Consider the following 72,089-nt stretch of genomic DNA (forward strand, 5'->3'; position numbering starts at 1 on the left):
TCCAGTGAGTCAGCTCTTTGCATCAGGTGGCCAAATATTGGAGTTTCAGCTTCAACATAAGTCCCTCCAATGAACACCCAGGACTGATCTTTAGGATGGACTGGTTGGATCTCCTTGCAGTCCAAGGGACTCTCAAGAGTCTTCTTCAACACCACAGTTCAAAAGCATCAATTCTCCAGTGCTCAACTTTCTTATAGTCCAACTCTTACATCCATACATGACCACTGGAAAAACCATAGCCTTGACTAGACGGACCTTTGTTGGAAAAGTAAAGGCTCTGCTTTTTAATACGCTGTCTACGTTGGTCATAACTTTCCTTCCAAGGAGTAAGCGTCTTTTAATTTCATGGCTGCAATCACCATCTGCAGTAATTTTGGAGCCCAAAAAAATAGAGTCTGCTACTGTTTCCACTGTTTCCCCATCTATTTGCCATGAAGTGATGGGACCGGATGCCATGATCTTCGTTTTCTGAATGTTGAGCTTTAAGCCAACTTTTTCACTCTCCTCTTTCACTTTCACCAAGAGGCTCTTTAGTTCTTCTACACTTTCTGCCACAAGGGTGGTGTCATCTGCATATCTGAGGTTATTGATATTTCTCCCAGCAATCTTGATTCCAGCTTGTGCTTCTTTCAACCCAGCATTTCTCATGATGTACTCTGTTAAGTCGCTTCAGTCATGTCCAACTCTGTGCGACCCCATAGACGGCAGCCCATCAGGCTCCCCCATCCCTGGGATTCTCCAGGCAAGAACACTGGAGTGGGTTGCCATTTCCTTCTCCAGTGCATGAAAGTGAAAAATGAAAGTGAAGTCGCTCAATCGTGTCTGACTCTTTGCGACCCCATGGACTGCAGCCTACCAGGCTCCTCCATCCATGGGATTTTCCAGGCAAGAGTACTGGAGTGGGGTGCCATCGCCTTCTCCGCATAGAAGTGAAATAAGCAGGGTGACAATATACAGCCTTAACGTACTCCTTTTCCTATTTGGAACCAGTCTGTTGTTCCATGTCCAGTTCTAACTGTTGCTTCCTGATCTGCATATAGGTTTCTCAAGAGGCAGGCCAGGGGATTTGGTATTCCCATCTCCTTCAGAATTTTCCATAGTTTATTGTGATCCACACAGTCAAAGCTTTGGCATAGTCAATAAAGCAGAAATAGATGTTTTTATGGAACTCTCTTGCTTTTTTGATGATCCAGCAGATGTTGGAAATTTCATCTCTGGTTCCTCTGCCCTTTCTAAAGCCAGCTTGAACATCTGGAAGTTCCTGGTTCACATATTGCTGAAGCCTGGCTTGGAGAATTTTGAGCATTACTTTACTAGCGTGTGAGATGAATGTGCAATTGTGCAGTAGTTTGAATATTTTTTGGCACTGCCTTTCTTTAGGATTGGAATGAAAACTGACCTTTTCCAGTCCTGTGGCTTGTGCTGAGTTTTCCAAATTTGCTGACATGTTGAGTGCAGCACTTTCACAACATCATCTTTTAGGATTTGAAATAGCTCAACTGGAATTCCATCACCTCCACTAGCTTCGTTCATAATGATGCTTCCTAAGGCCCACTTGACTTCACATTCCAGGATGTCTGGTTCTAGGTGAGTGGGAGTGTTTCTTATAAACAATGTGTATATTTAATGTTTGGAGTCTTATCTTTTTTTTCCTAAAAAGATTTGAGGATGAAAAAAGAAAAGAAAAAATTGAGGATGATCACTTCAAATGATCACTTTGAATCAAGGAAACAGAATATATCAGGTTCGACTAATTTGGGTTGCTTTTGCTTGGAAACTGTATTTGACCTGAGATGTATCTAAACTTATACACATGTTAATAAGCAGTATTAAACTATGGTTCAACTGAATAATTAAGGAGGCAACTTTTGACCCATACATGTGTGCTCAGTCATGTCTGACTCTTTGCAATCCCATGGACTGTAGCCCACCAGATTCCTCCATCCATGGAATTTTCCAGCAAGAATACTGGAGTGGGTTGCTGTTTCCTACTCCAGGGGATCTTCCCTCTGACTCAGGGATGGGACCTTTATTACCTGCATCTCCTAAAGTAGCAGGTGGATTCTTTACCACTGCACCACCTGGGAAGTCCTGATTTTTCAGCTAAGTTTCAATAAACATGACTAAAGAAATCTGATCAACATGCTAAAAGATGTTTTAACTGCCAAAGATTGCTTGGCAGGGGATGTGAGATGTATAACTACAAAATTATTGTTCATATCATTGATGTATATTGTGGTATATTTCATATTTTATGAGTCTGCATAGAACATATGTTATCCTTGTACATATGTGCTCAGTTGCTTCAGTCATGTCCAATTCTTTGTGACCCATGGACTGTAGCCCGCCAGGCACCTCTGTCCATGGGATTCTCCAGGCAAGAGTACTGGAGTGGGTTGCATTCCCTCCTGCATGGGATCTTCCCAGCCCAAGGATCAAACCTGTGTCAACTGCATTTCTTGCATTGTAGGCAAATTCTTTACCACTGAACCACCAGGGAACCTCCACATTATCCTTAAAGTGAGCCAATAAATATTCTGCATGTGAGGATAACTGTAATATATGTTGGTAGTGTAGGGGGCAGTGCTAAGGTATCTATATCATGTGTGTGATTCCAATGTGGACCAGTAATCTTTGTCCTGTTAACTGGCTGTACCCTGACATTCATCACCGTCTCTCAACTTTGCACTGTTATTTTTAATGGGTTCCTAGTAAAAGAGTGTGGATAAATTGGTATAAGTGAATCCCCGCAATGGGAAAATGAAAGATATTCTCCAAAAACATTTCATAAGCAAATTCTACCTGATGTGAAACTAAGAATAGCAAATTGGTTCTTATTCTTCAAATTGCAGAGTGATAAAGATGGACTGTTCTCATAGTTCCTCATCAGCCTCAACGTCTTTGCCACCTACCTCTTCAGTCAGATTCTTTTTGGTCAACAGTACTCACCTTTCCCTAACCTGGAGCCCATGATGATGAAGGATGTGTACTGAACCATACTGATGATGCTTCTGATTTGTTGATTATCGAACACAGTATCCAGCTGTACTCCTGCAGATGTCATTGACAGAGGACACAATGATAGTGTATTCTCTGAAGATTTATAACGTGGTTCTGGCAGCACTGAACTCCTTCTGTGCCAGATGTTACCCAGAAACTCTGCTGCCCATACCACATCCAGTCTAAACTCTTCCATCTTGATTTTTCTAGCTAATTACAGACCTCCCCAAATTGCCAGTTCTCCTTCTAATTTGTCGTAAGTTCCCAAGAGCACCAATTTTTCTACTTTCAACTTTTTATCACATCAGGTCACCTTAGTCTTTGAAAAATCTGTATTGTTAAGTGTAGTGATTACTAAATAATAGTTCCTGGAGCAGCTGCATCAAAACCAACTGGGACACTGGTTCAAAATATAGATGCCTATCTCAGTTCCCTTCCCCAGGACTTACTCAATCCAAATATCCAGAGAGAGAGTGCTCACCCAAAAGCAGCCCTGTTTAGGAACTTCTGCTTTAGGGAGACATCCAGCAATACACTTTATAGCCGTAATTGAGCAGGATAGCAATTTACTCATGCCTCTAACAATAGTAAATAGAAGTACAAGCTGTTTTCCTTGGGTAATCTAGAGACACTCACATGGACTCACTTCACAGTCACTCTTATTCTCTACTTCCAACTTAAAGCAACATTTGTTTCATGGGGGCAAATAAGATTCCAACACAAATAGGACCTTACAGGTAAAACTTCACTAAAAACAGACAGATGTCAAAGACCCATCATTCAGAAGCCAGCCTTGTCTGGGAAAAACCACCATAAAGACCATCTGATGTTTTATTAGCAGCACTTTGCTCAGGCTCTAGTTAAAAAACAGTTCTTTGCAGCAACTCAGGTTTAGCTATCCCCAGGGCTCTGGCTCAAAACAAAGTTTGACATTATTTTTTTTTTAAGCCAAAGGGGCCCTCCTAGCGTAGAAGTATCAGACAAGACACCTGGTCAGGAGCACTGGAACTCATTTATTTTTCACTGAACAAGTTATTACCTTCTTCCTTTTGTGCCCAAATTGCTGTCCCCAGATGCCATTCCCAAGGGCAGCCTCTACCATCATAAGCCTCCACTCCTGGAATCAATAGGTTCATGTGCCAAGAAGCCTGAGGAGAAACATGGTTTGATATCCTGGGGGGCAATTTCTCTCCTTGGGGAAGGGTGGGCTTCCTTTGCCCTGCCTTGTCTCTCATTAGTGTGCCCAGCTAGGTCTCTTTACTGTTCTGTTTAACTGCATCCTCTCCATTATTGATCGTGTTGTGTGTAATGTTACACTTGCTGAGGAAAATGATGATTATGCTGCAAAGAGAGGGAAGTAGATGGGATCTGGTGTCTATACAGTAGAGCAATGCTCTGCAGGCTGCCTGAAATAAATGAATCAGAGATGTATTCTAGATAAATGCGATAGGAACAAAACAAGTTCCATTGTAAGCCAGGACCATTCCAAAGTAGTTGCTTTATGTTTTGGCCCAAAGGATTTAACATGAGAGTACTTTTGTAATCTCCAGGTTGATACTCTGTAATTTTGACATGGAACCATGTGCCTGCATCACCTTTTGCATTTTCAGTCCTTCTAATTACTACTTTACTTGGTAAAGGCTAAAGTTAAGGTTTTGGTACATTCTTGCTTTGTTCTTTATACTGAAAAGTACATGGGATTGTAATCTTTTGTAATTCATGACTGTTTCTTCTAAAAGCTGATAATTGTTCCAATTATCTTTTACTATATTCTACTACTTCTACTGTGCTTCCTAGGTGGCGCTAGTGGTAAAGAACCCATTCCAGGGGACATAAGAGATGCAGGCTTGATCCCTGGGTTGGGAAGATCTTCTGGAGGAGGGCATGGCAACACACTCCAGTATTCTTCTCTGGAGAATGTGACAGAGAGAGAAGCCTGGCAAGCTACAGCCCATAGGGTTACAAAGAGTCAGACATGACCAAAGCAACTTAGCACGCATACACTACTCCTACTATTACCAACACCTCCTTGCTCAGCATTCTTTTCATATTTGACTCAATTAGTCATGTTAACAAAGGAATTCATTTACTTCTTAGGTAAGTTGTTGGGTTGAAGATGGGAGAATTATTGAATCAGTTGGATTCCAATAAGAAGACAGAAACCACATAATCATTTGAATAAGGAAAGCTTAATGAAAAAGATAATTAACTGTAAGAGGAGACTATCTACTAGCAATAAGGTAAGATTTACCAAAAAAGCAGGTATGAGGAGCAGCTGCTACCTCTAGGGCTAAGCCAAGATACCCAATGAAGCCCTTCCTTCTTCACAGACTTAGAGTCGGTCCCCCTTGGAGAATGTGTCATCCCCACCCACTGCCTGGTGGAGAAGTTTTGCTGCACTAGTGGGACTCAATGCAAAGCTGCCCTCTTGGGTGCTGGGAGAAGCTAGTTACACAAGAGCAACACTGATGAAACTTGCTGGTACTGAGCACCTATAGAGCCCTGTGAGCGCCTGTCCATCTTACAATGCAGGAATAAGTAGAGAACACACAGACCAGGAAGCCCTTTCAAGTGTCCCTGCAGCGCCCTCTGCTATTCTAACATTATGCAAGCTTGCAAAGGAGAAATGTTCTATTATCAAAGGCAGGAAAATGAAGGGTGGATTCGAAGCTGAGAGACAATAATCTAATAACTTTCAGTCTTTCCCTTTGGCTACTCAGCTTCTATATGTACCCTTCTGCATGCAACTAAACTTCTTTACAGCAATAAAGCAAACCTGTGTTTCTACCTAACAATATACAGGAATCCTTTATACCAGTGAAATTATTACCCTTTCCCCCAAATGAAGCAACACGTAGTTTCCACAGTCATTTTGCCCATCACTACTTATATTAATTACTCCTCAAATCCAGTCATAGTTCTTCTGAATATTCTGTTACATCAGGGCCAAATTATTGACAAGTGACATAATCATCAAGAACAGGGAGCCCTAATGTGTTGTAAAGATATCTCTTCCAACCTGTACATCTTTGCTACATAATATTTTCATGCCATCAGTCTTCTTCCTCCCAAGCACTAATCTTGTTTCTCTGACCAGTCTGAGGTGACTTGATGCAGAGATGTCCACCTCCTCCTATGCTTCTTCTGCCCCTTCCTATCCTCATTATTGCTGGGTCTGAGTGGCCAACCGCTCCTAGATACTGTCTCAGGATGCCCATGTGGTGGGACATGGATATTCTGGGACATGGACAACAGAGAAAATCATAGAAGTAATTGTTATGTTTCATTTGGGTCAATAAGTTCCATCTCCTTTCCAAATAGGGGACTGGTCAAATTGTATATAACTCATGTCCCTCCCATCTCAGCCTTGTTAATAAATCCTAAGACATCCTGGAATGTGAAGTCAAGTAGGCCTTAGAAAGCATCACTATGAACAAAGCTAGTGGAGATGATGGAATTCCAGTTGAGCTATTCCAAATCCTGAAAGATGATGCTGTGAAAGTGCAGCACTCAATACGCCACCAAATTTGGAAAACTCAGCAGTGGCCACAGGACTGGGAAAGGGCAGTTTTCATTCCAATCCCAAAGAAAGGCAATGCCAAAGAATGCTCAAACTACTGCACAATTGCACTCATCTCACACGCTAGTAAAGTAATGCTCAAAATTCTCCAAGCCAGGCTTCAGCAATACGTGAACCATGAACTTCCAAATGTTCAAGCTGGTTTTAGAAAAGGCAGAGGAACCAGAGATCAAATTTCCAACATCTGCTTGATCATCAAAAAAGCAAGAGAGTTTCAGAAAAACATCTATTTCTGCTTTATTGACTATGCCAAAGCCTTTGACTGTGTGGATCACAATAAACTGTGGAAAATTCTGAAAGAGATGGGAATACCACACCACCTGATCTGCCTTTTGAGAAATTTGTATGCAGGTCAGGAAGCAACAGTTAGAACTGGACATGGAACAACAGACTGGTTCCAAATAGGAAAAGGAGTACGTCAAGGCTGTATATTGTCACCCTGCTTATTTAACTTATATGCAGAGTACAACATGAGAAACGCTGGGCTGGAAGAAGCACAAGCTGCAATCAAGATTGCCGGGAGAAAAATCAATAACCTCAGATATGCAGATGACACCACCCTTATGGCAGAAAGTGAAGAGGAACTAAAAAACCTCCTGATGAAAGTGAAAGTGGAGAGTGAAAAAGTTGGCTTAAAGCTCAACATTCAGAAAACGAAGATCATGGCATCTGGTCCCATCACTTCATGGGAAATAGATAGGGAAACAGTGGAAATAGTGTCAGACTTTACTTTTTTGGGCTCCAAAATCACTGCAGATGGTGATTGCAGCCATGAAATTAAAAGACGCTTACTCCTTGGAAGGAAAGTTATGACCAACCTAGATAGCATATTCAAAAGCAGAGACATTACTTTGCCAACAAAGGTCCATCTAGTCAAGGCTATGGTTTTTCCTGTGGTCATGTATGGATGTGAAATTTGGACTGTGAAGAAGGCTGAACGCCGAAAAATTGATGCTTTTGAACTGTGGTGTTGGAGAAGACTCTTGAGAGTCCCTTGGACTGCAAGGAGATCCAACCAGTCCATCCTAAAGGAGATCAGCCCTGGGATTTCTTTGGAAGGAATGATGCTAAAGCTGAAACTCCAGTACTTTGGCCACCTTATGCGAAGAGTTGACTCATTGGAAAAGACTCTGATGCTGGGAGGGATTGGGGGCAGGAGGAGAAGGGGACGACAGAGGATGAGATGGCTGGATGGCATCACTGACTTGATGGATGTGAGTCTGGGTGAACTCCAGGAGTTGGTGATGGACAGGGAGGCCTGGCATGCTGTGATTCATGAGGTCGCAAAGAGTCGGACACGACTGAGCGACTGAACTGAACTGAAGTGACCTGAATTCAGTGAGGATAAATTTAAATTCAATTTAAAGATAAGCAGGCTCAATATTAGCCCATGAAAAGGTAAAACTTAACTATACAATATGCCCTTTCTTTATTCTAGTGTTTTTCTGCAATTGTTGCAAATCTGTGATTTGTTATACTTGACCGAGTGGGAGTCCAGCAAGTGACACTGACCTATTAATAGAAACTCAGCTCCTAACAACCAAAAACCAAAGCTCAGGCCTACTTTATTTCTCTACTTGTACCTCAATATCAGTAGTGACCTTTGTCTATCAGACACCCACACTGTGAAAAGCGTCATATTTCTACTGAGATCCCTGTTTGGAGTGTAAAGTTATTTCCAAAAAGTTCATTTATTTAATCCTTCAGCTGTCTAAAAATCTTTATGGGCAACCATTTTTAGCTTGGCCTTTACCCTTTGCTTTCTGCACTCAGCCAGGTCCTTGTTGGAGGCTCCCAAAGGTCTAAGATCAGTAGCAGAAGAAAGTGGAAACTGAATGGCTAATGATATAGAAGTCAGCTGATACAGTTCCATAAAATTACTCTGGGGAGATGCTGGTAGGAGAGATGCCACCGTGTTTTTATTTCTACTATCACAACACAAAATAATTAATGGGTAAAAAATACTTTTTGTTTAATAATTGCTGTTCTTCATTAGTGTGAACCAAGGGCACAGTCTATCTAAGACAATAACATCTGTACCCTGGATTTCATTATCACCAAACTTCACATTTCACACAAAAGCATTGCTAGCACAGCCTTGCAGCTTTAATTAGTTTCTGCCATAGCTGTGAAGGTCAGCCAATTATTGCGTGTGAAATTTCAATATGAAGTGGCTGAATTGAAGACAGCATTGCAACACTGTGGGTTTCTGCAGTGTTATAAATCTAGGATTTGGGAACCATTCTTTAAAACACAAGATAACATAAAATCATCATCAGGTATGTACGGTTTCAAAGCTTACTCGTTAATTTAACATGTACTTTGTGAGAAAAAAGAAAGCACATAAATTCTGATTGCTTTTTAAATTCCCTCTTATGGCATTGTCATTATTCATGACACAGTAGTTAAGGCTGAACCTATGTTTTATGATTAACTTCTTTTAACTCACTTAGAACTCTGCTGGAACATTTGATCTAGGAATAAAACCTGGGTTTACTGAATTTTGCATGATGGAAAGTTAAAAATACACACACACACACACACACACACACATCTATTTCTTATAAATATATACATACATATGTGCAAACACCATGTTTGATCCATAAAATTATAGATGCATGTTTATGAACTAGGTCAACTCAACAATGTCATTTTGTTTAAAAACTGTTGAATTTAAAATTGTCTTCTTAGGAATTCAGTTTTATGCTTTTCCTACTAGGATAATAAAAATTTGAGTTGGAAAGAATCTTGATACTTATTCACTCTAGTGTCTCTTATTTCACAGTTGAGGAAATTTGCCCAAGATGGATACAAGATTTACTGAGGACACACAGCTCCTTTACCATAGTTTCAGCAACTAAGCTCCAGCTCCTATACCCTCTCCATGATGCTCCCCACATGTCTGTTTAATCATCATAGAACAATTTAGAAAAGATATGCCATGTGATATGACAATAGTTTGGCCACCTGACATGAAGAGCTAACTCATTGGAAAAGACCCTGATGCTGGGAAAGATTGACAGCAAGAGGAGAAGGGAACAACAGAGGATGAGACGGCTGGATGGCATCACCACATCAATGACATAAGTTTGAGCAAGCTCTGGGAGTTGGTGATGGACAGGAAAACCTGGCATGCTGTAGTCCAATGGGGGTCACAAAGAGTCAGACACAATTGAGTGACTGAGCTGAACTGATGTCTTGTGACATAGAAAAGCTCCAAATTTTGCTTAAAGATTTGTGCTGTTTGTTTTGTTTTGCTTTATACATAGACATACATATGATTTAATCTGAATTTAAGCAAGGGAATATTCATTGAGCCATCCTCCAAACAAAACACCCTGTAAGATATTCCAGGTGGATAGGATGATTAAAATACTCTTGGTTAGTTTACAAACTAACAGGGTAGATGAGATAAAGAGAAGGAGGAAGAGGAGAATGCAGAATTCATGGAAATAGATCAGTCAGATTGCAGGAGGATAAAGACAAGTCAGAGCCAAGGAAGGAGTCCAAAGAATGAGAGAGAAGGCAGAAGTCTGCAGGATACTTCTACCCATTAGATACCAGTAGCAATACCATCCTGTCCCAATCAAAATAAAAATTGTCTCTGAACATTGCCAAGTTGCCCCAGGTGGGAATGAATATTAGCAAATTCCTTTGAAAGCCACTGATCTAGATTCTAGACCATAGTGTATTGTAGATCTTAGAAAACTTCTCAATTCCAAATAGAAAATCTCTTTAAGCCTCACTGAGATGCTGACCCCTTGATCCTTTCCTCACTTTCAAGCTACAAACTGAGATGGCAGTGATGCTGAAAATTTGGCTTCTTTGCACCAAATCAAATCTCAAAGAGAGTTGTGAATGAAGTAGAAAAGTATAGCTCTACTGCTTTACCAGGCAAAGGGGGACACAGTGGGCTTATGTCCTCAAAAACTGTGTGTCCAACACAGGGAAAATTTGATGAGGAGTTTTATAGCAATAGTTCAAGCGTAGGGTTGTTGATAGGATCAGGCATATATGCAGGGATTTCATTCCTTTAATGTGGCCTCAGATGGTCTCCTGATGAGCTGTGATTCTTGACATTATCAACTGTGACATTCTCTGTGGAATGAAAAATACTTCATTGAGTAGTTCATCTTCCATTTGTTGGGGTTTTAGTTTTGCAGAAGTGCTCAAAAAATATTGCTAAGTGTATCTCTTGTGGCAAAACCAGAAGCCTACACCAAGACTGCAGTATTGATTCTTGACTACTCCTCCCTTCTCTCTGCATCCCCTCCCTTCCTTGATTAGGAACCATTTGAATCTGCCCTTTGGAACTCAGGGAAGGACATGGGGGCTGGAACTTCTTCCCTAAAAACAAGAAATGGGGGACCCAGAAAGGCTTTCCAGGATCCCCACAAGGTCCTGCTCAATTTCAGTAGCATCATTCTCAGCAGAAAGGCTTCGGAAGCTAACTGCTGGACTGGGGTCATTTGGTTTAATGACTTGATGACTAATGGGAGGTAGTTAGATTTCAGTGGATTAAGAAATAAGTGAGTGTGATTGAGCAGTGAGCAGGCATAGCAACAAATGTGTATTAATCTTCTAAGAAGCTACAAAGTAAAAGAGCAGAAGTGATGTAGTATCTCTGGGAGTTGTCTGGTTAGGCTCCCTTAAGCTCAGGAACTGTTGACATCTGGAGCAAGACAGGTCTTGCTGGTGGGGATAGAGAGGGATGGGAGGTGATGGGAGAGTCTCCTATAATTTCTTTTAGGATGTTTTACAGCATCCTTGGTTTCTACCCACTACATACTAGTGGCACTTATCTCCTCATTTGTGACAACAAAAAGTGTATCAAGGCATTGACAAATGTTCATCGGGGGTTAGGTTTCTCCTGAGGGAGAACTTTTGGTTTTTTGTTTGTTTGTTTTGTTTTTAATTTAAAGTGGAAATATCTAGCCAGTTTTCAGGAACAGAAAAAAATAGAATGGGAAAAACTGAAGATGCGAGTGAAGACAAGGAAACAGAGAGAAGGCCAAAATGTAAAAGAGTAACAAGAAAGAAGACCAAGAGCATTCTAGGGTGGAGAATGGACTTTCCTTCTGAGAAAATAAAGAAAGAGAAGGTCCCTGATGAAGAGACAGCTGATAAGAGCAGTCAAACCAGAGAGTCTTAAGCTTTTAATTAAAGTTATAGGTAGCTTCACATGATGAAAGGATCTGAGAGTGGAGAACTCATTAGAAAGCTTAGAAACAAGCTGCAAGTCACTGTGTAGCTGACATGGGGAGCATACTTTTAAGCAGAACCAGGGGAAATTATATCTAAGATGTCATATTTGCATTTTATTCAATTGACCTTTACCTAATTGGGAACAGGAGCAGAGAGTAGGCATTTCTTAGGACTACAGATTATCAAGAGAGAACAAAAGAAGGGCAAGTGGTCAAGGGAAGTGGGGTGGTGTAGAAAATTATGTGAGTGAACATGAGTCACAGATAAAGGTAAAAGAAGTAAAGTCAAGAAAAAGGCCACAGATTGGGAAAACAGGAAAGACTCAAGGGATCGTGCATCTCAATGAGGTTAAAGTAGATTTCTCTGTTTTAGAATAGAAAGCTTTTCTAAAATTCCTATCACTCTACAGTCTAGAACCTAGATCAATGGTTCTCAAGAACACTCTTTGTGATCCCGTGGACTAAATGTAGCCTACCAGGCTCCTCTGTCCATGGGATTCTCCAGGCAAGAATACTGGAGTGGGTTGCCATTTCCTTCTCCAGGGGAACTTCCCGACCCAGGGATTGAACCCGGGTCTCCTGAATTGCAGACAGATGCTAACCTATGAGCCACCAGGGAAGCCACAGTCTAGAATCTAGATCAATGGTTCTCAAGTGAACTTGCCACCCCCACCTGGGGGTAACTGGCAATGCCTAGAGACTTTTTATTGTCATGATTAGGACAAGAGGACAGTGATGGCAACTCGTGGGTAAAGGGCAAGGATGCTGCTAAACATTTAAAAAACACTGAGTAGACCCCACAATAAAGAAGTGTCTGGTCCATGATGTTCATAGTGTCTCTGTTGAGAAACTCTGTTCTAGATTAAAACTAAATATCTAGTAAGTTATTTCGTGGAAACTCTTGGGAGATTTTTAAATAAATTTAAACTGCTGAAAGTTTTTTAAAGCCCTATTATACTTAAAGCTTCTTGGAAAGAAAGGCCCTCCAATTGCTTTTATTCATTCATTCATTTTCTATTTAATCCAAAATAAGCCATTGCATTTTATTATGGGGACCATATTAAATACTGGGAAAGAAAATAAGGTAGACAGAGACAGCATTAAGTCAGATAAAAATATCGCTATGGACTGAATTGTGCCCCCTTCGAATTCATATGTTGAAGCCCCAAAGTTAAATGAGGTTATAAGGATGGGACCCCGATCCTATAGGATTAGTGTCCTTATAAGAAAATGCACCAAGGAGCTTGCTCTTTCTCTCACTGTCACTCTCCCTCTCTCCATATTACACACAATTCAGATGAGCACACAGAGAGAAGGCAGCCATCTGCAAGCATCTCTTCTCTACAGTAAGAGAAGCCACACCAGAAACCAATCTTGCCATCACCCTGATCTTCGATTTCCAGCCTCCAGAACTGTAAAAAAATAAATATCTGTTGTGGAAGTCACCAGTCTTGGTATTTTGCTATGGCAGCCAAAGCAGACTGAAAATAAGCATATTCTTTTGTTTATTTCTGTTTTATGCCAAAACTTGATCTAAGCAAATGCCAATTTTGCCTTTTGAGCCTTCCTACTCCAACCTAACCCCTTTTCTTACTCTCTAATCTTTCCCTTACCTGTGACAGTTCAGAAAAGAAATTGAACTTTGAAATTATGTTAACCTGATTCTAAATTCTAGCCCCTAACCATAAAAACACTAAAGATTAAGACTTGAGATCTATAAGTTATAATATCTTCATTTATTAAAATGGACATAATTATATTTATTTGCAGGGATGTTATATGACTTAAATGCAAGATCAAGTGAGAATGCCTAATATGGCTTTCACATATGGCAGTCTCTCAGTAGAAAACAGTCTCCATTTTCCTTCTTGGGGTCACAGTTGTATTCAAAGTCTGTTTTCAGTAATTATTCAGTTTGTTCTTTGCAACTATTTCATTAGGCATTTGTCTGAAAAAAGTTTAGAAGTTTTCCCTCTGCAAAGAATCCCCCAAACAAAAAAAAAAATTGAAAATAGGAAAATTTCCATTCTCTAACAATCAAAACTCCAGTGCTGAATTTCTGGCTTCATAACAAGTGGAGGAAGCAACAGTATTCTGAAATAAGAGTACTTGACTAGTATCAAAAATAATAGAAATATGTAGTTTTAATTAAAATATAAAGCCTGTTTATTTCCAGCATATTACATCACTTGGACATTTTTTTGTAGTATCAGATGATACAGGAGTGTATCTACAACCTATATATCTATCAGTTCATACAATTCACACTCATTATGTACCAAGAATTGTGCTAAACTTGTACACTGATCACTTATTTAATCCTCACAGAAGGCTTTGCTTCACTAGCATGTCTGGCTGAATTATGAAATGAGGGACATGAATATCCCTATCAAATATCCATTTAATATTTATGATGATCCCTTTGTTTGTGTGACAAGTGAAACCGTAGCATGCTGACTCTTCTCACGAGGATAAGCAGAGTTGCAATGACTCCTGAAGGTGCTGCCTAGCATCTGAATGAAAGAATCAGGGCCAGTTTCAGTTGGCAGAAGATTTCCATGAGTTTCACATGAGGAGATTTCTCCAAACCGTGTCTAGAACCATTTTACCCTCACCCTCTTCTGAATATCAACAAAGTAGACAAAGGCTCCTTTCATAAGGAGTTTTTCATACTCAAGTTGTTTAAAAGTCATCTCTCCAGCTCATCAACCATTACCATGGAGAATCCTGCAGTTGGGGAGAGTTGGGGGAGGTGTTTAATGCCTTCCCCTAACAAACAGGAAATATGTCTCTTAGTGCTACATGATCCAGTTGGAAGGACACCTGATCTCTCAATCTGTCCCTCTAGTAGAGATTAAAAAAGAGATCATCGGACTGGAGAATTGAATGACAGGTACCTGTTAGAGCATGCCCTACCTTCTGCCTTCCAGGCTCCAGTTTAGAAACATAAACTTTTCTCCTGTTAGAGGACACAAATTAGAAGTTAAGCTCCACCATAAATGACCCGGCAAGGACCTATCTTGGCTTTCACTAAGACAGTCTATCACCTTCAGCTTTCCAAGGTGTCAGGTCCCATCCTGGCAGAGATTCACAGAATCTTCACCGACTTTGCTGGGCTCATCATTTATTTTCTGAATTCCCTGATACAAGCTGCATGAGGGTAGGGAGCTTGTCTGTCTTTGTCACTGCCATATTACCTCCCCTAGCAACGTGCAAGCACATCATAACCACTCAGGAGATTATTGTTAAAAGGAGGAAGTGTGGGAAAGAAGAAGGGTAGAAAGGAGTGAGGAGAGAAAAAGTCATCCTAGACCCTAAGCAACATGGAGAAGCCTAACCAATGTAGTTCTCTAGAATTGCTCTTGGTATCAACTTTCCACACTCAAGTTGGAAGGAATCTCATAAATATTACTGAGCTCAGCCCTCCTTTACTGAGGTTCAGAGTGCTAACTGGTTTACCATGGTCGCACACAAGTTTGTAGCAAAGGTCTCCAGGCCTTCAGTTCAAGAGCCTTTCCCTTATACTGTATGTCCTTTCTGATAAGTGCTTCTGGCCTCTATGTCAACATTCTCTATGTTTTTAAAAGGCAGAGTGTATTTCATTTATAGCCGAGAAATATGTGATATACTTATTTAGCTATCTAATATACTAGTTTGACCTAATCAGTTTTAGTTAATAACGAAGCATTTCCTGTTTCCAATGTGTATATGCATGGATTTCCATGTGTATGTGTGTATTTTCCTTTTAGTTCAAAGAACAGAGTAAGAGGTCATGTCATAGGGGTCTTTATGCATCAAAGGAGAATGATTTTAAAGGAATTCAAGGATTCTATTTCTCAAGGGTACTCTCTTGTTAAAGAAAATGCTTCTAATGTTTTGGAATTCATACAGCAATGATATTTGATGAAATGTTTTTGAGATTGCAAATCCTGAAATGTGCTGTGTGCACACTGAATATTGTGACTTTGAAGAAATAATCTTTTAATTCTCAAGTTTAATGTCATGCCTGTGAATTAAGAAGTTAGAACAATTGGATTTTCTACAGAGCCAACAAGTAGACAACTGCCATCCTGGGAAAGGAGAGCTGTGAGGCCAAATAAGAAGAAAGACTTCAGTGGTGATGGGGATGCACCTTCAAACATGGACCCAAAGAGCCCACAGGCAGCCCTCTACAACCTGACCTCATCCCTCAGGCATAATGGAGAGCTGCTTCAGGAGTAATTTCTAAAGAGTACAACATTAAGAGTTTCAAGGGTAAAATGATGTTACATTTACATCTGCTTTTAACTTCTCTAAAGTATACCCCTTCTGGCTGATTAGCATAACACACTTCTCTCCACCACAAAAACTAGAATGAAATATTTTGTGTCTATATTTTTAGAGAAGCAAACTAAGAATGTAGAAGTTAGATTATCTTGGAGCCAAGAGTAGAAGTCTGTTTCCTGGTGACCAGTCCTGTAGTTTTCTACTTTGCCTCCCTGAGAACTTTTTTGGAGGGAAAACACTTTGACGAGAGGGGAGTGTTATGTTAAAAGAAACAAGCAAAACTAATGGAGAAATGAAAAACTGTACTCTGGTTACCTATTCTTGATTATCTATCGCTGTAAATATGGACAAGGATAGTGGGGAAAATACAGTCCACAAGATCACCATATTAGAAAGATAGAAGGCACTCTCTCTGAAAGCAATTTTAAAAAGCAGCTTAGTTAATATGCCCAGTAATTTTTTAGATGGTAACCCTAAAGGACTGTGGTGTGGTGAAATGGACACAAGCACCAAAGCAGCACAGATCTGGAATAATTGGCCCCCAGGTAATTGAAAGCTGGCTGTCTTGTGATCTGACTAATGAGTTCCTTCTACCAAGCAATAAACTATTTTCTGGAAATCATTTTTCCATCACTTGGAAAAACATCTTTCAAGGATCTCTCTAATACAGTGTTTTAGCCCCTGGGATTCAGTATTTCAAGAAATACCTTAAAGTCAACTAAACCTCTAGAGATTTTTCTGTTTTCACTCAACTCTTGTTTCAGTTCCAATATTTCTAGGAAAACATTGATTGATTTACTGTGGTAAATTATGAGATGTTTTTAACGTTGGATGCAATATATCTGATTTGTGATCTCCAGGCCTCAGATGTTTTATAGCAGAAGCTAAAAATGTGCACCGTAGCCTGGAACAAATAGGCTCACCTGTAAGCCCATAAAAGCCTCCACCTGATATGTTACTTCTTTTCTCACACCTTCTGACTCCAGTTTCCCTGATTCAGTCATGATCCACATCAATAACTGTGATGCATAATTTCAAATGACTGATTTCAGACTAGTCATGAAGCAATCTAAGCATCATGCTGAAAGATACATATGCCCAGGGCTCGATGGAGGCTGATTATACACGATGGCATGCATCGTAAAGACAAAAAGGTATGCTTGATGTGCCTAATAAAAGCAAAAAGTCTAAGTGTCAGAGTTTAATAGTTGCCTATTGGGTTGTCTTTCCTGCCAAACTGTAAGATCTATGAGGTCTGTGTCTGCTCTACTCACCACTGACTCTCTGGTACCCAGCCCTGTGCCCAGCAGATGGAAGGTACATAATACATATTTGTGGAGAGATTAATAAAAGGATGACCAAATGAGTCCTGAAGAGGGAGGAGTACAAGTTCAATTGGAATTATCAAAGTCAAAATCTTATTTCTCAACTGCTTTCCTCTTTCCTTTTTAGTCTTATTTGCAAATTTGTTAAATTCAGTGCCAGTTTTCATACAGTTGAGCTGAACTGCACCATTATCAACTGTTGCCTGTTGACTCTTTTTCTGAAGACAGTTAAGTCCCAGGCTTAAGTTCCATATGGATCAGTTATCACCCTTCTGCTCTATGGCCAGAGACCCAAATTATAACTGGTAAGCCAACGCCTCACAGTCTGCAAAGGAAAAGCACTTTTTACTACCCAATCTTAAACATCCCTGTCACAATTTGAATCCACTTCTATTCTGCCCTGAATGCATTTAGAAGACAACTGTCCAATAACTTTCATACCCCATTCTTCATTTCTCTCTGAAGAATCAGTTAGCATTTGCTATATAATAACAAACCACCATCCTTCTTGGCTTAAAAAAAAATCATTCTAAATAAATGATTCTCATGATGGCTTAAAAACCAATCATTCTAAATAGGTGATTCTCATGATTCTGTGTATTATCAGTTTAGGCTGAGCTCAGCTAGGTGGTTCTTCTGAACTGATTTGGGCTTACTTATTCTTGATAGGGCTTGTGTACATATCTGGGGAACTCAGAGGGATGTCCGGTATCTCTCTTTGCAAAGTCTCTCATTCTTTGGGAGGCTAAGCTAGCCTTGTACATATGGTAGCAGAGGAAAACAGGAGCTGTGAAGCCTCTGAATGTTGGTTCAGAACCCTTATATATTTCTCCACATTCTATTGGTCAAAGCAAGTCATCAGGCCAGCCCAGATGTAAAAAGTAAGGAAATAGATTTCCCTTCTTGATGGGAGGTAATTTAACCACTTATGCGATCTACTAATGGAGAAGGCAATGGCAACCCACTCTAGTACTCTTGCCTGGAAAATCCCATGGACGGAGGAGCCTGGTAGGCTGCAGTCCATGGGGTCACTAAGAGTCAGAGACGACTGAGTGTCTTCACTTTCACTTTTCACTTTCATGCATTGGAGAAGGAAATGGCAACCCACTCCAGTGTTCTTGCCTGGAGAATCCCAGGGACGGGGGAGCCTGGTGGGCTGCCGTCTATGGGGTCACACAGAGTCGGACATGGCTGAAGCAACTTAGCAGCATGTGATCTACTAAACCATTCTAGACTCATTTCCATTTCTTTAGCCTCATTTTTCTCCCAAAATAAGTCCTTTTTCTGTTTATCTTGGAGCCAATCTACACACTCCATGTGCATCTTACCTATTCTCTCATTCATTTATTCAATATGTTTAAAATATATACTTATTGAGCATCTACTACACATCAAGATCTATACTAGGCTCAGGGTTCTCCAAAGTATGGCTCTTGCCTTTAAGGAGCTTAAATCTAGAGGATCAAGCAAATAACAAAGAACTTAGGTAGTGAAGAACAGAATACCATATCTTAGGAACCCCAGGAGCAGGAGGCAGAGTCATTAAATTCAAGTCCTGAATGGTGAGCTAGAAAAGATTCCTGGGAAACGGGGTTCCTGAATGAGCAATAGTCTTTTTACATCAGTGCTACTCAAAGTATGGCCTGTGGACTAGTGGCAGTCTTCAAACTTCAAACTGCTTACGGCATGAAAAAAGATATAAGAGTATGATAAGATATAAGAGGTAAGATTTGAGATAAGAATAAGAGTTTGGGAATTTTTATGGTAATTTAATATTGCTGTGAAGTCCAAGTATGTGATTTTGAAAATACACCAGTATTCTACATATTAGAATTTATTTTTAAAATAAAATAAAAGAAGATACTTTATATCAGACAGTCTAAGAAGGGGAAAAAAGAGTGGAAGATTGTCCCAGGAGTATGTATGGTAGACTGAATAATGCCCTCACAAAAGAGAGCTAGGTCCTAAACCCAACAACCTGTCAATGTTACATAGAAACAGGGCTGTTGCAGGTATGATTAAGTTAAGGATCTTGAGATGGGATGATTACCCTGGATTATCTGGGTGGGTGCTAAAAGCTAAATGTACTAAATCACAAATGTCCTTTTAAAAGGGAACCAGGGGAAGAGGAGAAGGCAATGTGACCACAGAGGCAGAGACTGGAGGGATGTTGTCACAAGCCAAGGAATACCGGCAATCACCAAAATTTGGAGGAGGCCTGGAACAGATTCTCCCCTAGAGCCTCAAGAAAGAGTGTAAACCTGCTGACCCTTGATTTCAGATGTCTGGCCTCCAGACTTGTGAGAGAATACATTTCTGCTGTTTAAGCCACCAAGTGTGTGGTCATTTGTTACAACATCTATAGGAAATGAATACATGCTTGAAGGCAAAGAGGCATGAAGCAACAGAAGAGATTCAGAGATCTATAAGGAGCTAGAAAATAACTGCAGGAAAAGGCATATGTAGGGAGAAGTCATAGAGAAAGAGAAAGAGGAAGGCAGAGACTGTGGAGACCAAGGACCCCAACTTCATCCCATATTGATGTTCAAAGAATTAACAAGAAAGACTTGAGAAACCACTTCCCATTTGGCAAAGTGTGGTTGTTTTCTAAATGGATTAAATACAGAGGAATATTGTTCTTTGAACTTAATGCAGGGGAAAAAAAAAGAGTAGACCTTGCATAAGTCTATAAATTCAAAATTTGTTGCAGTAATTTATGTGTACCCTAAGCTCAGCTTTCTCAGGAGAGAAGAGCTAGCCAAATTTGGTGAGAAAAGTAAGGAATTCAGATTATTTATCTGGTTCATTAGGAGTGGATGCTATAAACAAGCTACTGAGCTAGTAAAAACAAATCTTCCAGTGTGTTTAGCCTGAAACACACATGCATACATGTTCGCACACAGACACATCACCAAAGCAGCCTACCACACTAACCCAAAGGAAAAGGAAAAATCATTAAGCAAAGAGCAGGGAGAGACTAAGGACTGACAATTGCTAGTGACATGTTTACTAAATATGCTTTTAAACATTAAACATAACATTGGAAAGCAGAGGAGCCAAATGGTTGGAGAAGCCCACTGATTACAATTCAGGTTAAGTCTGATCTGCTTTCTCGGTGCTTGACTTCACAATCGGAGCTCAGCCAAACAAATCTGCATCTCCGGAGTCTCCAGGCAACTCCCAACTTGGCATTTCTGACTCAGGCGAGCTAGCCAGAAAACCCCTCCAAAGAGAGGAAACCATTGGCCAGACTCACTCCATCAACATCCAGACATCGTAGTTAATTACAAACACACAGGACCAACCTGACAGCCAGCTCTACGAGTAGCAGACACCAGCCTTCCCCCGGGAACTGGCTTGGCTCCAGCGAGTACTCCTAATGACAAGAACCCTTTTAAGCAAGACACTCCAAAGGCTCACAAGATTGCAACAGGTTTTGTATTGCCATGTAAAGACATTCCCCATCACTACTGCTTCATCTGAAATTATGGCTTCTATTCAGGGATAGTGAATGGAAATGCCTGGCAATAAGATTACCTCCAACATTAAAAAAATACAAATGAGTTCCGAACCACATCTCTACTTTCCATCCTGTCTGCCACTAAACTCTTAGACGGGAGCCTAGGAAAAACCCCAGAAAGGAAATTGGTAAAACCCTTGACCCATGACTCAGGTGTGTGGGAGGAAATAGTTTGACTCTGAACTCTATGTCTCCCTGCCCCCCCACCCCCCGCTTTCTTTTGATATTTTCCAACAAGAAGCTATTCAACAGGAAGACTGGAAATTTGGCCACAAATGTCAAGATCTAGGCAATGACATAGTCAAATGCTTTTATAGAGAACCCATTTGTACTTGACATTAATTGGGGTTGTCTGCTGGAAGGCCAGACTTCTTGGAAAAGTTGGGACCAGAAGTACAGCGTGCTATGGAACCGGATACCGATTGACTAAAGCAACTTGAGAAATGCACCCTACTTCACCTCTATCCATTGATGTGATGCTGGCACTTGTACTTGTGACAGGAAAGTCATTTTGACTGATAAGTGGCGGGGTTAATCACATTACTCCAAGAGTCTACTGGAGAGTGAGTGACACACCAACAGCTAGAACTTGGCCAAACTCACTTAACGCAGCTGAGTCAAAGCATTAAGCCAACAGCCTATGTGAAGTTTTTACATCCTTAAGACAATTCTACTAGTGTGTGGCTACCAACACAACATGCAGCTTGGCTCTTAGGAAGAGTTTATTAAAGCCGATTTTTTTTCCCTCACTTTAGTACATTTGCTTTGCGTCACTCCGGCAACTTATTGTGCATTCAACTAGGTAAGCGCTAAATACTTTAATCCTGGTGAAATGGTGGAGAAGTTTTCTAAATCTTTCTTCATCAGACAGAACCACATGCAGATTTCTAAGTTCCCTTTTCAGATGAAGAAATGTGTGTTTCTGTATAAAAGAAAGATGCTTTATCCAGAAACCACGACACCATCACATTCCAGTAATACTTGGTGTGTCTGACTTGGAAAGATTTCTCAAGTAACATTTTCCCTTTTGTATTCCATTGTCCTTTTACATGCTGCCTCTGTGAAGCTTAGATCCTTAAACTGTGTGCACATTTGTCATGCATAACCCTTTCCCCTAAGCATTCCAAAGGTTTGTGGCAGAATATCAAGTCCTCCTTCCCAGGTCTTCACTAGTCCAGGAGGAAATCTGTGCCCAGAAAGAGAATAGTCCTAATAGAATGACCTTTACTGAGGCTTGACATCTGCTACCTTGTAAGCTTCTTACACACTCAGCCTAATCCACCTGGAGGCTTTTCTGCTTGATGGAAGGTGATAAAAAAGCTGTTAGGCTGGAAGCCTTGTCTTAGATTCAAAGCATGTAGGCTGCTTGAGATTCTGAGGCTTAGGACAGACAGAGGGGAAAATATTTCTTAGTTCAGGTGCAATTCTCAAGATGCTTATTAGGATGAACTCTAGTCTAAGAACAACTTTATTGGTATGAAAGTCAAGGCAAGGCTTCCTAATAGGAAGGAGGCTCCCAGCTTCCCAGCATTTCACAGGAGCTAATGTAATGGTGATCATAAAACTTGCCTCGCCGACAAGAACCGTGAAGCCCAACTCTAGAAATTTACAATCCACAGAGGATCAACAGCTTGTATTCTGGATATCTGAAAGGTGAATGCTCTCAAACACCTAACCGTCCGTGGTGATGAAAACCTGGACACCCAGGGTTGTAAATAATCCAGTCTGTTTCTTACAGCAACTAAAGCTAAGGCCTACATTCCAAATTGAACTGGCTCCTTGATTTATACCCTCGGCCAAGAGAAGAAAACTAAGAGACAGAGCTTCTGAGAATAACAGAGGCGCGTCTCCCAGGAGAGAGGGAGACTTTGAGATAACTTACTGATGAGAGGCTCCCCTGAGTAATATGGTCATTGTTTCTCAGAATCTCAAAGTGAAATGAAAATTTGAACTATTTTGAAAGAATTTTTAAAAGGTGAAAATATTATTGTATTAAGAAAGGATTCTTTTCCCCCAAAGTAAGAGGTAAGATTCCTAATGTTCAGCAAACTCATTCTGAAGGGGTATTATTTATAACCTTTGTGAAAGAAAAGCCTGTTTCATTTTAATAAACTTTTGGTTTTGAAGAATTTAGTACATTGGAAAGTATTTGTCCTTTGACAAACTATTTCCATTTTTAATTACTTATATATTCTTGATTCGATAACAGAAATATTTTATGTGTATAAATATATATATATTTATATACATAATTATACATAATTATATACATAATACATATATTTATACACATAAAATCTCACCAGTGACTTTACAGCTGGTATAAGTGGGTCACATCATTGTTGACATCATCAATTCAGTGCCTTTTGATATTTACACATATGTGAATCTTAGAACACTTGAGAAAACTTGTCCTTCATGGACAGGATTGAGCAGTCTACATAATTTCCTCACAATAATAATAAAATCTCCATTAGTTGTCACTGCAGATAGAGAATTATTTCAGCCTCATTTCATAGAAGAATAAAATGTGAGAAGAAGACTTACACAAGGTCACACAGCTAGTAAAGACTGAAACTGGTACTCCAGATTCCTAATCTTGTGCTGTCTCTGGCACAACACTATCTTTTCTCTGAACCTTAAAAGGACCACATTTTTAAAAAGCTAATAATATCTATAAATGTCATTATGGGTAAGTGATTTACATCATCCAATTTCTATCCTTCCTGAAAGAGATGTCTGTAGTTGCCAGGAGCTGAAACAGTTGTCTTGCTACCCACCTAGCAGTAACATCACTCCCCTGAGTTGCTAAGTTCAGACATATTAGAGAAAGTGAAGGAAGGCAGAATTACACTGATTTTACATCTCCCAGTTGAGATGATGCTACCGAGAACCACTTGAGGAGTTGAACAAATTGAACAAGCATAGTTTCAATTAATTTCAAAGAATGAAAATGTATATTTCTTTTTAAAAAAAGATAAAATCAAATGGCACAAAATAAAGATCCTATTCTAAGATGTGCTCAGCTTGATATTTATCTGATGAATTTTAATATTCAATATACAAAATAATTTGAGAGATCTAAGCATGTGCAGCCATGAAATTAAAAGATGCTTGCTCCTTGGAAGAAAAGCCATGACAAACCTAGACAGCATATTAAAAAGCAGAGACATTACTTTGCCAACAAAGGTCCATCTAGTCAAAGCTTTGGTTTTTCCAGTAGTCATTTATGTGTATGAGAGATGGACTACAAAGAAAGCTGAGTGCCGAAGAATTGACGCTTTTGAACTGTGGTGTTGGAGAAGGCTCTTGAGAGTCCCTTGGACTGCACGGAGATCAAACTAGTCAATCCTAAAGGAAATCAACCCTGAATATTCATTGGAAGGACTGATGCCAAAGCTCCAATACTTTGGCCACCTGATGCAAAGAGCCGACTTATTAGAAAAGACCCTGATGCTGGGAAAGATTGAAGGTAGGAAAAGGGGATGACAGAGGATGAGATGATTGAATGGCATCACTGACTCAATGGACATGAGTTTGAGCCAGTTCCGGGAGATGGTGAAGGACAGGAAAGCCTGGCGTGCTGCAGCCCATGAGGTCACAAAGAGTTGGACAAAACTGAGTGACTAAACAACAAGCAAGGAAACAATCCTTGTCCTGGCAAAATCCACAGGTAAGACACCTAAGCAAATGGAACTATTTAAAACATACACATAATGCATATAATGTTTGGTAATTTGCATGTAGTACAAAATGATGGTGGTGCCGGTTTAGTCGCTAACTCATGTTCAACTCTCTTCTACGGTATGGACTGTAGCCCACCAGACTCCTCTGTCCATGAGATTTCCCAGGTAAGAATAGTGGAGTGGGTATCCTAATAGCTTTGGCTAACCTCCTTCCAGGCTTACCACATGCTCAGCCTTGTGTGAAGTGGGCATGATCTCATTTCATTTTCACAACATCCTTATCAGGAAAGAGCTAGCATCATCTCCAGTTATAAAGAAACTGAGGTTCCCTGAAGTTCAGTGTTTGTTCAAGATCCCTAAGGTATGAAGAAGCAAGGCTGGGAATTGAAAACTCCATATTTTCTCACTGCCTTCTCTTTGCATTTTGACTAATACCCTATCCATATATACCAATTTGAGGAAGAAAATAAATTGAGTTTATTTTTTAAAGTTATTTTTCAAACAATTGGCTAGCAGTGGGTTATGTACCTAGTTTTAACCTTGCTGACAAAAAAGGGATGCTTACCCATGATCAGAAAAGCCAACCCCGATAATAGGGTATGACATGCCTCTCTCCCCCCTTCCCCTAGACCTTGCCTCTCAGCTCTAACTCCACTTGCCTCCCCTTGGAACCAGACCAAAGGTGTCATGGGTGTGGTCTGAGGTATTAGATGCTGAGGTGGAGTGGACCCAGCAGAAAAAGAGGGTGACGATACTGTGAAGAAGCAGACAAGGTGTCAAACATCTACATAACTATCCCATCTCCAGCACCCAGGACAAATTTTGCTGCCTTTCCCAAAATGAGCTTTCTCCTCTCACCTTACTTTTCTGATCTGTACCTTATCTAAATGCAGATAACATTCACCTTAATCCTTTCCTCTTTCAATCATTCATTTGTGTCCATTGAGTTTCTAGCACCATGCTAGGTGTGAAGGATATGAAAGTGAATGAGATGATGATCCCAGTTGTCAGAGACTTTGCAGCCCAGGGAGAGTGATAGATGACAAGAGAGAGTCCACTATAGGGAGCAATGGAGAAGGAATGAAGCAGAGAGGACCCAGGAAACCTGGAGGAAAGGCAGCAACCCAGCCTGGGTGGGGTGGGTGGGTTGGAGAAGACCCAGAGCAAGTGGTTCATGAGTTGATTTGAGTTCTGCGTTAGTGGAGAAAAGGAGGTAAGTGGGAAGACTGAGTTGGGGGCAGAGTGAATCTCAAGATCTAGAAATAGCTCTTGTGGCCTAGAGGTGTGTGTAAGTCTAGTGATTCATCATATGCAGTCTAAGTAAAAGGGCCAACATGAAGTAGCTATTTTAATCCCCCAGACACTGATAAAATAAAGAGGTTAGAGATTAAATGAGAGAAGCTTCATGCCAACCTTCCCTTCCACACTTGGACTTGGATTAAGTCCATCCATTCTCTACTGTGGATATGGCCACTCAGCTGTGAGCAGCACTGGATTAAGAAAGCAATGCTTTGGGGTCCAAGTTCCAAACTTTGAAACGGAGCAGAGGTGCCAGTTGATCAGGTTTGATATGCCTCTGCTTCCTTTTCCAAGTCTTTGCCTTCACAGGGGACACATTTTCTCATGAAAGAGCAAAGAAGCCACATAAATCCAAAAGAAGTTTATGCTTTCCAACCAACACAAGCTTGTCCTCTACCACATGGAACAGCAATAAAACAGCTCTAGCAAATATGATATACTAAAGGCTTCCTCTGGGCCAGGACACCATCAGCTCCCACCTGGACCATTCAGTGGCCTCCTAACAGAACTATCTGTCTTCTCTCTCTGGCCCACTTTGATGTTTTCTCCATACAGGAGCTGGGGTGACCTTTGTTAAATTGATTTACACAATTGATTCTCTCTCTATCCCCATCCCCCAACTTCACACATACAAGCCTGCATGTACTGTGTTTCAGTGGCTTTCCATTGTACTTGGGATGAAATAAAAACTCCTTCATTTGACCCACAGTGTCCTTGCATGGCCTGCTTCCCCTCTCTCTCCTTTTCTCACACTACACACCTTCAAATTCTACTCAAAAATAGGAGCCTTCTTTCATTTCCTTGAGCTTACAATGCTCACTTAAGCTTTTACCTCTGCTGGACCATTGTTCTCATTCTTCTCCATCTAGTTAACTTCTTAAGATTCTTCAACTGGTAACTCATTTATCGCCTCCTCAAGGAAACCTTCTGAGTCACCTGAACAAGGTCAAAGTCTCATACTATAACCTTTCCAAACAGTGTGCATCTTCATCCACTAACAAAAAAACAGGGTTTTTGCATTTATTGGATGAGCATCTGATCAGTGCTTGTCATTATCCAGTAAAAGAGATGTGACAATGGGCACACAGAACCTCGGAGCAGAGGGTCCACTGGGGCTGCCAGCAGAAGCAGCTGAACTGATACAACATCAGAATGTCCTATTAAAGTTTCTACTAAAGTGCTGGGTCAGGGTTCACAAGCTGCAGGGTCAGGGTACTCTTCTCCAGGATGAAGTGAATGCAAAAAACTGCACATGATAAATAGTGCTGTGGCCCAATAGCTGAAATAAACAGGTCCATGATCTCCCAGGGACTCACCTGTTGAATTTGTATGTTCCATTGAGATCACGTAAGGTTCTGTTGAATAAGAGGCACTGGGTCTCAGCAGGGGTGAAGTGGTAATTTGAGAAATGTTTTCATGTAGGGACACAGTAAGGAGTTTTTCAAACTTAAGTTGGATTACTGCTTGGTCATATTGGGCTCCTCAGACCAGTGATCCAGAGAGCAACAAAAGGGCAAAGGTCATTGATCAGATTCCTTGTGAGGAGCTGGAGTGCTGCTCCATAATGTGGGCAGTAAGGAGTGTGTATGGAGTTTGCAAGATACCCAGGACACCTCTAGCTGCCATCACGACTGGGACAGGAATGAAAGGGCAATTGTAGCAACCACAACCTGACAAAGATAAAGTGACCAAAGACTGGACCCCTCAAAGAGGAAGGCACGACACCTCCAACAAGCTAACTAACCTCCTGACTGAGAGCAGAGAAAACCTAGAGTGAGCAGGGGAGGAGGGGGCTAATGAGTATCATTCATGAGCTGGGACCAGCAGCAGAGGGGACTATCTTCTAAAGTTTTCTAAAACGTCAGGCACAGAGTGGACTTCCTCAGTAGAACTGTCCCTGAGCGGGATCAACTCACCTCTGGTTTTAGCTGCAGCTGTGATGAGCCCTTACCTCCATGCACATGGGCAGTGTTCCACCTCAAGTCTCCATCAGAATCCTCTCACTTTTCTGCCTCTAGAAGTTTTTCTAAGTCAAAGTACCTCCATCAATCTGAATTTTGATAGAGTTTACTTACAAGCTGCTTTGTTTGTTTTTTAAAATGGTATGCTTTTAAATGATATGGCTTCCCTGATGGCTCAGCAGGTAAAGAGCCCGCCTGCAGTGCAGGAGACTCAGGAGATGTGGATTCAATCCTTGGGTCAGGAAGATCCCCTGGAGGAGGAAATGGCAACCCACTCCAGTATTCTTGCCTAGTGAATCCCATGGACAAAGGAGCCTGGTAGGCTACTGTCCATGGGGTCACAAGAGTCAGACATGACTTAGCGACTAAACTACTACCACTATGCTTTTATATGATCCTACAATCCCACTCCTGGGCATCCATCGAGAGAAAACCATAATTTGAAAAGATGCATGCACTCCAATGTTCACTGCAGCACTATTTATAATAACCAAGGCATATAAACAGCCTAAGTGTCCATAGACAGATGAATGGATAAAGAGGTGGTATATACAATGGAATATTACTCAGTCCTAAAAAAAGAATGAAATAATGTCATTTGCAGCAACATAGATGGACCTAGAAATTATCATACAAAGTGAAGTAAGTCAGAGTAAGTCATGAAGTAAGTCATGTGATATCAGTTTTATGTGGAATCTAAAAAAAAAAAAGGATACAAATGAACTTATTTACAAAACAGAAATAGACTCAGGAATATGAAACAAACTTAGGGTTAGCATAGCTCAGACAGTAAACTTATGGTTAGTAATAGCTCAGATGGTAAAGCATCCGCCTGCAGTGCAAGAGACCCAAGTTTGATCCCTAGGTCAGGAAGATCCCCTGGAGAAGGAAATGGCAACCCACTCCAGTATCCTTGACTGGAAAATTCCATGGACAGAGGAGTGTGGCAGGCTCTAGTCCATGGGGTTGCAAAGAGTTGGACACGACTGAGCAACTAACACACACACATGGTTACCAAAGGGAAGGGGCACATGCAATAAGTAGAAGTGAAGTTCAGGGGTAAAACATATATCTACTATATATAGAATAGATAACTAACAGGGACCTACCATAGAGCATAGGAAACTATACCCAGTATCTTGTAATAACTTAGAAAGGAAGAGAACATTAAAAAAGAGGACACACACACACACATATATATAGAACTGAATCACTTTACACCTGAAATGAACAAAAACATTTTAAGTCAACTATATTTCAATAAATTTTTTAAATGATATGCTTTTAACTGAAATAATAATAAGCATGTTTCACAATTGTAATTTTTTCCTTCTTCTTTTGTACACATTTCTGTCATGTCATTGAAGGGAGGAATAATGGTCAAAGATTTATAGCTTAACTATGGGTTACTGACATCCCTGTTTTAAAAATTTGACTAAAAAGAGGTCCTGCTGGCAACCAGCTTTATACACATTTATTTGCATCTTGACAAACAAATATGTTGAGATAAAATATAAAGTGTCTGCAGGCTAGGTTGTTTCTGAATACTCCAAAATCTTAGAGATGTATATTAGTATTGTAAATACACTTTGAAAACAACTGGGGTAATCATGTTTGGTCTAGATCTGTGCTGACTAGTATGATGGCCACTAGCTAGTCTAAACTGAGGTGTATTGTATACATTGGATTTCAAAGAAATAACAGGAAAAAAAGAATGTAAAATATTTCAGTAATTGTATGATTACATGTTGAAGCTGTATTCTGGATATATCAGGTGAAATAAAATGTATTATTAAAATCATTTTCACTGTCTTCTTACTTTTTTAATGTGGCTACTAGAAAATTTTTAGTTATCTATATGGCTCATATCACATTTCACTTGGACAATGCTGGTCTGGAGCTTTGCAAGCCAACTCCATCCTAGTAAAGAAAATTAAAAAAAAAATTCTATCTGAAAGGAAGCACAATCAGATAAGAAAAATTGTTATAAACTTACAGAAAGTGTACCATTATCCCAGACTTCTGATGACATTCCACTGATGTCATACCTTAAGTACCAAAGAAAGGATATCCCAATAAGTCAGCATCTGCTTATTAAACATTAGGACTAAACATTCACTACTCTTCCTTTCAAAATAGTCCAACAAAGTTAGTACAGTCCCTCCCTGACCTCATATACTTACATCTCCAAAGGGAACATGACTTTAAAAATATCTGTTGATCTAGCAAAAATATCGAGACTACCTTGCAAATAGTTGAGTTCACCAAGAATTTACTTCAAGTAATACCACATGACATAATTTGATCTCTTTTATCTAGCAAGGATGAAAAGATCAGTCAAAGGAGACATGACAAAACCATGGAGCACAGCAGAGAAAGCCAGGAGCGGCCCAGGGAAGAGCAGTTCATTCATATCAACACACCAAGCCAGGGGGAAAGGAGTGAGGATGGTCCCTGAGGCATGAAGTCCTCCTCCTGATGCCCTGATCTAGGTTCAAAGTACCTCTATCCAGACCTCGTCCTGAGCATAACAACTTGGGAGACCAGTTGTCTTGTCTGTGAAATTGCCATTAAACCATGAGTAATTTGGCACTATTTTCTGCATGATTCGTCTTCTCTGAAAATGAGCAGACTCAGGCTTGTGAAAATGGAAATTGATTTACTTTCTATTCTTCTTGAGCTCATCTATTTCAGGTCTGATTCTTCTGGGATGTGCTAGGGCACCAACTGCTTTCAGGTTGTGGAAATATCTTTTAATAAAACAAATGAAGGAGACTTGGAATGAGAATGTGCTTGGCTGATTGGATTCCCAACTGGCTACACATCTCTCACTAAGTAGGAAGAATCAAGCCATTATCCCCTTGGCTGAGCTGGATCCACTCCACTCCATATTTCTTGCCTGTTTAAGATAGGGTATAAAATTTTTAATATTTCTGTAAACAATATTAAGCAGAAATGGCACAATTAGATGCTAAATCTCAACGATGATTGTTCAAAGGTGAATTAGAGTTCTGGCCCACTTTTAGGGAAATGCAATTAATAGTACATTTCTACTGGCAAGCCAGCACCACAGGCTAACCATTGGATTTCACAATAAAGTACCATTGTGATCCACCAAAGCAATACTATCCTTTTAGGTGCTGGATTAGAATCCAGGCGAGTCCACAATATAGTCTTTACACATCATCAACTTCCACACAGGACATAAATTGCACTAATATAGTAATACACTGAAATCTCAGACCAACTGTTTGTCATCGGATTAGAATGTGATGACACAAAATAAAGATGTGAGATGGGATCTGTGCTGAGGTCTAAATTCACATTGGAAGCCTGGAAAGAAAAGACTGTTTATAAAATTATAGCCCGGGAATTGCTGCCAAAGTCAGCCTTTGGTGCAGCTGTAAGTCGGATGGAATCCACCTCCCTGACATCAGACCCACCCACTGAAATGCTGCTTCTCGGCCTAGAGCTTCCCCCAGTGGAAACTCCATGTCATGTTACAAAGCAGGTGCTGTCGTGCCAGGGCTGTTGGCTTCTTTGGATCTTTATGGCAGGTTGGTTACTTACCCTTCTTCCCCCCAGCAAAAGGAAGGCCATCAGTGCGCTTGTGGGTTTAGAATCCATATTTGTTACACCTGGCTTTTGAGTTTGGTTCAAAACTGCAAAGTCTTGAGTCCTACTCTCTAAGACTTCCACTTCTGATGATGAGGTACCTGTTCTGTTTTTTCTTTTCTCCTTCTTTAAAATTCTTCTTCAACTGCCTCCTTCTACATCTTCTATGCCCAAGAAATGATGACACCCCTAATACAGATTCCACTTCCGCAGGCATCTTGCTATATATTTTACCAAACCCAGGAAAACATTTTTGTTTCCTATCATTGAGAAACATTTGGGCTATCTATAAAGATGACACAGATTAAGTGTCATTGTAGGTTTGTCAAAACTAGAAACAAAACAAAATTTCATATAATCAGAAGTCTCCAGATGAGTATTTAAAGGTTTTAAAGATATAATGTTTGGAGTTATGATCACCATATAAAAATATTTAAATACGTTTCAACTCGTTTGAGGGCAGCAGTCTGGTGGGTCTGGTACACATAGGGTTAAGCTAAGCTTGGGCTTACTCCTTTAATATATGTCATATAAATTGCTCCTCATAAACCAAAGTTAAGCAGGAGGGCTAGAGAATAATTAAATTCTATAAGTAAGAAAATTGATGTTTAGAGATGTAAAGTGACTTGCCCAAAGTTATTAACACCTCCTAAGCAACAGAGTTTAAATGACTAGAATTCAAGCCTGCTGATTCTTAATCCAAAGTTCTATCTCCAAAATGTCATTTGAAGAGTTAGGTTTGGTAACTGAGTTGCAATGAAAGAAATCCATGGATTCAGGGCCACGGATTAAAATCAACTTATCTTTCTGCCTCTCAGCTATGACTGAACTATATATGAAATTGCCTTTCTTATCTCAACTACATCTTTGCTGCTACTGCTGCTAAGTCGCTTCAGTCGTGTCCGACTCTGTGCGACCCCATAGACGGCAGCCCACAAGGCTCCCCCATCCCTGGGATTCTCCAGGCAAGAACACTGGAGTGGGTTGTCATTTCCTTCTCCAATGCATGAAAGTGAAAAGTCAAAGTGAAGTCGCTCAGTCGTATCTGACTCAGCGACCCCATGGACTGCAGCCTACCAGGCTCTTCCGTCCAAGGGATTTTCTAGGCAAGAGTACTGGACTACATCTTTAGAAGTTGATAAGTATGCTTTTTCCATATTCTGTAAACTCTCCTACCTGCAATAGGCAGTAAACAGTGGATAATTATGAACCAGTTTGCTAATATTTATTTGCAATTATTTCTTGAGCACTTGCTAAGTGCCAGGTCCTCTGCTAGCTTAAGAACTATTAGATAATATTGCATACTTTATACTGAAGCATCACCTAGATGCTTTAAAATGAACTGATCATCTAGCTGCCAAAGCTTATTTTTGTAATTAACTCTTGGTTTTCAGGCTCAGTGGAAGGACATAATGAACGTTTAGAGGTACCAGTATTTATGTGAAGAGTGGGGTATTCAGACGAGGGCTCTTTTATGATATGTTATGGGGTAGAAAAACCCGAATCAGAAGGGGGACAAAACATGGTAGATGCTAAGGAGATGGCTTCAGATGACAAGATAGAGTATAGGAATATGGGCATCAGGAGATACTGACTCTGAGCAGGCATGTAAATTTGCAGGACAATTTGAAATTAAGGACAGTAGGAATTCTTAAAAAGATAAGGTCAGTGCAGACCATTCAGTCAAGATCACAGCAACAGTATTCAGCTACAGTAGCCTCTTTTTAAGACTCTTCAGGCAAGTAATTATTACTGATTTCAAAGATATTGTATCATGAGCCCAAAGTCTAAACTTTTAAAAGCTTTCTTTGAAGGTTATTCTCAAGGAAGGGAAAAGTTCTGTTGTGTAAATTATTACAATAAAAAATACCAGCATGATCTTTACTTTGTTTCTTTCCCTAGAGTTAACCATGGGCTCAAGACCTTTCTCAAAAAGTGATTGTCCCTTATAATTCTACTCTTTTTCCCAAGCTTCGGATGTTCTTCTACTGGAATAAATTACCCATGATTTGTGGATTTGGAAAATCCCAGTTATCACATGCCCCTGTGTATTTGTAATATGTACCTTTATAGAACTTCTCTTTAAACAAATAGCGGTTGCCTCATATCACACAGTTGTCACAATTCTATCCAAAGTTATTATTCAGAAATCTAAATGGTTGAAATTTTCACATCTCACCTTCACTGTTTTAGTTATTCATTACTATATAACAAGCTACCCCCAAATTTAATGACTACAGTCATTTTATTTGCTCACAATTCTGTGGGTCAGAAACATGAGTGGTTCTCAGTAGGGCAGTTCTGTTCTACATGGCATTCTTATAGCTAGGGTTAGAATATACAGGATGCCTACTACATGGCTACATCCAACTGGTTGCTGAGGTGGGCTGAAGAACCCAAGAACTTTTCATTCATATTCTTGGTGCCTGAGTGCATTTCTGTGCAATTTCTTCTCCATGTAGCTAGCTGGTTTGTACTTCTTAACAGCATAGAGAACTGACATCTTACATGGTAGCTAGCTTTCACACAGAGTGAAAATAAAGCATGCAGATCTCTTAGCCCCAGCCTCTGAAGTTACACAGTGTCACTTCTGCTACATTCTATTGGTCAAAACCAGTGATGGGCTTGTGCAACCCAGATTCAGGGAGGTGAAGAAGTAGACTCCTCCTCCAGATTGGAAGAGGGATGAAAGGAATCCAGAGCCATGTTTTGTGGTCAGCCATAGCACCAACCTAGAGTGTCATCATTCATCAGGACAACCCTATAGCACCAAGTTTAACCCCCCCTTCTTAAATATGCACCATCTTCTCTGTCTTCCAAGATGCCTGAAACCTGAAATCCAAACAGTTTAATGATACCAAATGGTTCAAATTAGTGTTTGTCTGGTTGTTGCTAGTAGTTGGGGAGGGGATCAATATTAATGAAGAGAGAAGCAGTAAACATCACTAATGACGCTGAAGCAGGAGGGACCCGGCTATCATGGGATGTGTTTCAGCATGCAGTGAGTGAAAGGACACTGGGTAGGAAAGCCTGCATCTCTAAAGAGCCCACAATAACACCACCACCAAATTTAGCACTATGGATACATTTTAATAGATGATGTCTTACAAAAAGCTCTTTGCTTGAAATGCAGCCCAAAGACTAAATTAGAGTCAAAGCCCCAGTCAGTTAACTGTTCTCTAACATGTGAAGAATTGATTTTCTTATTTTCAGCTGTCAGACCTGCTACAAAGAATGAGTTTTAATTCTGGGGATGTTATTAAACTCCTTGCTTAACTGGCAGAAAAATGGAACTGCTAGCCGAGTGACGGTGGAGCTGCTGTCTGATTGAATGACACCTGTCAGAGTATGATGAATGACCCTCTCTTCCCCACAATCCCCTGTTCTGTCACTCAGGTGAGGCCCATTAATCTTCATCCTGGGCCTGTCAGGCTAGGCACCCATGATGACAAAACGTCGTGGAGCATTTACCCCAAAGATGCACAGAACAATACGATCTTCTCATTGTCGGAGCCACATTGAATTAGCATAATTTATTATGACTCCCCTCCCCCTTGCTCCCTACCTCTATCACCACCCCCCAAAAAAGCAATTGGGGGCTAGATGGGATAAGACAGATGGAGTGTAGAACCAGACTGCCAACTACCAAACCCCCTGCAGTGCCTGATGGTGGGGGGGGGAGCATCTCTACAAACCAATCAAAAAGCTGGCAGTTCAATTACAGAGTAATAAAGGGACATTCATCATTCAATTAGGCACCTGTCATGGTTTCACAAAAGGGAAAACTTCGAACCTGAGACTCCGGGGAGAAGATGCTCCAACCAGGAGACAGGAAAATAAATGAAAAAAGGGACAAAGTCAATTACTGGCCACCCAGACCAAAGGATATGTTAAAAAAAAATTAGGGGAAAGTTTTCCCCAGGCAAAAATCAGAAAAGTTCGATGACCCCCAGATTAAAAGGGCTAATATTAAAAGTAGTGCGATCCCTTTTCTATGGTACATCTCATGATTGAATTCTCCCTCTAGGAAGTGCCCAGGAAACTGAATTTTGTAAGAAAAAAACATCAAGAGGAAAGAGTAACTCTGTTACTCAAAATTGTTCTTTAAATGACTAAGATGTGAGGGCTAACAAAAGAAAGCCTGGCCAGACATTCAACTTGATGCTTCACCATATTGAGGGGGAAGAATTACAAATGGCATTTTGAAAATATGATGCTCTACTAGCAATTGGAAATAAAAGTTGACAAATTTGATTTCTTAGCAAGTATATGTGCTGGTAATGGAGACCAGGATAGGCATTGCAATGGAAATAAATTTCATATTCTTTTTTTTTTTTAACTCACATTTGTTCCTATGATCTAATGGTTCTTCCCTAACTTCATTCATAATAAATATTCCAGAAAGATTCTATTGTGCAAGATAAGCAAATGAACCACAGAATGTTAAAGCTGGAAGAAATGATAGCAGTGAGCTTAGCCCCTCTTCCACACACACAACACAGTTTAAGGCCCACAAACCCAGGACTGCCCACCATGGACAATGATTCTGTAAGTTACCCTATAAATCCATGTTAGGGACTGAAAGTCACCCTTCACTTCTATTCCCCTGTTCATCCCACTGCTCAGCACCACTTCCCATATGCTTTAAATTATTTTCCAAGATATTTTTTAAGGAAAAAATGACAAAGCTTCTTATATAGAAGTTGAGAAGTTATGGAGTTGAGTAAAATAAGATATTTCTCTTTTGAATGGAAGTTTGCATGTAATCATTTTTAAAGAACTGATTGATTATACTTTCTAATAACCTTTCTCAGTGGCTTAATGGTGAAGAATCGCCTGCCAATGCAGGAGACAGAAGAGACACAAGTTTAATCCCTGGGTCAGGAAGATCCCCTGGAGAAGGGAATAGCAACCTGCTCCAATATTCTTGCCTGGGAAATCCCATGGACAGAGGAGCTTGGAGGGCTAAAGTCCATGGGGTCACAAAGAGTCAGACACAACTGAGAATGCACACACACACATAGATTGTTCAGAGGAAGATTTGTGATAGTTGGATAGACAGATAGATGCTGATTATAGTGATTATATTATAATGATTCAGGCTGTGGGTTTCAGTGCCATATCCACCATGTGTCATGTCCAGGCACCAGGCTTTCAGGTGTGGTTTGGAAAGGCCACTATACCATACCCCCTTTATTTGATCCCAGTAAAGCAGGTTTCTTTCCTCCCCCCCCCTTTGTGTTTTTCTTCTCAAATTCTTTTTTACTTTCATTTTTATCTAAAAAAAAAAACCTTAACATTTGCCCTAGATAAGCTACACAACCAAGATGAAAGTGTTTTTAAGAATAACTATTCAAGGAAATGTAAGGTTCTACCTAAAGAAGAGAAATGTTTAACCTAGTCTCTTGTGGGGCTACCACAAGAGACCAGGTCTCTTTTTAGACTCTAGATATCTTCTGGAGGTATATATGCATGTTACACCACAAATACTCACAAATATAAAGACACAGGCCACATACTACAAGTAAATTCCTTTCAATTTTGCTTTTTGAAGACTCATGTGTAGCAAAACATTTTTTTAAAAAAGCAGAGTTGACCTCATTTTGTTGCATTCTATGATGTATTGACAAACCTTCTCTGCTCTTTTTTCATAAGCCCTTAAATGTCATATCTTGAAATCAGTAATGTGGGTCATTCTCTCCAGACTGCATTTATTGGGTTACTAGGCATCTGTAAAATATATTGTCAATTCCACTGGAGAGAGTGAAGTAGGGAGGAGAGAAAAAGACTTTTGCTACTTCCCCTCCCATCTCTGTAGTCCTCATGGTTAGAATCATGTTAATGCATTTTTAATCCCAAGAACATTTTTCCAGGCTGACATCTTTCACTGAAAAAATAAAACCAAGCTTAGAGGGTGAAGGGTGAAAATCATCGAGTTTATAATCACAGAGAAGTAAAAACTTCTGGGACAGAAGTGTCTTCTGTTAAACCCACAATGAAATACCTGTATGCATGCTAAGTCACTTCAGTTGCTTCTGACTCTTTGCGACCCTTTGGACTTAGTCCACCAGGCTCCTCTCTGTCCATAGGATTCTCCAAGCAAGAATACTGGAGTAGGTTGCCATGCCCTGTGTCTCTTAACGTCTCCTTCTTTGGCAAGCAGGTTCTTTACCTCTAGTGATACCTGGGAAGCCTGGTGAAATTCTTAACCAGTGACAAACGTTCATCCAAGCTGAGAAGGCAAAGATTTACAAGAATTGAATCTAATAAAATTTTATACATAACCAACACACACAAAAAGTTCTTCATGTCGTTATGTGAACATTTGCCTCTAAAGACACATGTATGTGACAGTCGCTGGACACCCCTCCAGGGCCAGGAGGCCTAGTCACTGCCACAAACCAGCCGTGAGACCCCAAGTGCCCTTTTCATCTGGAATTAGGATGACCCACTTGTGAATTGAATGAATTGAGCTAAGTAATCTCAAGGTCCTTCCTACATACTATTATTTGATTTTCTAATCTGTATCCTAAAGTTGTATTTTCAGAAAGACCCACTGTGCTTTGAGGAAGGGGCCAATAGTAGCTGGAGACCAGGCTCCAATTTTGCCTCCCCAAATAAGGAAGAGTGTATCCTTTTCAATGCCATGCAATTAGTGTGGAGCATATCATATAAATACCACCGATGATGAAGAAAAATCCCATTCCTTCCAAGTGCTTCCCGCTGCCCTCAGTGGAACGACAATGATGGATCCAGTGCCCATTGCTCATATAAGTACCTGAACTTGACCTGTTTCAAGGACCCACAGTTCAAGCCTACCTTTAGCATGCAAGGCTAAACTGAAATTATATGGAAGTTAATCTACAACAAATAGTAAATGAATCCTAGGTTTGCTCTTTTTGAATATAAGCAACATCTCCATTCCAATAATTTTAAAGTTTTTCAGTTGAACTGAAACTATTTGTTTAACAAGAAAGCTTGAGTAAACAAAAACCCAAGAGCTTAAAATCATGTTTCCCATCTGGTTCATACCATGGCACACACAGAAAGGGATTAGAAGCTGAAACTCTAGCCACTTAAAGAGGCCATTTTAGATACCACTAAGAAAGAAAAAATAATTTCTCCCACCTGTAATTGTTGAGGTTGGTTTCTGATGGGCATCATCTGCTGACTGGACATCTTCCTTCCCTCAGGCTCAGAAACCATCTGATGGTTTATCTCTCCCATGACATATTTTGCTTCATCAGTGTTTACATCCACTTTTCTATATCCATGACTTCCTATGCACACAATAACTTTTTGACTCCAGTGCTGAATTAGTGCATTTTATTGAAGACCCTTTGAGGGAAAGTCAACCCAAAACAAGCAGTACAACAATGTACATTTCTCAGCGGAAGTTAGGAGAATATGAACAGCTGCAACCAAGTTTAGTCAGACCATGACAATGATCTCATTAAGTTCACATGCAGAAGATGACAACCACCTCATCATGGCCACCAGGCCAAAAGCATTTGTAAAATGTTGATGGGGGAACACATTCAGATTTCAGCAATGTTAAATGAGAAGGGAAAATGTATATCATCTGTTGTTGTTCAGTCACTCAGTTGTGTCTGACTCTTTGAGACCCCATGAATGGCAGCACACCAGACTTCCCTGTCCTTCACTATCTCCCAATGTTTGCTCAAATTCAAGTCCATTAAGTCAGTGATGCTATATAGCCATTTCATCCTCTGTCACCCCCTTCTCCTCCTGTCTTTAATCTTTCCCAGCATAAAGATAATCTCAAATGAGAAGGGGGTTACCTTATTATATCTATGGATTAAGGATAAATGGATAAGGCTTCTCTTGGACCAGAGTAACCAGTCTGAGGGTCATAGCAGCTCCAACCCACCCAGTTTCCCAAAGAAGAAGAACAAAGCTTGAGCACAGTCTGTTTTCTTTCTGGCACACTGATAAGAAGAGCCAACTTGGAAGAGTAGGGAGAGAATTTCTGGATAGTATTTCTCTAAATATGACTCTGAATTATTGTGACTAGTTGAGATGTCACAAATTAAAATCCACTTGACCAAAGTCATTATTTGCCTTTGGCTTTGCAGCCAAAGCTGAGGCAAGAAATGTCTTCTCATTCATTTTCATACTTTCAGAGAACTTGTTTTTGTGTACGTGGTTTGGTTTGGTTTGACAGCAGAAAGCCTTTGCAGATTCTTCAGGGGCCTGTGACACAATAAAATTGGTGTTTGGGAAGGTTTCTTTGGTGTCAAAGTGCAAACACGTGGTAGAGAGTGTGGCTGAGGTCGGGAGGCATGATCTCGGCTGCAAGCTGGCCTGCATATTTGAGTATTTCTAACTGGTAGAGGCTATTGCTCGGGAGCGGAATGTCAAAATATTTCCTCATACTCATTTCTGCCTTTCCCTCACCTTTTAAATCTGGCTCTAGGGTAGTACCACCCCTTCTAATATCACCCTACCCATGCAGGACAAAAGGGAAGTATTTCCAGTCCTCTCCCATTCTTCTCACTACATGAGGTAATGACTTTGGTTGGCATCACAGCCCACCAGTATTCTACTTCCTGAGGAATGGAAACTGGCTTCCTTGGTTTTCGTGTTGACTTCAAGAGCGCGAACCAAACACTCTGAGGATAAGTCCCAGTCCTTGGCCTCTGTACTCCTCCACACCTCACTCATTCCAACCTCGTTGGTCTCTCTTGTGAAAGCACACTGAAATCCTCCTACCAATTGTCTAGTCATCTTGACCTTGACACTCAGTCCTAGTGAAATGCAATCTATTCCCAAAGTGAAGTCGCTCAGTCGTGACCGACCCTTTGAGACCCCATGGACAGTAGCCTGCACAAAGTTCCTCCATCCATGGAATTTTCTAGGCAAGAGTACTGGAGTGGGTTGCCATTTTCTTCTCCAGGGGATCTTCCCGACCCGGGGATCGAACCCAGGTCTCCCGCACTATAGACAGACACTTCACTATCTGAGCTATTCCTAAAGTCATGTCCAAATTTAATGTTATTTTGTAAATAGGTAAAAAAAATAAGCATATGTAGAACTGAGTATCACATAAATTTCAGTACTTTGCTTCAAGCCTGCAAACACATGTTTACCTGCTTGATCCATACTGTGCATACACAATTCTGTTTTGTTTTGTTTATTTTCCTGTGAAACTTGCAGGCTGTGCTCAGGCCTCCATCTCACAGTCTGCTTGACTATAAATAGACTGACCATTAACCTGAACATTAGGCTGAATATTAGCATGACTGAGCACTCCTAATTATCCATCTATTCATTCATTTACTCACTCACTCACTCATTTAATAAATGTATGCCATGTGTCAGACATTATGTTGGGAATGGAAATACAAAAATAAAATGAAGTTTCGTTCTCTAGGAATTCATAATCTAGTAGTGGAAAAGTCACACATAAACAGGTAATTATAACACAGTGTAATGAGAATGCTGTCAAAGCCAGGCTCTGAGTATTAGGGAAGCAGAAAATCCAGAGTGCCCTAATTCTCTGAAACTCTGAAGTGAGACTCCCCTCCAGCAGATTTCCATCACCATGTGTGAGATTGCAGCTGAGTATTCAGAAGAGATGGTGCTTAGGCACAAGAATAGGAAACTACAGAACAGAAAGCTTTGTGTGCATTCTAGGTAAGGAAATGGAGGGTTAATAAAAGTAATCTCACCAATGCAAAAGGAGGAGGAAGATAGCAAAGTATCAGGAATGCAGCTGGATGAATAATTGATGAGCTGGTGGCCTAACAGAGCATCTCATTAATATGATCCTGCAGGTTCATTAAGTACTGTTCCAGGCTTATCTAGGAGGGGGCCTCCTGTGTCTTGATTAGGATGGTGTGGCTTTTGCTTTGACATCAGAACTTTGGGTCTTGGGTTTTGAGGACTGCTTCCTAAGCTCCTATCCTTTTACCTCCGGCACCTTTGAGAAGCTCTTCCGGAGCCCCCTCTCACTAATCATGGGCCCCTAACCATGACAGTCAGTCCTAGTAAATAATATATCAAGATAAATGATAATTGTTCTGTTTTAAGTGTCTCCTAATGAGCATCGTAAATTAAAAATTAATATTGCAAAGACTGTATGAATAGCATCAAATCCATAAACAAAGCAGCGGGTACCACACCGGCAAATGAAAGCTAAACACCTCTCTTGTCCTCTTTTCCCTTCCCCACCTCTTTCTACCCTCCCCCTATTCCTTTCCCACCTCCATCCTCATTCAACAGATCTGAGATTCAAGCTATCAAGAATCACATTGAAAATAACAATACCAGCATTTTTTTTTCCCCACCGATCACGTCTGGCCTGCTACTGACTTATCTGGCTTAGTGTGATTTGAAGCCCTGATCCAGAAATTCTATTTCCCATTATTTCTTTTCACTAGTCTGAGATGAAGAAGGCAGAATTGAATTATGAAAAACTTTTCTGTGGGGTAGATGAACTAGGCCAGGGTTCACACAAAAGGTGAATATACAGTCATTTTTACTGGCATCAAGTTAGTCCTGCCCTTCCATCTTAAAGAATTATACTTAGAATGGAGCCACATTTTAAGGAAGATAATATACCAGAATATCAACAAAAGGTTTTTGTCTGTGTAGATTATACTTACTCTTTTATTTTTTTTGTTGCAGTACTGAATTTTCCAAATTTCTATACTTTCTGCCAGTTTTGACAATTATTACTGTCACCTGTGTTGTAGAAAAAAGAAAATATTTTTCCAAGGGGAAAAAGAATACTTAGTCAGATGCAAAAATCCTGTCAGAAAGGTTAAAACAACTATCATTTTATAAGGCACCAGACGCTGTGCTCGATGTGTATAATCTCTATCCTTCACAGCAGCGTTCAAGGATAGATGATGTTCTTCCCAGCACCCAATGGCTGTTCAGAGGGAGAAAAAGGGCTTAGCCAACAGGCTAGGAGCATTTCAATTTCTCTTTTGGAGATGGACAAATAGACTGTCTAGGCCCTATGGCCTTAAATACTCCACTCATGTAAATCATGCTCCTTGTCGGAATTCCAGCGTCACCCAGCAACTTGCTAGTAATCATTTGACTTCTCCTGCAGGCTGCCAATGGTGCACACAGGTCGTGTTTGCATAAATATTCCAGACCACGTGTTGGTCGAATTTCGCACTATAAATGAACACATTGGCTATGTTCTTTATAAAATCAATTTGACAAAGAAAAACTTAGGTTGCTTTTGGACTAAGAGGATAAAGTTTTCCAAGCCCTTGTTGATTGCTGAACTCTCTATACCAAACACGTAGGAGCTCCCTAAATGCTTTCTTTTTGTCAATTCATTTATTTTACTACTCTGAGCACTCACACATTCACAGAGCCGTACAGAGCCATATATGGAGAAAATGTAAAAACAATTCTCCTTTTTGGCAAGTGAGCTACATCGCCAAGAGAGGTAGGTTCACTTCAGGCCATTATTCAGATTACTTTTCCTAAAGTTAGCTGAAATGCCATTCTCCAGGCCTCTGAAGAATGCTCAGAATATACATCGAGGTTGGCATAGCTGTCACGGTCATTCCCTCACACAACTAGAAACGCAGTAGTCATAATATGACAGTAAAAAACTGGACCTCTCTTTCCATGGGATGCCCTAAACCCTGCAACGGCTAAGCCTCCCAAGAACCGGAGCGCACATAAGTATCCAATGCTTTCACTAATTAAATCCACTGCAGAACCAGGAGAATCCCAAGAACAGCAGTAACACATTTTTATTTGATAAAAATGCCCCCATTGCAACAGCAGATCTGAATGCAAATGTAAAATTAAGCCTTCGATAATGCTCTCTCCACATCTGTCAACATTTTAGAGAAACTTCAACCGGAAAGCATTTGTGGTTCTAGAAATTCTTACTTTTATGCCTGGAATACATTTAAGGTGACTTTGTTTTCTATGGTACCCCAATTTCAAATGAAAAATATCATGGAATTACAAACCTTTGAAGCTGGAAGGGATCAGGAGAGTCACATAGACCTAGTGCTTCATTTAACATGTGTGATGAGAGTTCAGAGAGGTTGAGGCAAGGTTCAAGGGTGTTCACAGGATTAGATTTCAAGAACTCTAAAAGCTAGAGAGAAATTGGGGGCAGATTTTCCATTGTACCCTTAGCATTTGAATGGCAAATGATTCCTTCTGAGATCAAGGGCTGAGCCAGACAAAATTCACTGGCCACCTGACCTTTCCATATTTTTATAAGCAGAATTAAATTGGCAATTGGAACATTTGCCTAAATTGCTTTGGTTAATTTACTGAGTTTTATTTAACATTTAAAAACAAAATTAAAAGCAAGAAATAAGGGTGAATAGGCTGTATGACACATCTTGTAGTGTTTAAATATTAACAAATTCACATCTGATGTAAAATTTGTTGTTTTTATTATGCCATACAAGAATATTTCATGAAAGTTTTCATGTTTTATATATATAATAACATGTATTTATATAAGTATATATATATATTCATATATATTTATATATAAAACATGAAAAGTTTCATGAACTAATATACATACATATATATATATATATACCCACACATATGCTAGATTATAATGTTTTTTACTGTGGGTCATACTAAAAGGATGGAAATTCATATCAATAAGAATTTCACTTTAGGCCCCCCTCAACCACTTTAAAACAAAACAAAAAACACCCTGAAATATAAAATAACACTTTCTCATAAAAATTTGGGGAACTTTACATTAAATAGTTACTTTTTAAAATCACTGTATGTCTTCTTTGGAGAAATGTCTATTTAGTTCTTTGGCCCATTTTTTGATTGGGTCATTTATTTTTCTGGAATTGAGCTGTAGGAGTTGCTTGTATATTTTCGAGATTAGTTGTTTGTCAGTTGCTTCATTTGCTATTATTTTCTCCCATTCTGAAGGCTGCCTTTTCACCTTGCTAATAGTTTCCTTTGTTGTGCAGAAGCTTTTAAGTTTAATTAGGTCCCATTTGTTTATTTTTGCTTTTATTTCCAATATTCTGGGAGGTGGGTCATAGAGGATCCTGCTGTGATGTATGTCGGAGAGTGTTTTGCCTATGTTCTCCTCTAGGAGTTTTATATACGAGACAGCAAAAGAGACACTGATGTATAGAACACAGTCTTATGGACTCTGTGGGAGAGGGAGAGGGTGGGAAGATTTGGGAGAATGGCATTGAAACATGTATAATATCATGTATGAAACGAGTTGCCAGTCCAGGTTCGATGCACGATACTGGATGCTTGGGGCTGGTGCACTGGGATGACCCAGAGGGATGGTATGGGGAGGGAGGAGGGAGGAGGGTTCAGGATGGGGAACACATGTATACCTGTGGCGGATTCATTTCGATATTTGGCAAAACCAATACAATATTGTAAAGTTTAAAAATAAAATAAAATTTAAAAAAAAACAAATAAAAAAATAAAATCACTGTAATATATGAAATTAAAAGACGCTTACTCCTTGGAAGAAAAGTTATGACCAACCTAGATAGCATATTCAAAACATTACTTCTCCAACAAAGGTCCATCTAGTCAAGGCTATGGTTTTTCCAGTGGTCATGTATGGATGTGAGAGTTGGACTGTGAAGAAAGCTGAGCGACAAAGAATTGATGCTTTTGAACTGTGGTGTTGGAGAAGACTCTTGAGAGTCCCTTGGACTGCAAGGAGATCCAACCAGACCATTCTAAAGGAGATCAGCCCTGGGTGTTCTTTGGAAAGAATGATGCTAAAGCTGAAGCTCCAGTACTTTGGCCACCTCATGCAAAGAGTTGACTCACTGGAAAAGACTCTGATGCTGGGAGAGATTGGAAGCAGGAGGAGAAGGGGACGACAGAGGATGAGATGGCTGGATGGCATCACCGACTCGATGGACATGAGTCTGAGTGAACTCCAGGAGTTGGTGATGGACAGGGAGGCCTGGCGTGCTGAAGTTCATGGGGTCGGTGAGTCAGACACGACTGAGCGACTGAACTGAACTTAACTGAATATACACTTTCTACTCTAGGCTGAGTACTATGTTCTGTAGATTACTAATAAGGAAAAATTAAACAAAAGAAACTAAGGGAAAGAACAAATGCATTACAGATGCAAAAGAAGTAGAACATCCATTCATGGTTTCAAGGTATATTATTTCTTTCCTGAAATCAAAGCTTGAAGTAGATAGCAAATTTAATTTACTCAGTTTCTGGCACAGAGTAAATGTTTAATAATATGTGTCTTTCCATGGAATGTTAATAGATAGCACATGAAAATCATCCGTAACTGACAAGTCAACAGGTGGTCCCTTCACTAGATTTCTGTGTTCCTCCAACCTCATCTATGTAGTCATGATCATCCAATGAGCCTTGACTTCCTGACTCAGAAACAATGGCCTCTAAAGCAGAAATAGGTATAGAGAATAGATGTATGGGTACCAAGGGGGAAGGCAGGAGTGGGGTGAATTGGGAGATTGAGACTGACATATATACACTACTACGTATAAAATAGATAACTAGTGAGAACCTACTGTATAGCACAGGGAACTCTACTCAGTACTCTTTGGTGACCTAAATGGGAAGGAAATCCAAAGAAGAGGGGATATATGTATCTGTTTGGCTGATTCCCTTTGTTGTACAAAAGAAATACTAATACAACAGTGTAAAGCAACCACACTCCAATTAAAAAAAAAATCAGTCAATCTTTCCTAAAAAAATAAAGAAATAAAGAAGAAAAATTCAAAGACCAAAAAGTAATCACTTCATATTTCTTTAATAGAAAAGAAAATGTATAGCCAACTACATAGATCAGAATCTATTAAGTCCCTCCAACTAAAGCACAATAATTTGGGCTGTGAATTTAGTGACCTCTCTTTTACTTTTCATACAGCCTTTATTTTCACACATTTGATCTTTCACAAAAAGGAGAGAGAAACAAAAGACATTTTTGATTCAAATCAATATTTTGACCCAGAGACAGCACAGCAGTAGGTGCTGTGCACCCTTCCTTCAGGAGTGGTTCTGTAGAATCAGCATCTACTTATAGGCTGAAAATTAGCACAAGCGTCACTCACTGCATCTGTGATTTGGGGATAAAAAGGGAGCCAGATGAGTGCCATTTTTGGAGCTGTATCTGCCATCACCTACAGCTGCCACTCTGGTCTGCAACATAAGAGTTAGGAAACAAAGACTCTGGTCTGAAAAAAACGAAAAACTCTGGTCTGCAACTCAGGTCTGCAACACAAGAGTCAGGAAACAAAACTAACCTGATAACCCTATCTGTAAAGAAATTGAAGTGTGGGTAGCCAGAGAGCATGGTTTATTTGGGGAAGTATAGCGTGATAGTTAAACATGTAATGTTAAAGTAACAAATCACTGAGAACTCTATCAGTTCCTTATGCAAAATGGGGATAAAACTGGAACTTGTCTCATGAGTTGCATATAGAATTAAACAAGAAATATATTTGTAAGGATTTGACCCAATATTTATAGTAAGTACTCAGTATATGGTATCCATTTTTGTTATGATATATTAATAACTAAATCCAGATCATGATTAAGAGATCAAGAATTCAGAAATTTTAAATGATATACTGGTGTATTAATAGACGTAGTTTTCTGTGAAGTAAAATGCTTGAGAAGGACATTGGAGATGGATACACATTGAAATGGAAACTTCTACTGTTTTAATGGTCCACTTTGTGCATTTTACTGCAGCAGATGGCTTGGAAGAGTTGGAGAAAACCAATTGGTCACCCTTAGATGATTAGCAAATATTATACTTAGTGGGTAAAATGGGAAGTAAGAGAATCATGACATAGGTTTCCATTCTTTGTTTAAAACTGCAGCACACTTTGGACCACAACTCTATACTTTGCAGCCCTTCTGCCATCCTGAGGCTTGCATTTGCCAACAAATACTCTTAGTTATCATTGTTAAGCACAGATATTTCACACTGTAGTCTCTCATCATCTGTATGTGGTCAAAGACGGCTTCCATTCACCTTGGCGGGGATTACTGCCATTCTTTTATCTAAGTGGAGACAGAAACACAGAGAGAAGCAGCAGTTTGTTCAACAGGCCCACAGTCAACACAAGTCACTGGGTGAGTAGAGGCTTAAATATGAAGATCAGCTATATGGTCACGCCGATGCCTCAGCCATTCCACCCAGCAAATAAATACAAATCAGATTCAAATTCCAGACAGATCAGGTTCACACTCACTCATCTAGAGCTGCTCCAGCCGTGAGCACCAGCCTCAATTCTCGCAGGTGTCTGAATCGCAGACATGGTTGACAGGCTGACACAGGGTATATTTGGGGTGGAAAATAAGACAAAGACTTAATTAAGGGGTATTCTAAAGAAGGCAGAAGAAATTACACAACCTATTTGCACACCACACACTGGAAATGAATGGGTTCTTTAGTGTTTGGGACATTTTAGTGTTATAAAAATGTAGACTATAGAGCTATTATATCAAGTAATTTATGGGATGAATATTGTAATTCATTGAATGTCACGACTTATCTTTTATTCATATAGTTACTATTCCATTACCAGCGAGGGAGGTTTGTCAAAGGTTAATTATTTTAAATTGCTCCAGCAAATTTATTTTGATTTGTACAATTTTTTTGAATAATCACAGGTCTATATATTCATACATCTTTATGAGGCTTCTTTTTAAAAAATAATATTCTTTGATGAGGCTGTTAAAGTTAGATAAATGCTTTAGTGATATCTTTTAAATATATTCTCTTTAATTCTGTATTAGATCTACAAAGAATTATTATTATATTATTATTATTATTATTGATATTAACAGTCTTTTTGAGAACTTTCTACTTTTCCAAGAAAAATTCCAAATCAAAATGGCCAGGAAATTGAACTTTGACTTTCTCAAGGGGTTGGTCATGGTTCCTAATTACCTTTTAGCTCAGGGTCATTATTTGGAATGCCCCTCTGAATGGTGGATGAGGAAAACTGTTGACATCTGTTCTCTGTACCCACCTGGGTTTCACTTAAGGCTGCCCTGTGGCCAGGACTACATCTCCTCAGGGCATGAAAATTGGTCCTTGTGGGGAAAAAAATTGTAGAAGGTAGGTATAGAATACCTTAAAAGTTGGAAAAATTATCTTGAATTATTAAGCCTAAATTAGAAAGGAAGCTGGAAGCCAAAAAAGGCTACAGTGTAGAAAGGCTACAATGCATACAATATGTACAATATACAGATTAACCTAGTTCCTTTTCCTGCAAAACCTATTGCCTCTCTCAAGAAGCCTTTCTGATTATGCTTGTTTTCTTTATTTTTCTCAAATGCTTATGTATCAAGCCTACATTTCATTAATATGATCTTGTTGTTATGTAGCTTTTTAATTATTCGTAAATCATTTGCGAGTTAGCGAGATATAGTGGGAAAAGTTTCAATTTGAAGGCAGAAGACCTAGGCTCATGTTTAAGCTCTGCAGTTTATTATCTGTGTGGGTTTAGGTCTATTTGTTTGAAACTCAGTTTCTTTATGTCAAAGAATAGGAAAACCTACCTATGTACTTGATGGAGTTGGCAATACGTCACCTAATAATTGCACACTACCTCAGGTTTATAAAATTCTTGCATAAGTATCTTGCTTAATCCCCAAACAACAGTATAAGATGAGCACTATTACCCATTCATTTTTATGTGAATTACTCAAAAATACTGTTTTTAACACCATAAGGTATTATTATTTTTAGTCTGCCAATTTTATATCATCAATTTAATATTAACATCCCTAGGATCTAGGTTATATCTATCTTTTATTTCTTTTTTATTTTATTCTTCCCTCATATTCCTTTCTTTTAAGTGATTTGATGAATAGATTCAGAAGATAGATTTTTCCAGTACAGATAACAAAATGCTTTGACAAATAAATGCTCAGTAAGATTGTGTCTGCATGTTGCCAGAGTAACTGATTAATTTTACTTGATGCCAGGAAGAAAATAATAATCTACCATTTGATCAATATTTTTACTTTTTAATCATTTGTATTGCTCTTGTGCACATAGTAAAATGTTCTCAGAGAGCACAGCAATTTTGGAAGTACAGAAATAAAACACACATCTTCTCTATAATGCTGTTGATCAAACAAAAGACTCAGTACATGATTCTGGAAAGCATAAATGGTAGCTCAGGTACAGAGGCTGCAAGCTGTTTTGTAATTACTTACCCTACTAGAGGGCAAACTCTATCCAAAATAGGCCCTTGCCTGTCTTATTCACACTCAGTATTTTGGGTGTCTGGTTCATAGTTGGTGCACAATGAATATTAGCTAAGTATAAAGTCTCCCATTAAGCTTATACAAATCAGACCTCTCAGTTCAGTTCAGTTCAGTCGCTCAGTTGTGTCCAACTCTTTGCAACCCCATGAATCGCAGCACGCCAGGCCTCCCTGTCCATTACCATCTCCCAGAGTTCACTCAAACTCATGTCCATAGAGTGGGTGATGCCATCCAGCCATCTCATCCTCTGTCGTCCCTTTTCCTCCTGCCCCCAATCCCTCCCAGCATCAGAGTCTTTTCCAATGAGTCAACTCTTCACATGAGGTGGCCAAAGTACTGGAGTTTCAGCTTCAGCATCATTCCTTCCAAAGAAATCCCAGGGCTGATCTCCTTTAGAATGGACTGGTTGGATCTCCTTGCAGTCCAAGGAACTCTCAAGAGTCTTCTCCAATACCACAGTTCAAAAGCACCAATTCTTCGGAGCTCAGCTTTCAGAAGACTATGAAATTTGCAGTTGAAGAACATGGAATTTTGAAATGGATTCAGGAAAGAGAAACAATGTTGGAGATGGGAGTCATAAAAGAAAATTAAATAACCTTTAAAAATGATACAAATAAACTTATTTACAAAACAGAAATAGACCCACAGACATAGAAAACCAATTTATGATTCCCAAAGGAGAAAGGTGTGAGGATGGGATAAATCAGCAGTTTGGGATTAACAGATAAACACTGCTGTGTATAAAATATATAATCAGCAAGAACCTACTGTATAGCACAGGGAACCATGTACATTTGAGGTAACCTGTAATTGAAAAAATACGAAAAATATTCACATGTATAACTGAATCACTTTGCTGCACATCTGAAACTAACACAACATTGTAAATCAACTATGCTTCAATTAAAACAAAAAAGTTTCTCTTATTCAAAAAGAGAAAGGAAAGGGGAGATTTTGAGTATCATAGACCTATAGTCTAATAGAACATGTTGGCAAGGGGCTCCTTACCTCTGCTGTGAATAAAAGCAGGGGAAATATGTTAATTTGTGATACAAAAGGTGTACATTAGTAAAGGTAAATAAATATGCAAATGCATACATGTGAATACATATAAACTAATTCCTCACTAAGTGGTAGAAAGTGAATAGGAAAATTGAGTTGAGTTGTGCTGGATCAAGCACATATGCTGTGTGTCTAGGTACTGGACTTCCATTGTCTCATTAAACAAGTTCTCTGTGGTCAATATTATCATAGATGAGGAAATAAAGGCTAGGAGTAATTAAATGACTAGTCTAAAGTCACATGCTAGTTGTCAGCAAAGCCTGGAATTAGTGCACATCTGGACCTTCTGGATCAAGGTGGTCATTTGAGACACCCGCCACATTCAATCTCAATGACCAGCTCTACAGCATTTCTTCCGTGGAGCCTAGATGATCCTACAACCGGTCTCTATGTTTACTTAATAGACTACATGAGAGTAAAATCTAAATGCCAGTTGTGATTATGTAAAACCTATACTAACGCTGCCTACAGACTTAGTTTTATAAAAAAAGATATAATACCTATGCCAATATCTTACTCTTACTAAATCTTCCTTTTCCAGATTTCACAATAAAATTAGATACCATTAGGATAGGATCCCTGAATCGGCAAATAGATTTTACTCTCAAAAGAGAATCCATGGTCCTGAACATTTTCCTGTCACCTAAGTATACACCAGTAAAAGGGTCTTTTCAATGAATTATTCCAGACTGTTGTGTAAACTCAATCAGTTAGCTGTATAGTCATCAAACATCCCCTTACTTTCTTTTTCACTGGAGGATAATTGCTTTACAGGGCTTCCCAGGTGGTGCTAGTGGTAAAGAACCTACCTGCCAATGCAGGAGACATAAGAGACATGGGTTTGATCCCTGGGTCAGGAAGATCCCCTAGAGGAGGACATGGCAACCCACTCCAATATTCTTGCCGGGAGAATCCCATGGACAGAAGAGCCTGGTGAACTACAGTCCATAGCGTCGCACAGAATTGGACACAACTGGAGCGACTTAGCACACATGCAAGCAATTGCTGTAGAAGGGAATGGCAACCCACTCCAGTATTCTTCCTGCCTCCTCCTGTGGACGGAGGAGCCTGGTGGGCTGCTGTCCATGGGGTTGCATAGAGTCAATCACTATTGAAGTGACTTAGCATGCATGCATACACTGAAGAAGGAAATGGTAACCTACTCCAGTATTCTTGCCTGGAGAATCCCAGGGACAGAGGAGCCTGGTGGGCTGCCGTCTATGGGGTCACAGTCGGACACGACTGAGGCGACTTAGCAGCAGCAGCAACAGCAGCAAGCAATTGCTCTAGACTGTTGTGTTGGAGCCTCCCTCCCACCCCTTCATCCCACCCATCTATTGTCTCAGGTGGGATTTTGGTGTGAGGAGACACTGGGCCATGGTATGAGCAGTACTGACAGCAATTTTGTGACTGTAACAGTCCAGGGTATTGCTGGAAATCATCAAGATGGCAAATGAAAGGCCCCAGAGAATACCATGGCAGCAATGAGCCCACCCACTTTCCAATTCTATCAAGAACTACCAGAGAAAGTGTTCTGCATCCAGCATCTTATACCAGAAACAATCTGATTCCTTTGGATTGGGACATTTTCTATTTTTAATTCTCCTTAACAAAGACCTCTAAGTCCAGAAGCTTCCTGAAAGGCCTGTGAAGGGCTATTCTGATCACCCCTTCATGTTTCTGAGATGCTCTGGGATAATGTTGGGGAGGGGAGGCCGCCAGGGGAACAGCTGATTGGATTCTGGCAAGAAGGACCAAACATCTGCTTCAAACAAAGGACATCTGCATATTTCACATTTATTTTTCATAATTTACAGAAGCAACCTGCCAAAATTCAGCAAGGGAGAATACGCTAGCACGTAATTAGCTTAAAGTTTGCTTGCTTTAGAAGTGTGAGCGTGAAGCTAGGAGCTCACCTGGGAGGACAAGAAACAGTGGAACTGCTATCTGATTTCTGGAAATTCAGTTTTAGACCTCACATGCCAGCACAGAAGCCCCAGCCCTGCTAGGCTTGGAAGGGATGAGTAAATATGCCAGAGGTGACACTAGGAGGCTCTTTTGTTCTCATGTCAAATAAAAAAACCTTCCCACCAAAGGGGTGGCCTAAGGTGCTCTCATTTATTAAATAAGATTTGATTAAGCAGAAAGAGTTTGCCTCTGCCCTCTAGCACTGCAGAACCCAGGTCAGATAACAGTGCGATGCTCCATGACTTATCGTTTAAAGTGCATATAGAAAAATATACAAATATCATGCTGAGAAATCACATGTAGGGTGTTGCATTATTTTTCAAAGCATCAGAAAGTCGTTACTTAACAAAAGTACTATATTTGGAATATGTGATGAAAACAAAGAGAACAAGATATAATACACCTTGGTGGAAGGGATACAACAAATTATCTGCCTTCTGTAAGCCATATCTTCCCAGTTGAATTTCAAACTTCACAAGGTCGTTATGGTGTAAAATAACTAAAAATTGCTTAATAGAGAATAGAAGTGGAAGAAGGATTTTTTTATGAGAAAAAGAAAGATTTCTTTTCCTTTCCAGCGAAGGAATTTCAACCCCATGTCAAAAATACTGGTTATGAGATCCTCTGTTATTTCCCCTGATCTTAACTCCAATGGGAAAGTAAACTTAAAGCTAAGTTTGCAAAGTATTAGGTGCTATTGTTTTAAATATTTAAGACACAGGTCCCTGGTGGGAAGAGGGAGTAGTATTTTGGTTTTGCTGACTATTATCTTCCAGTCTTAGCCATTGCTTTATAAAAGCAATTGTATTCCTGATTTAGCTGTAGACCCAATGGTGACCCCATGCAAATTCCTGCAACAATAGCATGGCAGACAAAAAAACTTAACATCTTAAGATAGATGGGCTTCCCTGGTGGCTCAGACCATAAAGAATCTGCCTGAAATGCAGAAGACCGGGGATCGATCCCTGGGTCAGGAAGATCCCCTGAAGAAGGAAATGCCAACCCACTCCAATATTCCTGCCTGGAAAATTATCATGGATAGAGGCACCTGGAGGGCTACAGTCCATGGGGTCATAAAGAGTTGGACATGGCTGAGCAACTAACAAGATACGTGTATGCTGTAGAAGCAACGTTTGCAATCCAAGCAATAATTCCTTGGTGACTTCTAACTGGTTCTAAGGAGTGACTTGCTTATGGCCATTCCAAATATCACTCTACGTGTGGTTCCGATATCTGATGTAGCACTGTATGACATATACATGCCAAACTGCCTTGAAACATTAAATCAAATTCAAAGAGCTACTCCCATTTGAAAACAGTGATTTGTAATTATGCACCAACCTACTCTTCAACATTTGCTAATTATTCTTACACATTAAAAAAATTTTTTTCCAATGCACTTAAATTTCAAACCAGTATGTTACATATATGAACCTTTCATGTAATTATAAATGTTCTTCTCCCCTTTGCAATAGTATCATAACAGAAGAGCAGCTTGTTCTAAATAGACAGGCAGGACTTGATTTGAATCAGATCTATATATTAATCTGGTTTCAACCATCTATAAACTGGGTGACCTCAGGAAAATTATTTAAACTCTCTAGGTCTCGATTTTCTCTCCTGTATACTAGGGTTGGTATTTTTGCTGTACAAGTTAAATGAGGTAGCTTGTGTAATCTGCACCTAAACTGGAATTCTGATTTGCCAAATTTTGAACTTGCTCAAATTTAGATACCTTACCTACCATCAGTTCAGTTCAGTTCAGTCGCTCAGTCGTGTCTGACTCTTTGCAACCCCATGAATCAAAGCACATCAGGCCTCCCTGTTCATCACCAACACCTGGAGTCCACTCAGACTCATGTCCATCGAGTCAGTGATGCCATCCAGCCATCTCATCCTCTGTCGTCCCCTTCTCCTCCTGCCCCCAATCCCTCCCAGCATCAGAGTCTTTTCCAATGAGTCAACTCTTTGCATGAGGTGGCCAAAGTACTGGAGTTTCAGCTTTAGCATCATTCCTTCCAAAGAAATCCCAGGGCTGATCTCCTTCAGAATGGACTGGTTGGATCTCCTTGCAGTCCGAGGGACTTTCAAGAGTCTTCTCCAACACCACAGTTCAAAAGCATCAATTCTTCGGCGCTCAGCCTTCTTCACAGTCCAACTCTCACATCCATACATGACCATAGGAAAAACCATAGCCTTGACTAGACGGACCTTTGTTGGCAAAGTAATGTCTCTGCTTTTGAATATGCTATCTAGGTTGGTCATAACTTTCCTTCCAAGGAGTAAGCATCTTTTAATTTCATGGCTGCAGTCACCATCTGCAGTGATTTTGGAGCCCAAAAAAGTAAAGTCTGACACTGTTTCCACATCTATTTCCCATGAAGTGATGGGACCGGATGCCATGATCTTCATTTTCTGAATGTTGAGCTTTAAGCCAACTTTTTCACTCTCCTCTTTCACTTTCATCAAGAGGCTTTTTAGTTCCTCTTCACTTTCTGCCATAAGGGTGGTGTCATCCGCATATCTGAGGTTATTGATATTTCTCTTGGCAATCTTGATTCCAGCTTGTGCTTCTTCCAGTCCAGCGTTTCTCATGATGTACTCTGCATAGAAGTTAAATAAGCAGGGTGACAATATACAGCCTTGCCGTACTCCTTTTCCTATTTGGAACCAGTCTGTTGTTCCATGTCCAGGTCTAACTATTGCTTCCTGACCTGCATACAAATTTCTCAAGAGGCAGATCAGGTGGTCTGGTATTCCCATCTCTTTTAGAATTTTCCACAGTTTATTGTGATCCACACAGTCAAAGGCTTTGGCATAGTCAATAAAGCAGAAATAGATGTTTTTCTGGAACTCTCTTGCTTTTTCCATGATCCAGTGGATGTTGGCAATTTGATCTCTGGTTCCTCTGCCTTTTCTAAAACAAGCTTGAACATCAGGAAGTTCACGGTTCACGTATTGCTGAAGCCTGGCTTGGAGAATTTTGAGCATTACTTTACTAGCATGTGAGATGAGTGCAATTGTGTGGTAGTTTGAGCATTCTTTGGCATTGCCTTTCTTTGGGATTGGAATGAAAACTGACCTTTTCCAGTCCTGTGGCCATTGCTGAGTTTTCCAAATTTGGTGGCATATTGAGTGCAGCACTTTCACAGCATCATCTTTCAGGATTTGAAATAGCTCCACTGGAATTCCATCACCTCCACTAGCTTTGTTCGTACTGATGCTTCCTAAGGCCCACTTGACTTCACATTCCAGGATGTCTGGCTCTAGGTCAGTGATCATACCATCATGATTATCTGGGTCATGAAAATCTTTTTTGTACAGTTCTTCTGTGTATTCCTGCCATCTCTTCTTAATATCTTCTGTTTCTGTTAAGTCATACCATTTCTGTCCTTTATCGAGCCCATCTTTGCATGAAATGTCCCCTTGGTATCTCTAATTTTCTTGAAGAGATCCCTAGTCTTTCCCATTCTGTTGTTTTCCTCTATTTCTTTGCATTGATCGCTGAAGAAGGCTTTCTTATCTCTTCTTGCTATTCTTTGGAACTCTGCATTCAGATGCTTATATCTTTCCTTTTCTCCTTTGCTTTTCACTTCTCTTCTTTTCACAGCTATTTGTAAGGCCTCCCCAGACAGCCATTTTGCTTTTTTGCATTTCTTTTCCATGGGGATGGTCTTGATTCCTGTCTCCTGTACAATGTCATGAACCTCATTCCATAGAGCATCAGGCACTCTATCTATCAGATCTAGTCCCTTAAATCTATTTCTCACTTCCACTGTATAATCATAAGGAATTTGATTTAGGTCATACCTGAATGGTCTAGTGGTTTTCCCTACTTTCTTCAATTTAAGTCTGAATTTGGCAATAAGGAGTTCATGATCTGAGCCACAATCAGCTCCTGGTCTTGTTTTTGCTACCATAGAACTCTTCAAAAGGAAACTCTCATCCCAAAAGAACGTCAGGCAAGAAGACAAGCTTTGAAAACAAACCTTGTCTTTGATTGAGAAGAGTTTTGTTGTTGTTGTTGCTGTTGTTTAGTTACTAGGTTGTGTCCGACTCTTTTGGCACCGAGCCCATGGACTGTAGCCCTCCAGATTCCTCTGCCATGGAATTCTCCAGGCAAGAATATTGGAGTTGGTTGCCATTGCCTTCTCCAAGGGATTTTCCTGACCCAGGGATTGAACCTGAGTATCCTGTATGGGCAAGCGAATTCTTTACTACTGAGCCCCCAGGGAAGCACCCCCTTCCTTTTTTTTTTTCCTTTTCAGTAAAAAGCCAGAAAGTATGTTAACCTTTAAGAGGCATGGGATCTCTTGCTACTACTGCTCAATTTTGTCATTGCAGCATGAAAATAGCTATGGACAACACATATAAATAAATTATGTGGCTGTATTCAAATAAAACTTTGTTTATGGACAATGAAACATGAATTTCATATAGTTTTCAAAGGGCATAAAGTATGATTCTTCTTTTGATTTTCTTCAACCATGTAAGAGGTACAAATCATCTTAGTAAGCTGGCTGTACAAAAACTGGCTATACAAGCTGGATTTGGACAGGCCACAGTTAGCCAAAGCTAGGTTAAAGCAATGAGGTGAGAGGAGTAATGCTAACACATTGGTGTTTGTCATTCTATTATCTTAAGTGACTGTTGTAAATAACTAAAAGTAAAAATCAAAGGGTTGTTTCTCTAAAATTTCTACCACATGCTGGGGCATGATTTGTACTCTTTGGAGATCTATTGTCCTCAGTTCCAGAGCAGCACTGTGAGGACGTGTCAGGAGCAGTAACCTTGCCTGGTGGAAGCAGTGGGTTGTGGTGAGAGTTGGCAGTGGTCCTGGAACAAACAGTGGTAGAGGAAGATGGGATGTCCCCAGTGGAGGAAGCTGCCATCCTCAGAGAAAGAGAATTCCCCCAAAAGCACCTAGTGGGAGAAGCAGGAACTAGCAAAATGCCCAGGAAACATCAACTTGCACTGCACTGTACAATTTATGGGACCAGTAGCCACATGTAGCTATGTAAATTGGAACGAATAAAAATTGAAAACTCAGGTCCTCAGTTTTAGTAACAGATTCATCATTGCAGAAAGTTCTGTTGTACAACCCTTGAATAGCAGATGACAGGTTTTTCCAAAGCACATGTGAAAGTTTCCCTAGAGACCTTGGAAGGACTTGAAGATTGAGGCAGTGGGGGAAGGGAAGGGATGAGGTCTTGAAACAGCAGTTAGGAATAAGAATTGGCAACATAGGAGTTATTCTCTTGAACATGATCTCTTTTTACCTAAGCAAAAGGTGAGGAGATTCGGTGTATATATAGAAAACACCCAGCACGTCGCCTTGAACACAAAAGGCTTCAATAAATGTAAAATTACTGTCTGCTTAAGATCTCTGTGTTGGTGCTGGTAATTTCTAATATAACTGTCATTCTGTTGCTAGAATGACCTTCCTACTGCCTATTTTATATCATTAACCTCTTCAAAAGCTGCCAAAGACTCGTCATGGAATAAAGACCATGGTAGTGACTCAGACGGTAAAAAAATCTGCCTGCAATGCAGGAGACCTGATTTCAATCCCTGGGTCAAGATCTCCTGGAGAAGGAAATGGCAACCCACTCCAGTATTCTTGCCTGGAGAATTCCATGGACAGAGGAGCCTAGCAGGCTATGGTCCATGGGGCCGCAGAGTCAGACACAACTGAAGGACTAACACATACATACAACACACACAAAGTCCCAAGACTCAGCTCTTGCCAATGTGAGCAGATGCTGGAGCTGGAAAGCCTGAGACTGAATCCTGACTCTGGCAGTTGCTGGCTGTGGACCATGCATCATTAGTTAACCTCTCTGAGCCTCAGGCTTCTCATCCATAAAATGAGGAACATATTACCACTGACTTCATTAAGTTGTATTGAATGCATGGCACATCATCAGCATGAGGAAAGTGTTTGTTAAGTGAATGTTTGTATTCCTCAATGATTTAGTCCCTAATCACATTGCAAGTCGATCTTCCACGACACCTCCTTCTATCTACATTTCAAATGTGCTATATTCTCCCAACTTGTCTTACATACCTTTTCCTCTCTTTGTATATATAAAAGTCATACTTATTCTGTGCATTTTGCTGTTTCTTCCTTTGGTCAGAGACATGCTTTTCTGGGATACAACCAAAGGTACTGCTATATTGCACATCATCCTTTCTAGTCAAAGATTTGCTTTGGAGGGGTCATTTGGAAAATATATGTTCATGATCTAGCATTTCATCATTTACCTATATAAATGATAAAGTCAATTTTAATTCTTAGAAATCAACAGCCCATTAAAAAAATAAGTCTGCTTGTCCACAGACAGAGCTACTCTGAGTCTGTCACTTTCCAGCTAGAGCAGTACCCATAGAGGATCATTTGGGCTTGGGGTTACTCTCCCCTGTGGTGAGTCTTTGGGATGCATTCAGAGGGTGCTTCAGAAATAATTTGCATGGAAAATTATCAAGAAGGTAAAATGTATCTTCATAGAAGAATTTCTCCTAGAAGATTAGTTCTACAGCAGCATGCTCGTTCCTTATTCAGTAGCCTTCATATCATTCTATTCTGCCTTGTTCTTTATAGTTTGGTCTTTACTTGTCTGGACTCATCCTAGACTGTAAAGTTTCCACGAAGTTATTTATGCTTGCCTAAATTAGGTACTCAATAAATACTCATAAGATGGTAAGAAGAGGGAAAGGTATAGTATGCCTTTCAGACCAATTCTATGAAATACCCATCTTGAGTGCTATATTTTAGAATTCATGCATAAGTAGCTTTCCAAGGGCTTTCCTGGTGGCTCAGTGGTAAAGAATCTGCCTGACAATGCAGGAGAAGCAAGAGACATGGGTTGGGAAGATCCCCTGGAGAAGGGAATAGCAACCCATTCCAGTATCCTTCGGAGAAGGCAATGGCACCCCACTCCAGTACTCTTGCCTGGAAAATCCCATGGATGGAGGAGCCTGGTGGGCTGCAGTCCATGGGGTTGCTAGAGTCAGACACGATTGAGCAATTTCACTTTCACTTCTCACTTTCATGCATTGGAGAAGGAAATGGCAACCCACTCCAGTGTTCTTGCCTGGAGAATCCCAGGGAGGGGGAAGCCTGGTGGGCTACCATCTATGGGGTCGCACAGAGTCGGAAATGACTGAAGCGACTTAGCAGCAGCAGCAGCAGCAGCAACCAGTATCCTTGCCTGGAAAATCCCATGGACAGAGAAGCCTGCGGGCTGCAGCCCAGGGACTTTTCAAATTGTCTAAACACAATATCCTTCAGACGGTGTGTGCAAAAATTTGTTACTCTTCATTACATGATCTGCTTCATGCCAAATAGCTGGGCTTTTTTTAAAAAAAGATATGGCATCATGAAAGGACAGCCACAACCTGAGAGGACTGAAGTCATTCATATTAGATCTGTTTATCTTCTTGATAGTTTTCCATGCAAATTATTTCTGAAGCACCCTCTGGATGCATCCCAAAGACACACCAGGGAGGAGATTAACCCCAAGCCCAAATGATCCTCTATGAGTACTGCCCTAGCTAGAAAGTGATAGACTCAGAATAGCTCTGTCTGTGGACAAGAGAACTTATTTTTTTAATGGGCTGTTGATTTCTAAGAATTGCTATGCTATGCTAAGTCACTTCAGTCGTGTCCGACTCTGTGCGACCCCATAGACAGCAGCCCACCAGGCTCCCCTGTCCCTGGGATTCTCCAGGTAAGAACACTGGAGTGGGTTGCCATTTCCTTCTCCAATGCATGAAAGTGAAAAGTGAAAGTGAAGTCGCTCTGTCGTGTCCGACTCTTAGCGACCCCATGGATTGCAGCCTAACAGGCACCTCCATCCATGGGATTTTCCAAACAAGAGTACTGGAGTGGGGTGCCATTGACTTCTCCGTTCTAAGAATTAAAGTTGACTTTATCATTTATATAGGAAAATGATGAAATGCTAGATCATGAACATATATTTTCCAAATGACCCCTCCAAAGCAAATCTTTGACTAGAAAGGATGATGTGCAATACAGCAGTACATTTGGTTGTATCCCAGGAAAGCTTATCTCTGACGTAAGGAAGAAACAGCAAGATGCACAGAATAAGTATACCTGGACCATCCCATGGTAATTCTCCCATGAATGACCGTTGCCTGTATTTGTGTTGTAAGCCTATCTCATCCCTGGAAGGGATCCAAATTTCCACCCAGGGAAATTATTTTGAGTAACCAAGATGTGGATCATATCACAAATACATTGGCAGGATCATCTTCCATTGGGTGGCAGTGACTAACATTTCAAAAAATGCACCTCCATGCTCAGCATTTGAGTTTACTGATCCAGTCATGGCCACTAAGTCTTCTTACACGGGATCTTCGCTCTTTCCACTCACAAAGCAGATTAGTGTCTCCAGCTGGAGCCAATCTAAGGTTCACTCTGATTCAAGCGTTAACTTTGAATAGTTTCTAGAGCATCTTTTAAAAAAAAAAACAAACTGTTTAAAAAACCACAGGGATCACATCTAATTTTTTTCTACTGGGTCAGTGATTGAATTTTGGTTCATTCTCAATGTCACACCATAATGCACACATCTTGACCAGGTCTGTTGCAGTCTGTGAAGTGAAATCCTCTTTAGAGCCCCTCACTATCCTTATATTTACGAATAACTCTTAATAGGCAGGGGGAAAAAAAAAACCAAACACTTCTTCTTAGCCTCCAAACTTTCCTGGATAACTTTATGTCTTTGGTAGAAATATAAAATGTGGCTTTACGAGTCTTTAAAAGTCTAAAGAAAATAGCTACTAATGGTATCTTTTTATTGCCCACAATTCATCCTGCTGAAAAAGGCATTACCTTCTTAGAGTTGATTATTGCTCCATCTTAAATTTTCTAATTGTTTAAGATTTTTCACTTATTTTAGACATTTTCACTTGGCCCCCTAGAGTAAATTAAGATGAAAGGTAAGTTAAAAGAGAGGGAATTCAACATAAAGAGAATAAATAAATGAAACACAGATTGCAAAGCAGGAATGAAAACAAGGTCTCCCAACCCAATCTGTTAAAGGAATGCTACAAATGTGAAGTGTTTACTATTTTAAACATTAATCATGTACTCACTCTGTTTATTTAGCTATCAATGTTTTTCCTGTAACTCTGACTTGAAAATGTGTAAGCTGTTTAGAATTAGGACTCACACTGAAGCCAAATGATATTTTGATTATTTATATTGCGGAGCTTGTCTTGAAACTTCAGAGTTGCAGCCCTTTCGTTTCAATTCACACCTTTTTAAAAAGTCATTATTATTTTGTATAATGTGACATCTCGAATAACTTTGCTTGCCACCCACTACCAAACACCCAAGTCACAGCCATTAAAGACAGGCAGCCTGAGTTGCCCATCAAAGGACCCATTCAGAAGATCGCTGCCATCTTGCTTTCACCTACAAACTAGGCAATGACACCAAAACACGGCATTAGAGGACTGGCTTCATCATCAGAATTATGAGTACCAAAAAGTCGTAAGTATCTCACGTTTCTGGCAGTATTTTCTTGATAGATATTCATTATTTTAAGTAAAATCTAACAAATTTGGATCTGCTACTGAGACTTAGCCACCAAAGATCCTGCATACTCATCAAGAACAAGAGCTTCTCTTCAATCTCACAAAATTTCAAGTCCTGCTGAGGAGAGAAACTGATCACGTTAAGCTGACTTATTATTTCTATTACTGAAAGAAATAATTTCAATAACAATAAGAAAAAAAGCATAATAATTTTCTCCTAGACTAAAGATATGGGAAAAACCTACCCATTAGAAACCATAGACCGTGGCATGGACAGTTCAGTTAAGTTCATTTCAGTCGCTCAGTCGTGTCCGACTCTTTGTGAGGACTGCACACCCCGTGAACTGCAGCACACCAGGCTTCCCTGTCCATCACCAACTCTCGGAGCCTGCTCAAACTCATGTCCATTGAGTTGGTGATGCTATCCAACCATATCATCCTCTGTCATACCCTTCTCCTCCCACCTTCAATCTTTCCCAGCATCAGGGTATTTTTAAATAAGTCAGTTATTCACATTAGGTGGCCAAATTATTAGAATTTCAGCTTCAGCATCAGTCCTTCCAATGAATAGTCAGGAATAATTTCCTTTAGGATTGACTGGTTGGATCTCCTTGCAGTCCAAGGGACTCTCAAGAGTCTGGGAAAACCATAGCTTTGACTAGACAGACCTTTGTTGGAAAAGTAATGTCTCTGCTTTTTAAAATGCTGTCTAGGTTGGTCATAACCTTTTCTTCCAAGGAGCAAGTGTCTTTTAATTTCATGGCTGCAGTCACCATCTGCAGTGATTTTGGAGCCCAGAAAAATAAAGTATCTCACTGTTTCCATTGTTTAACCATCTATTTGCCATGAAGGGATGGGACTGGATGCCATGATCTTAGTTTTCTGAATGTTGAGCTTTAAGCCAACTTTTTCACTCTCCTCTTTCACTTTATCAAGAGGCTCTTTAGTTCTTCTTCGCTTTCTGCCATAAGGGTGATGTCATCTGCATATCTGAGGTTATTGATATTTCTCCCGGCAATCTTGATTCCAGCTTGTGCTTCATCCAGCCTGGCATTTTGCATGATGTGCTCTACATATAAGTTAAATAAGAAGGGTTACAATATATAGCCTTGACGTACTCCTTTCCTGATTTGAAACCAGTCTGTTGTCCATGTCCAGTTCTAACTGTTGCTTCCTAACCTGCATACAGATCTCTTAGGAGGAAGGTCAAGTGGTCTGGTATTCCCATCTCTAAGAATTTTCTACAGTTTGTTTTGATCCACACAGTCAAAGGCTTTGGCATAATCAATAAAGCAGAAGTAGATGTTTTTCTGGAACTCTCTTGCTTTTTCAATGATCCAACAGATGTTGGCAATTTGATCTCTGGTTCCTCTGCCTTTTCTAAAACCAGCTTGAACATCTGGAAGCTCATGGTTCACATACTGTTGAAGCCTGGCTTGGAGAATTTTGAGCATTACTTCACTAGCTTGTGAGATGAGTGCAATTGTGCAGTAGTTTGAGCATTCTTTGGCATTGCCTGTCTTTGGGATTGGAATGAAAACTGACATTTTCCAGTCCTGTGGCCACTGCTGAGTTTTCCAAATTTGCTGGCATATTGAGTGCAGCACTTTCACAGCATCATCTTTTAGAATATGAAATAGCTCAACTGAAACTCCATCACCTCCACTGGCTTTGTTCATAGTGATGCTTCCTAAGGCCCACTTGACTTTGGGTTCCAGGATGTCTGGCTCTAGGTTAGTTATCACATCATAGTGGTTATCTGGGTTATGAAGATCTTTTTTGTACAGTTCTATGTATTCTTGCCACTTCTCCTTAATATCTTTTGCCTCCATTAGGTCCATATAATTTCTGTCCTTAATTGTCCCCATCTTTGCATGAAACGTTCCCTTGGTATTTCTAATTTTCTTGAAGAGATTTCTAGTCTTTTCATTCTATTGTTTTCCTCTATTTGCACTGATCAGTGAGGAAGGCTTTCTTATCTCTCCTTGCTAGTCTTTAGAACTTTGCATTCAAATAGTGAATCTTTCCTTTTCTCCTTCGACTTGAGCTTTACTTCTTTTCTCAGCTATTTGTAATGCCTCTTCAGACTACCATTTTGCCTTTTTGCATTTCTTTTTCTTGGGGATGGTCTTGATCACTGCCTCCTGTACAATGTCATGAACCTCTGTCCATAGTTCTTCAGGTACCCTGTCTACCAGATCTAATCTCTTGAATCTATTTGTCACTTCCAAATCCTTAATCATAAGGGATTTGATTTAAGTCATACTTGAATGGTCTAGTGGTTTTCCCTACTTTCTTTAAGTCTGAATTTGGCAATAAGGAGTTCATGATCTGAGCCACAGTCAGCTCCCAATCTTGGTTTTGCTGCCTGTATAGAGCTTCTCCATCTTTGGCTGCAAAGAATATAATCAATCTGATTTTGGTATTGCATGGACAAGATCCCCTCAAATACATTCTTTAAAAGTTGTTGTAGCCATTATAAAATTATCCAGGTATGCTAGAAAATTGTAGCATCTTTTTTTGTACAACTGACCTAAACTCTCCACCCTGCTCCTACTCTCAAACAGCGACCACTGCTCCACCCTGCTTCTTCTAATGTTAGCAGTTCAACCTCCTGTGACAGCTGTTTCTTCCCCTGCTCATGTCCTTCCCTAATTGGTGTAGCGGTGCAGTGCTGCATGGTTGATCTTCATCTGGCCCTTGGGCTGTCATCTGCTGCAGGGTCTAGTTCTATGCTTGGTGGGAGTTGGCTGATTTTAATATATTTCATATTCAGTGTTCTAAGGATACCCAGCCTCTCATGCTGGCAAGACACCTGATGATGCCTTGCCTAGCCTTCTGCCCCATCAAATTCTTTAGGAAACTCACACTAGCTCTACCTACCTCTGTCCTTCTCTCCACAGTCTTTGAGAACCAGAAGAGCTTTCATTTATTTCCCCTTTCAGTCAGGCCATACAGGATTTCCTCCTGCCCCCATCTCATCATCCTTCCAAGGGTGGTATTTGCCTTCCCCTTTTTTCTATGGCTGTGAGAACAGAGTAGCTGTTGAGATTTGTTGTTGTTTGGTTGCTAAGTCATGTCCAACTCGTTATGACCCCAGGGACTATAGACCACCAGGCTCCTCTGTCCATGGGATTTCCCAGGCAAGAATACTGGAAGGGGTTGCCATTTTCTTCTCCTGGAGATCTTCCCAGCCCAGGGACTGAACCCAAGTCTCCTGCATTGGCAGTCGAATTCTTTACCACTGAGCGGCCTGGGAAGCCCAGCTGTTGAGTGTAGGACATACTTTATATGAGGAAACTTGAAAGCTTCATTAATCTCATAGTTTCTAATTTGCATCCCATTAGATTCAAAAACAGAGACATTACTTTGCCAACAAAGGTCCGTCTAGTCAAGGCTATGGTTTTTCCTATGGTCATGTATGGATGTGAGAGTTGGACTGTGAAGAAGGCTGAGCGCCGAAGAATTGTTGCTTTTGAACTGTGGTGTTGGAGAAGACTCTTGAGAGTCCCTTGGACTGCAAGGAGATCCAACCTGTCCATTCTGAAGGAGATCAGCCCTGGATTTCTTTCGAAGGAATGATGCTAAAGCTGAAACTCCAGTACTTTGGCCACCTCATGCAAAGAGTTGACTCATTGGAAAAGACTCTGATGCTGGGAGGGATTGGGGGCAGGAGGAGAAGGGGACGACAGAGGATGAGATGGCTGGATGGCATCACTGACTCGATGGACGTGAGTCTGAGTGGACTCCAGGAGTTGGTGATGGACAGGGAGGCCTGGCGTGCTGTGATTCATGGGGTCGCAAAGAGTTAGACACAACTGAGCGACTGAACTGAACTGAACTGAGAGTCAGATAGAGGGCCCACTGCGGGGACACTAGGTCCTACATCCTTCCGGTCTCTCCTTTCTGTGTCCTTTACCACCTACCATCCTTCAGTGGTAACTCTACCCCTGTTCTCTAGGTGTCCAGTACCCTCACCAGCTACTCACCTCCCTCAGACTAAACATTCTAACAAACTAACTCATAGACTCTCAATGTCTGATGCGACTTCAGGCATCACCTCTCTTAAGGGAATTAAAGAGGACTAACACAAGCCAGATGAATCACTACAAACGGAATTCTGAGTGTTAGTGGCTGAAGAAGAGCATTAAGAACAGAAAAGGAGATTCCTGACTTCAGATTCCACTGAAATAATATCTTACAGATGAGATGACCTCCTGGTATTTTTCTGCTTATATGTTCAACCAGAGATGTACCCATAAGTGCATATGTACACCCATACACCTCAAATTGAAATATCAAAGCACATCAACAGGAGATTGACAAATATTAAAGAATCTTTAGTTTACAAATATGTTATAAATATATGGTGTCAGTGTGTGTCGACTCAGTGGACACAGACCTCCTTAAATAAATTTAATAGAGAATCACATAAAAAATAAAGAATTACGTAATGACATAAACTAGCCCAGGCAAATCCCAAATAACTCAATTGGCTCCAGAATCATCCAAAGAGCTTTTAGCATGGTGTTTTTACCTAGTGACAGAAATGGCCACAGGCATCTTGCTGTGACCATTGACAAAAATACCAACTATCCTATTTGGTAAAGGGTGTAATTTCAGTCAAACCTAAGCACATTGACAAATGCTTATTCTTGATGTTTGTTTGGTTGGTTTATTTTGTTTTGCGTTCATAGGCAATAGGAGTCTGAATTACTGGGGTTCTTAGTTACTGCAGCAAAAATAATTTCCAGTATTTTTAATACACAATAATTCTTAGAAACTATTTTCTTTTCTTACTTTCTCTTTTAAAATGATACATTTTAAAAATCATTTTGCTTTTTTTCCTGGAATTTCTGACAAGAGAAAACTGCGGTATTTGTCGATATGCCTCACCTTGATGTGGCAGCTCCGTTTATGCCTCATGATAACATTTTGAGGAACAAATCTGAATTTGCCCAGGTATCTCTACATGGGCATTTTTTCTGGACATGTCTAGACAAACTTCAGGGATGGTTTCACCCCATTTGTTACATTCCTCCAGTGATGGTTTCATCACATTTGTTACCAATTATCTTTTCAAAATTCAGTTTGAAACTTCAGCCAAATTCCTTTCTTCCATTGCTAAAATGTTCACAAGTATCCATGAGAGAGTATGGCAACCATGTTGCTCTGAAGTGAAAAAGCCTCCAGCCTTGGGTGGTTATTGGCTTTTCTGGGTAGGTTTTCACCTTTAAGCAGGATCATTGTGTGCGTGCTAAGTTGCTTTGGTACACTGGTGAGCCTGTTATCTCACCAGGCTTCTCTGTCCATGGGATTCTCCAGGCAAGAATACTGGAGTGGGTTGCCATGTCCTCCTCCAGGGGATCTTCCCAATCCAGGGATCAAACCTGTAGATTCTTAGCTCTCCTGCATTGGCAGCTGGGTTTTTTACCACTAGCGGCACCTGGGAAGCCCAGGAAGGGTCATTACTACATTACTACTCAAGCTTCCTTCCTTTACAGCCCAAAGTGTGCCTGTTCACTGTGGCATTAATGTTGCAGAAGGTCCTGCATGTCAGGGATGCCTAAGGATGCTGCCATGTTTGCAGTGCATTTGCCCCCATGCTTTCAAGGCAATAGAGGAACTACACTTAATTCTCTGGATGAAAAAAAAAATGCATATATAGGAACCTACCTCCCACAGTGAGAAGTAGCATCCCCTCCCAAGGAAATTTGTTTGCCTACCACCACAGAAATAATTATCAATATTGCTGGAGTTCAGTTTGTGTGATCCCTCAACAACCAATACTTAAAATTAAGTTTATACATTATAATAATAGTGACTCCAATTTGGATGCTTATTATCTGCTTGATTCTACTGTTTTGTGTTTTATCAGATTATCTCCAAACTTCAATTATCCTCTGATGTAGATATTTTGGAGGAAATATAAGCTCAGACAAGGGATTTGTCCAAGTTTACACAGGCAGTAATGAAACAGCATGGTATTACAAACCCAATAATTCTGAGTCTTTGCCTGGTGCTGGATTTTATATTTAACAACTTGGGGATACCACCTTCAGTGCTTTCAGTTCATCTTTTACCCCAGCCACAGTGGTGGCAGCCAGTCTGACACGGGGATAAATGCAGTGTGTCTCAGCCATATGGCATATGTACGGGAGGTCCTCTGACACTGTGACACTGGGTTGACACACATGTAAATATCTTTTATGCACCTTGGAAGTGTCAGAGGCTAAAAGGCTTTGCATTTTCATTCTTTGGGACAATTCTGGAACATGTCTGCACAGCTCCTAAGAATGTGCCCACAGAATCAAACTTGTTAACTACATTGATGGCCTGCTCAATAAGGCACACTTGAATTATTTTACACTCCCAGTCACATTGCTTGTTCCCCTGGAACCACTTTCAAAAAAAAAAGTCTGTCTCAGGTTCTATTCCCCAGAGGAAACCCAGGGTAAGACAAGTACATTATGGCATACTCTAAAAGTACCAGCAGAATATATCAAATGGAGAATGATTTGTTTTTACTTGGGAAAACCCTTTAATGGGCTCTTTTGGATTTCAAAGCCAAGGCTTAAATTCTAATCTAAAAGTAAAGCCATGAGCAATGGGAAGCAAGCAGCGATGTAAACAGAATGTAGTCCAGTCTGTGAGGAAGAGCTAAGGGTATAGACGAGAAAAGGGAGAAAAGGGGAAAGGAAACTCCAATAAAGGTGAAGGTATAGACTCCAGAAATGTGACAGAAGACCTAGATCCAAGCAGAGAAATGACCAATGATCTGTGATGGAGCATGATCAACAGACTTCAAGACCAGCAGCATGTGTTCCAGGGCTGTCTGTGTTGTGTGGCTTTTGTCATTTCCCCATATTGTCAGCAAAGTTGCTTACCCATGCAACCTAATATTACTCTTGCAATATGGGGACTAGAGATAGAGACTGTGTCTATATTCAGGGAGCGGGGAGGAAGGACAAAGGCCATGGCCTCCCCAGGTGCTGAATGGAGAACAAGTGGCAACAACAGAGCAGCTTTGGGTAGCAGCCCAAGATGGGGACTGACAGGCAATGAATGGGGCACCTAAGCACCTACGAAGAATCAGAATATTAATTCAGGGGCAGGGTTTCCTACAGTTACATGGAAAATAAGTAGTTTGAGTTGTTTTATTTAGTTATTCAAGATTAAAAAAAAAAAAAGAAGAAGAACTTGGAACTATTTGGGCAACATACAAAAATATTGGGGCTTCCCTAGTGGCTCAGACACTAAAGAATCTGCCTGAAATGCAGGAAACTCAGGTTCAATCCCTGGTTGGGGAAGATCCCCTGGAGAAGAAAAGGGCACCCACTCCAGTATTCTTGCCTGGGAAATCCCACAGACAGAGGAGCCTGCGGGTTATAGTACATAGGGTCGCAAAGAGTCTAACATGACTTAGCAGCTAAATAGCAACAACAGTACCCAAATATGGAGTCAAAGAAACATGTAGAAAACATGCTATTCATACATTTCAGGGAAGACCCTAAATATTCATGTGTTCCCCAAATATTTATTAGAAATCCAGTATGTGCTAGGCACTGATTTAGACACAATGGAGAAACAATGAGGGAAGGCAGTGAATAAAACAGAAAAATTAATTATATTTTACTGGAATGATAGGGAAAAATAATAAAGCTATAAGTCTGTTAAACAAAAATAAGTTCTATAAATAAAATTTTAAATAAAGGGGAAATATAAATATCTGGAAAGTAGAGCAATAGGAAATATCAACACTATTTTCATGGTTCTTACAGAAGAGCAAGTTTTGGGGAGTAAGACCACCCAGACCGTGTATCTAGACCTATCAAACATATATTTCATGAATGTCCAGTGTAATCGGATTACTTACTATGGAGAAGGAAATGACACCCCACTCCAGTACCCTTGCCTGGAAAATCTCATGGACAGAGGAGCCTGGTAAGGCTATAGTCCAAGGGGTCACAAAGAGTCAGACACGACTGAGCAACTTCACTCTCACTTTCACTATGGGCAAAGTGCTGAGCTAGGAAACGGGGGGCCGGGGGTGGGTGGTGAAGACAAAGATGAACAAGAAATGTTTTCAAGGACCTTTCAGGCTAACAAAACAGCTTTTCATAATTGTGTTCCCACAGGAGAATTAAGGCCTAGTACCTTTAGGCATCCATTTTAAGTAATGAATTCCCCTCTCCTTATGCATCCAGGGTGTTATTAGTTACGAACCATCCTTGGGATAATTGAGAAAATAGATACACAAATCACTCTGTTTTCTGTGGTAGAGGTGAGGAACCCCCATTGAGAAAGGCAGAGAGAGGTATGGATGAAAAACAGATCCTAAACCTATTTGGCTTTGTTTTATTTTGGGTGGTAGTTGTTTACCTTTGCAGACATTCAAACCACCTATATTGGTGGCTGCTATTATGGGATAAATATACTAAGAAACAGCAAGATAATTTGGCCTCTATAATTTGTTTGGTTTTGACTAAATATTTACCCTGGAAGAATTATGTGTACAACATTCATAAAAAGAAATACAGCAGTCACCTTGTTACCTTCCTTGGAGTTTACTTGAGTGAGACTGAAATACCAAGTTATCACCAGAAGATACAGCAAAAAGCACAAAGATGAAGGCTATTCTATTCTTCAGCTTTTATTTCAACTGAGTTATTTTGTGTTGAGGCTTTGGCTGCTCCACCATACAGGGAGATTTCTTAATGTTTAGCATTGGGAAATATGTTTATAAAATGCACTTGAGGATGTTGAAAACATTTTACAAGCTTGTTCATTTGAATCTTACTATTCAGTCGTTCTGTTCTGTTGTACTCTCCTTGTCTGGTGCCTTTGGTTATTTCCTGGGGTCGCAACCCACCTCACTTTCTCCTTTTAGTTGGAAAACTCTTCATTCAAAAAGACTTTTGTACCCCCCAAGGAAATAATCGATCAAGGTAGCCTTCATCCATTGCTGCCAAAACCATTAGGTAAAAGGTTAAGGGGAAATGTTATAATGGGTGAGTCAAGCTGATGCTACATGGGAAGCACTGATTGATTAACCAGGTACTTTGTGCTTATGGATATGATGCAATAGGAATGACATAGCAGTGCTTATGAATTTGTTTTGACCACAAATTTGAATCATAATCCTATGTAATGTCTAGATCTCATTAATGTTCAAGAAATATAGGTGATAGCGAAATCAGTTCACTGACACCACAAGGAAACAATCAACCAATCCATTCCTCAGAATAAAAAAATTATTGGTTACTCAGATTAAAAGTGGGAGAGGGGAGCTATTACAGAATAAAAGAAAATTAAGGGAATTAATAATCAAGTACAATCATGATGTAGGTTCCATAGAGTTCTGCCTACAGTGAACATTTCAGAAATTGCAGGGGCCACAAATCTGTATGACTTCCCAAGCAAAGCTTCTTAGCACATTGTCTCCACCAGCAGACATGTCTTATCTAGTTCTATTTAGAATTCTTCTGCTTGTTCTCTCCTTATCTCTTTTAGCTGAAACTCTGATTGTCATTGGATGATGACTTAATCTTTGTTATTAAAACAGCTTATTATGACTAATAAAATAAGCATGGGCAACAGCAAATTCAAACTTGGAGAAAATGCTGTAGAACTGCCTGATGATACTGTCTCCAAGATAACCCAAAATGCCTCAGAGCATTTTTTAAACTTGGCCACTAGATTAGGACTTCAGAGATTTTAATCACAGCAACTGCAGCCACATTGCAACTCATTCCAGCTCCCATATCCAGAAACCAAGTTGGAGTTGGCATCG

This window comes from Bubalus bubalis, chromosome 12 (assembly GCF_019923935.1).
Source record: "Bubalus bubalis isolate 160015118507 breed Murrah chromosome 12, NDDB_SH_1, whole genome shotgun sequence".
NCBI lineage: Eukaryota > Metazoa > Chordata > Mammalia > Artiodactyla > Bovidae > Bubalus > Bubalus bubalis.